At 40.8% G+C, this 72,089-nt stretch overlaps 1 protein-coding gene and 1 pseudogene across 2 annotated transcripts in view; one reads left to right on the top strand and one right to left on the bottom strand.

Annotated features, from left to right (window-relative positions):
* Nucleotides 1–38,848: 38,848 nt before the first annotated feature.
* On the bottom strand, nucleotides 38,849–50,213 carry LOC130027132 (myosin regulatory light chain 12B-like; annotated as a pseudogene).
* A 10,402-nt stretch (nucleotides 50,214–60,615) lies between these two features.
* The window catches only part of SLC38A2 (solute carrier family 38 member 2), a 12,464-nt gene continuing 990 nt past the window's right edge, over nucleotides 60,616–72,089 (top strand). The window contains exons 1-15 of one of the 2 annotated variants that reach the window (XM_056117804.1): nucleotides 60,616–60,761; nucleotides 61,459–61,540; nucleotides 61,690–61,805; nucleotides 64,105–64,178; nucleotides 64,271–64,363; nucleotides 64,487–64,568; nucleotides 65,852–65,934; nucleotides 66,087–66,145; nucleotides 66,240–66,407; nucleotides 66,733–66,812; nucleotides 66,905–67,005; nucleotides 68,241–68,365; nucleotides 68,843–68,987; nucleotides 69,106–69,203; nucleotides 70,138–72,089. The exon at nucleotides 70,138–72,089 is cut by the window's right edge and continues 990 nt beyond it. In XM_056117804.1, the coding sequence (XP_055973779.1) occupies nucleotides 60,646–60,761; nucleotides 61,459–61,540; nucleotides 61,690–61,805; nucleotides 64,105–64,178; nucleotides 64,271–64,363; nucleotides 64,487–64,568; nucleotides 65,852–65,934; nucleotides 66,087–66,145; nucleotides 66,240–66,407; nucleotides 66,733–66,812; nucleotides 66,905–67,005; nucleotides 68,241–68,365; nucleotides 68,843–68,987; nucleotides 69,106–69,203; nucleotides 70,138–70,236 (1,521 nt within the window). In that variant the 5' untranslated portion in view covers nucleotides 60,616–60,645 and the 3' untranslated portion in view covers nucleotides 70,237–72,089. The remainder of the gene's footprint in view (nucleotides 60,762–61,458; nucleotides 61,541–61,689; nucleotides 61,806–64,104; nucleotides 64,179–64,270; nucleotides 64,364–64,486; nucleotides 64,569–65,851; nucleotides 65,935–66,086; nucleotides 66,146–66,239; nucleotides 66,408–66,732; nucleotides 66,813–66,904; nucleotides 67,006–68,240; nucleotides 68,366–68,842; nucleotides 68,988–69,105; nucleotides 69,204–70,137) is intronic. The other variant, XM_056117805.1, reaches the window with a different exon arrangement.

Genomic DNA, 72,089 nt, shown 5'->3' with positions numbered 1-72,089 from the left:
TGCCTGTTTAACCCCATTGAAATAAGCTTTGTATGAGTAACTTTTATAGTACATCTGTAAACTAGGGTTTTCTGGAGTGTTACATTTGTTCTAACAAACTAAGACAGAGGTTGGGGAAATGATACAATCCCCATTTATATCACTTATATCACTTGTATCACTTGTCATCCCGATGATCATCAATTTGCTCGAGCGGGCACCAATAATGACTCCATTCATCCCTGTTGCATACTAGTGTTGCCAAATGGCATCTGCTCGCTTCAGGAACACGAAGAGCCTCAAACTGTTTGTTCAGGGTTTTGACAAAGAAGTCTGACCATCTCGTAGGTGGGCGGCCACACTTCCTTTTGACTTCCCGTGGAATCCAGTCAGTAACGGCTCTAGTCCAGTAGTTGTCTCTAAATCACATTATGTGTCCAGCCCATCTGATTTTCGAAACCTTGGCAAACGAGACAGCGTTCCTGATTCTCGATCATCGATGGAGGTTGGAACGCCAGATTCCTTCTCTCACTTGACTGAAGCATGATACTCTAAGCATAGCTCTTTCAATTCCTATTTGGGAAACCTGAATAGCATTCTCATCTTGTTTTCGTAGGGCCCAGGTCTCTGAGGCGTATGCTAGCACAGGAAGAACAGTAGAGTCAAAAAGATGTGACTGAAGTCAGAGGTTCTTCATCCTCTTAACAACTACTTTGATGCTCTTGAAGGCGCTCCATGCCGATTTCTTCCTCCTGCACAGTTCTGGCTCAAAGTCATTCCTCATGTTGGGTTCTTGACCCAGGTACACATAGCTGCTGCATTCGGAGATGTTTGTTCTGTTGAGAGCAAATGGAATGTTAGGGACTTGTTCATTTTTCATGAACATTGTCTTGGTGAGATTCGGCTTGTAGTCTGACTTTTCCACACTTATGGTCGAAGTCGGCCAGCATTTTTGCCACTTGGCTAATGTTGGATGTTATTAGAATGATATCATCAGCAAAGCAGAGGTGGTGTAGTTGCTGACTGTCTATCTTTATTTCCATTTCTTCCCATTCCAGTCATCACATGATGTTCTTGAGGGTGGCACTGAAGAGTTTCGGTGAAATGGTACCACCCTGCCAAACCTCTCTCTTGACAACAGTGATCACTTCCTTATAGAATGGTGAGATCCTGGTGGCAAATCTGTAGTACAGCTCACAGAGGATCCTGATGTTTGAACTGAGTTTCAGTCTCAACAGAATCAAAGGCCTTCTTTAAATCAATGAACGTTAGACAGAGTGGCATTGTGAACTCTCGAGAAACCTCAATGAGCTTGGTCACCATGTGGATATGATTGATTGTGCTGAATCCTTTTTGGAACCTGGCTTGCTCGCATGGTTGTCCTTCGTCTAGTGTTCTGCCTATTCTATTGAGGATGACTTGAGTGAACAACTTGTAGATGACAGACAAAAGGCAGATCGGGTGATAGTTGCCAATGTCGTGGATATCTCCCTTCTTATACAACAGAATGGTCCTGCTGAATGGAACCTTGCATTCAGGCAGGTATTGTGTGAAGAACCGAGCCAGTGTATTGATGAGTACTGGCATCAGATTCTTCAGGTGTTCGGATCTGACCTTGTCTGGACTGGGTCCTGTACACTTCTTTACCAACAAAATGGCATGTCAGATTTTGGAAGGGAGAACGTTGGGAATGACATATACATCCTGTGGAATTTGGTATGTGGACAGGTGAACATGGGTCTTGAAGGATCTGAGTAGAAGTTGTGGATAATCTTCTACATTGCCTTTCTGGAAGATGTGATAGATCCATTAGGATGTTGGAGGGAAGTCATCTTCGTCTTGTTGTTGGCGAAGGACAGGCGAGCATTGTGAATACTTTTTCCGGTTTCTGCCACATCAGCCAACACTCTGCTTTTCTCTCTTGAGGTCTTCCTTTATTGCTTCTCTGCACAGCTTTATGAGCTAGGAAGTTAGCTTGTGGTTGCCTGAGGCTCGCGTCCAGCCACGTTGGTGAATGAGCTCTAGAGTTTTCAAAGACAGGGGTCTTTTTGTGGCTTTCCTACTCTCGGCATTCCTTGCTCAATCATGGAGGTGCTGAACCAGTCAATCATATTCCTTGTCAATATTGTCAATGATGGCATCTTCCCACATTGCCACAGTAGTGCCAAAGAACTCCCATTTGTGGTCATCCTGGGTGTTCTCTTCTTAAACTTTTCAGCACTTTCTCCCTGCTCCATGAAGTAGAATTTTGCATGAAGGAGATAGTGGTTCAACCCCGTTTGAAATTTTGGGACAACAGCAACATCAGTCAGGCAAAACTGTCAATTGAATATGATGTGGTCAATTTTGATGTAGAATTTTCCACCGGAAGACTCTCATGTCCAAAGTTTAGATTCTGCCTTCTGGAACTGTGAGTTACCATGGATGGTCTTGGTCGACATGATGAGCTCAGACAGTCTCTCACCCATTCTAGGCCATGGGTCGTAATGTGGAGTTCTTCGGGTGATCTTCTTAGTCCTATCCTGGCATTAAAATCACCAACAATGATCTTGTAGAAGGTGTAGTCTTCTTTATAGAACTTCTCCAGCTCCATGTAGCTCTCAATTTCCTCTTCATCGTAGTTGGATGTTGATGCATAGACAATGAAGATAGAAACTGCCAGCAGTGAGCCACATCTATTCAAGTGTAATCATCCGATTCGAGTTGTTAGACATTTGAATGAATCAATGCTCATGGCCAAGTTCGCGCTGACAAGGACACCGACACCACTGACGCCTCTACTGTCACATGTTCTGAGGAACAGTTCTTCTCCAGTGTCTAAAATGGAGTGATATGACAGATGTCTTCTCGTCTCTGTCAGACCAATGATGTCTTATTTGATCTTTCATGCTTGCACCATTAGGTCCTCAATGGATGCTTCCAATGCCAGCATACATGTGTTGAAAGTACAGACAGTCATTTTAGTCCTTCATTGTTTTGGCAGCCTAGTTCGGCCCTGAGATTTTATCAGCCTCTCTTTGCTCATTCTTCTTAATTCTGCCATATTGGAGGCTCTTTCAGAGTCAGGGGGAATGAGATCCATTGTTTTTACTGTTTTTGGCATATCAAATAAGCCACAGGTAGTTTGCCAAGCTCTACCGTGTGGGCGGGATACTCTCGGTAGCTTGCTGGACTCTCCAAGAGCGATGGACGCTTTTAATCGCCCTTACAGGTGATCCCATGGTTCTCACCATATTTAAACCCCATCAAATATGATGCAGAAAATGGGTATTGTGTCTTATGATGTGTCCGGAAAGTGGCCTGGAGCATGGTGGCGGCTGGGTAGTGGAGGTAGTGGAGGTCGGCCGATGAGGTATTTATCTGGCACTGGCAGGGTGGGTCTTCTGGGTGTGTCTCTGGGTCACCCGGGATTGGTGGAAGCAGGCAGATGATCTCTTTTTCCAGGTCCCATTGAGCCTGGAGTCCAAGGTCACAAAGTTCCGCCTTACCTGGTTCTGTGGGCTTCACTCATGCATGAGGCTTGGGCCGAGCATCCAAAAAGCAGCCTAGAGTGTGGCAGCGGCTGCCCCATTTATTTAGTAGAAGAAAATTATATTGGAAGCATCAAAGCAGCAAACATGTCCACACAACAGGTCACAGAATCCAGACTCAAACTCTGAATTTTAGCTACACATTAAATATTCTTTTACATTGCCTTCCTTTCTTTTAACTTGATCTATTTAATTAGATACATTCAAATGTGTTTCCTCACCCACCTAGAAAATTTCCTCAGTTGTTCGTTGCCCTCACATATTATTTTAGGAGGAAATTATTTCTTATAAAATTTACATATATCTTGATTTTAGATCCCCTTTTCCTGAAGTTCTAAAATATCAAAATGTGTTTTAAACATATTAATTCTCACAAGTTCTGTGCATAGGAAAGCAGAAATGATGAGTCTCCTGTGATATAAATCAGCATTGTAATTGTAAAAAAATAGATGCACTCATTCATAAGTGTCGCAAAGCTCTCTAAACTGAACAGGAAAAAATATCTGAGTGGAACTGTTAACAGTCAGGCCTAAAGAGGAAGCACAACAGCCCATTACAAGCTATTGAAAAGTTCCATAGGGGAAAAAAATGACATACAGCAGGAAATTCCTGACCAGTGGTGTAATCTCTTACATAAATGTGTTGGCAGATAAGTGGATTTTTATGATTTTGCTTACGCCCGCTACTTATTGCCCCTTTAGATATGTCAACTTGTAAATGTATCATAACTTGACTCTCACTCTCTTTAATGCTATGACTTGATAAGTTGTAGGTTCATCTTAATCCTTACAAGAGTCTCTTGACCTTTTATCCAAATGTTGGGGAAGGAGTTAGTTACTAAAACACACACACACACACACACACACACACACACAATAATTTAAGTCAGTCTCAGGATAAGTACTATATTTAGCATTCTCTAAAATAATACCTCAATACATAAGAAATTAGGCACTGGAAATTTTAAACTTTAAAGGATTGAAGTCAAAGTTGTAGGACTATAAACATAGTTTATAGGCACTAAGGATAAAGACAAACCTAAGACCACACACATCTGTGCTTTGGACCCCTGAGCCATAACCCATGCTCTACTCATTTCAATTTTTGGAACAATACTGAACAATGAGTATAATACTCATTGTACAGATGAGAAAATTGAGTTTCTAAGAGATGAAGTTATGTAATCCATACCTTCCCCCTTCCCATGCAGATCTAGATATAATCATTTCAGGGTCCACCACTATGCACTTTTGGGCAAGTCTCTGAACTATCTTGAACCTCACTTTTTCCCTTATAAAACAAAAGTGAAAACTGTCTCACTACCTCACAAGATTACTACAAATAGAATTTATAAACTAAAACACAAAACACGTTGCTGGTTACTTCCACCAACACAAACACTTGGACTAGTAAGAAAACGAGTTGGGAATTGATGTTTAGGTTATCCAATCTGTTTTCTGGGACACTTTGTTTTCAAATGTTTGATTATATAATATTAAACTGTTTTCCAGGAAGGTCTTTCAGGTTGAGTGTCAATGAATCATTTCCTTTATACTCAGATGAAAGATATGCCTGGTTAGGCCAGATTCCCACCCTTCTAAACAATTCCTATATGGCAGGTAAGAAAATTGTCAATATTGTTGAGAATTTCACTCATAATAGCTAAGATTTCTTTTGTGAAGGTATTTCCAACACAAAAGGCAGAGATTGTTGGGTCATTGACCCACTGACCAGGTCTTTGATGGCATGTTCTATGTAAGTAAAATGAGAGACAAAAGTCCAATGTTTTCCACTTTTCTTATCAGCTATATTCAACTGTCAAATGTAATATTGTACACTTATCCTGAAGTAACCCACATTTCAGGTTAAGATGATAATTCCTTTTCCTTTAAGACTCCATTTTAGGGTGTCTTCTAAACTTTCTTAGGTTGTGAATTTCTTTTACTATTTTCACTTCTTTCCCTCTGTCTCTTTCATGCTCTCTTTCTCTTCTCTTCTCTCTCTCTCTTTCTCTCTCTCAGTATGAATATACATTCTTCTTAAAATTAATACTCTCCCTAAGTAAAATTATTTTGCTTACCAAAATGAAAATGTAATTCTATGTATGCTTGCAATATAAAAAGGAGATGATAAAGGCAGTATCTTATTGAAATATTTTCAGTCAAATATGTTTCATGTGTTTATTAAAAGACTAAAAATAAGAACAATGACTTTTGAGGGACACAAACAGTTTTAAATGGAAGGTTATTCATGATAATAATAAAAATATTAACCTCAGTTTTCAAGTACTAAATTCTAGTATTGTTTTATTTTCCCAAAATTAAAATATGTCTGATTCACAAATAATTGCATATGAGAACAGGGTTTTTGGTCAGTTGTTTAGGTTTGTTTTTGTGGTGATTATAGGTTTAAATGCTTTGTCTGTGTTCATAGTTAATATTTTATATTGCTTTTCATTAAGCAGTCAGCCAGCTTATTCAAAAGTATACACGTAAGTTAGTTAATCTAACCATACAACTTACCAACACCATAATTTAAAATTCCTCTGGAGGTATGTGATTAAAATTGTTCTGGAGGTATGTGATTAAATAAAATTATTGCTTGGCTGGAGAACTGAAGGGAACAAGCTGAAAAAATTATTATAAACCATGAAAGAATCCAGTGAAGTAAAACACAAGCACCTATGGATGCCATGAAAAAATAAGTAGTCTTTATAGGTACAAAGAACAAGTAAGAAATAGTTCTTGGGATGAGGTTTCTTGGTAGAGCATTAGCCTTGCATGTGCAAGGCCATGGGTTCAATTCCTGACACTGCAAAAAGTGGTATGTGTGTTGGGGAAGGGGAATGTGGGGGGGAGGGAAGAAAGAATAACTTCATCTACCAAAAAAATTTTTTTAATTTAAAATCATGAAGGTAAAGGTAAAGGTAAAGGCCCTCCCGTTGATCGTCGATTTGCTCGAGCGGGCCCAGTAACGTCTCCATTGGAGACTTTGTTGTTACTGTGTTTGGCATATCGAATACTCTCGGTAGCTTGCAGGGCTCTCCGAGAGGGGTGGAGGAATTGAACTCGGGTCGGCCATGTTGGCCGCTTGTAAGGCGAACGACCTCATAAATATTTTAAAGAAATAATGTTTGCCCTAATGGCACAGTTGGAAAAACTGAAAAAAGAACAACAAATAAATCCCAAAGTAAATAGAAGAAAGAAATGACAAAAATTAGAGCAGAAGTCAAAAAAACTAAAAAAGTGATTCAAAGAGTAAATGAAACTAGGAACACATTTGTCAAAAGAATAAACTAAATTGGTGAATTGTTAGCTAGACTCACGAGAGAGTAAAAAAGATAGAAAAAAAACAAACTAATCTAATTAGAGATGAAAGGGAAAAAATTATAATAGATACCTCAAAAATATTTTTACAACTCACAAAAGGTTAGTATCAACAAATTTGTCACTAATCTGGAGAACCTAAAATAAATGGGTTTCGTTCCGGAGTGGCCAAGAACAGGTGACTGGTTAAAGAAACTTTGGTACGCCTACACAATGGAATACTATGCAGCTCTTAGAAACGATGAAGTCGTAAAATTAGCATATAAGTGGATTAACATGGAAAGTATCATGTTAAGTGAAATGAGTCAGAAAGAGAGGGATGGGGGCTGGTAGGGTGTTTGCCTTGGACGCTGCCAACCCGGGTTCAATTCCCAGCATCCCATATGGTCCCCTGAGCACCGCCAGGAGTGATTCCTGAGTGCAAAGCAAGGAGTAATCCCTGAGCATCGCCGGGTGTGACCCAAAAAGAAAAAAAAATAGAGAGGAACAGACATAGGAAAATTGCACTCATCTGTGGAATATAAAGTAACAGAATGGGAAACTAGCACCCAAGAGTAGTAGAGATAAGGACCAGGATGGCTGATCCACAACTTGGAAGCCGACCTCACATGCTGGGGGAAAAGGCAGCTCAGATAGAAAAAGGAACACCAAGGAAAGACTGTTGACAGGACCCATTCGGGTTGAAAGATGCTTGCCGAAAGTAGACTATAGACGGAACACGAAGGCCACTTAATACCTACCTCTATTGCAAACCACAACGCCCAAAAAGAGAGAGAACAAAGGGGAATTCCCTGCAGCTGAGGAGGGGTGGGGTGGTGGGGAATGAGGTGAGGGTGGTGGGAGGGATGCTGGGAACATTGCTGGAGGGGAATGGGCACTGGTGGAGGATGGGTAAAGGATCATTGTATGACTATGAATGCCAACATGAAAGTTTGCAAGTTTTTAACTGTACCTCAGAGTGATCCACTAATAAAAAAATTTTAAATTTTAAAAAATAATAAGATAAAACCAGTCAACAAATTAAATAAATGGGTTTCTTAAATTTTAAGTCTAAAAATCTGCATTTTTTTACAGTGTGAGTTATTCATTTATTTGTATTTTCAGATTTTTGCAAGTATAGCTACAACCAATTTTAGAACATTCCAGCGTCCCTAAGGAAACATCATAGTCATTGTACTTATTAGTAATAGTCCCGTTTTCTTTCCAGGCTGAACTCCCAGAGCTAGGGAACCACCAATCTATTTTGTCTCTATAAAGTTACGTACTCTGGATATTTCACATTCACTTTGTGTTTGTTTTTTGGTTTTGGGTCACACCTAGTGGTGCTCAGGGATTACTCCTAACTCAGTGCTCAGAGAACCATGCAATTCTGAGGCTCACATTCAGAGCTCTCTCATGCAAAACATATGCTCCATTTTTTGGGCCATTTCTCTGTCTCTTGTATATATTTTTCCCGTTTCTTTTTTACTTGTTTTCTACATTTTTAAATATAATTTATTTATTTATTGAATCACTGTGGGAAAAGTTACAAAGCTTTCAGGCTTAGGACTCAGTCATGCAAATATCAAACACATTTCCCTTTACCAATACTTATTTTTTACCACAAAGAACCCCAATAAAACCCCACCTCCCACCCCTCCCAATACCTGTGAGGCAGATGAGTTCTAGTTAACACTCTATCTACTTTGACTAGATTCATTGTTTCGATAAAAGATGCACCATTATTATTTAGAGTTTACACCCCCAATCAGACATGCTGAAAAAGCGTTGTGAAATGATTTGCTTTCTACGGCTGGGTTCAAGAATTAAATGTTGTTCAAGAATTAAATGGTGGCTATCGCGGCCGCGCGGTTTTGGATTTCTGTTTTACTTATTAACCATGGAAGTTTTTCTACTAAAAGTCAGATAATTAAGAGATGGGTTTCTGTGCTCTGCAGTTGTGTCCGTGCCGGAGAGTCGCTCGTGGGGGGCAACTGGTGACCTCGGTAGGGCGTGAGGAATGGGCCAGAATGCCCCCCTTCCCATGAGGTTTTCGTCGCCCCCACACCCCCCGGCTCATACCTGCTCTCCACAAGGCTCCCATGCAGCCGCCATCTTTCTTTCCAGAGAGGAGAGGGCAGAAGGGAACAACACCTTTTCCCCTCCGGGCAGGCATGATGGCGTGGATTAACGCATTGTCCATTCACTTTTCTGCTCCAAGCTGCTGGTTTCTGCATTAAGTCCTTGTGCTTCTGGGGCCATGGCCGTGCCGGAGAGCTGCTTGTGGGGAACAACTGGTGACCTCGGTAGGGCGTGAGGAATGGGCCAGAACGCCCCCCTTCCCATGAGGTTTTCGTCACCCCCACACCCCCCAGCTCATACCTGCTCTCCACAAGGCTCCCATGTGGCCGCCATCTTTCTTTCCAGCAAATCTGCATTTTTATAATTATACAATCTCTCAAAACTGAATCAATCGGAAGAAACCCTGAACAAACCAATGACAAGTACAAAAATTTAAACACTAATTAAAAATCTTCCAAGAACAAAAGGTTTGTCCAGATGGGTTCACTAGAGAGTGCACCACGTCCACAAGATCTTAACTCCCCAAGTTCTTCCAAAGTATCAAAGAAACAGGAATCTTTTATAACAGCTTTTATGAAGTCAACATTCTCCAAGCCCCAAAGACAGATAGAGTACTAAAAAGAATTTTTTAGACATGACTCTGATGAACACTAATAAAAAGGATCCTCAGCAAAATCTTAGTAAATAAAACTCAATAATACATCAAAAAAATCATATACCATGATGTCATGATCAAGTGTGATTCATTCTAGGGATGCAAGGATGGTTCAGTAGAAGCAAATCAGTTCATGAAATACACCTTATCAACAAAAGAAAAATAAAAATCATAGGATCATATCAATAACATAGAGAAACCATTTGATAATATTCAACATTCACTCAAGATTTTTAAAAACTTCCATAAAACAGAAATAGAAAAAAATATACCTCCAGATAGCAATAGCCATTTACATCAAACCCAAGCCTAAATCATACATGGTGGCAGTAAACAGAGATCCTGAGAAATTTTTTGGCCATTTTGGGAGTTTTATAATTCCCTGAGATCAGGTACAAGACAGGGATGTTTACTTTCTCATAAAGTTTTAGATGTCCTTGTCACAGCTGTCAAGGAAGAAAAAGAAATCAAAGGGAGCCAAATTCATAGATGGTATAATAATAAACTTCATAAAACTTTTTTTATACATTGCTATTTTTTACAAAATAGCAATGCAAAATCTCAATACAAAAGGGACTACTGTGACAGAGCACTTTCCCTGCAAGTGTGAGCACCCGGCTTCAATTTTCAGCACTAGAAAAACATCGATCCATGAAAATCTATTGTTTTTCTGTATAAAAACAGTGGACTGTAGGAGAAATTAATTAAAAAGATGCCACTTTAAATGGTGTCCAAAAAATCAAGCACCTATGTACTGAGTATGTGAAAGACTTAGCCACCTAAAATTGTAAGCCACTCTTAAAAGAGAGCACAAAAAAAATGGGAAAATAGTTCATGTTTATAGATTGGAATAATTAACATTGTTAATGTAACCATTGTACCCAGAGAACTATGCATATTTAATGCATTTCCCATCAAATTACAGATGACATTCCCCAATGATTTAGAACAAAGGCTACTAAAATGTGTATGGAATCATAAAACTCCCCAAATGGCCAAAACAATTCTCAAGAATAAAAGAAGATTGGAGGTATCACATTTCCTGACTTTGTATAAAGCTTTAGTAATCCAAACTGTTAGCACTGGAATAAAGATATAGTCTTAGACCTGTAAAATCGAAGCACTAGGGAGAGTAAAGAAAGGAAAAGAAGAGTTGGACTAGAAGAGATCGACGGACAGTAGTGCAGAGTTGGGTACTTTTATATATATATATATATATATATATATATATATATATTTTTTAATGACTCACCATTAGGTACAGTTACAGACTTAACAAACTTTCATGCTTATGTTTCAGTCATACAATGATCGAGTAACCATCCCTCCACCAGTGCCCATTCTCCACCACCAGTGTGCCCAGTATCCCTTCCCCTACTTCCCCCAACCCCAAGTGGACACTTTTGAAGTATTGAAACATCAGAACCATAATATATAAAATTATTATAACCATATTACCTAAAATAAAATTTTAAAAAAATAAAATTTGAGGTTTTTTATTTGAACAAAACAATTTAAAAAACTAAGTGAAATTAGCACTGCCAGAAGTGATTTTCAAAGCAAGAAGCCAGGTATATCCCAGAAACCAAAAAAAAAAAAAAATTAGTAAAGAAAAAAGAAAAATATTGTCTTGTTGAAATGACAAAATAATGACAAAGAGGAAGGACTGACTATACATATCATTAAAACAGGGGCATAGGGAAGAAAGAAACACAAATCTAGACACCTGGTACAGATGAATTGAACATCTGAGAGAAAACTAGCTATACTTATTCACTCCAAGGAACAATTTTTTTTAAATTTTTTTAAAATTTTTATTAGTGAAACACCATGAGATACAGTTGTAGACTTACAAATTTTTGTACTTGGATTTTAATTATACAATGATCAAATACCCATCTCTCCACCAGTGCCCGTTTTCCACCACCACGGGTCCCAGTATCAAGGAACAGATTTAGATCCTGTTTTTAATCCAAGAAATGTTTATTTTTTCTAGTAAATCTTATATATTGCAGTTAAAATTTTTTAATTTAATATATAAATGCTGCTATATAAAATAGCAACATTTTTCTGCTTTATAAAATTAAGAGAAACATATCAATTGCATTTAAATACCTGGAATCCATTTATATGTATTAGATTCACCATCTTAATCAGGAATTATTTATACTTCAGTATTATAAAATAGCTTATAATGTAGCCTTAATCCTAGAATCTAGGACAGCCAGAGCTTCCAAGAACATTTAACATTAAGCTGTAATATTCCATAGTCATTTTTTAAATGAAAGAGGAAAAAATAAGCTTCTAGAATTGCTACCTAGGAAAACCACCAAAACACAATTTTTTTTTACAAATTCATTCATTCTCCTCTATTCTCCAGCCAACTGCCAACTGATATACAAATGTTTTTATATCTGTGTGTGTTTGTGTGTGTATATAATGGAATGGATGAGCAATTATTTAGTGAACAGTTCTTAGCTTTAAATTTCAATGATATTAGGAAGCAAAATTATACAAAATCTCTAAATATTATCCCTGACATACAGAGACACTCATAAAATATTTGCTGAGTAAATACTAACTACTAACTAGAGGTATTTCATCTTTTGTGTTTTGAAGTTCAAATGTCATTAAATGGATAACACAGCAGGTAAGACTTTTGCCTTGCACGCAGCCAACCTGGATTTGATTCCTCCTTCCCTCTTGGAGAGCCTGGCAAGCTATTGCGAGTACCCCACCCACACGGCAGAGTCTAGTAAAGCTCCCTGTGGCTTATTCCATACGCCAAAAACAGTAACAACAAGTCTCACAATGGAGACGTTATTGGTGCCCGCTTGAGCAAATCAATGAACAGGAGGACAGTGCTATAGACATTTAGGGGAGAAGCTCTCAGCAATGTGTCTGGAACCCAGAGGCCCCTTCTGGTGACGCTGGGCCTCAGGGAGTTGGAGGACACCTTGACTATATCCCCTGGAGATGAGCTGCTTAGGGCCTCTGCTAGCACATGTACTTGCACTTCAGCCCTTTGAATTTTCTTCCCAGGCCCTGATGAACTGGCATAGTTTAAGGGGAAAGTGACAGTATTTAAAACTTAATTATTAAATGTTTAAATCATATAAATTCAGACCAAAGTAGTTTCAAAAAAACAAAAGACAAAGATCTCATACATCCGGTGGAATATAAATAAATAAACAAAATAATTCAAACAAAATGGTGGTTAGCCAGAGGAAGAAAAAGAAAGAGAACTAAAGGCTTAATATGGAAAAGGAAATCAGTTCTATGATGGTGAATATAATATAGTATATGCGGGCATCAATTGTAATGCTGTATTCCTGAAGCCTACATAATGTTTTAAACAAATGTTACTCCAACAAAAACAATTTATATAATCAAAAAGAAGACAAAACCTATAATTTTAAATAAATATAGTGAAAGGATTCTGTCTTCTTGCAGTCATTTGGTCATGCAAGAGTCCCAAAACATATTATTACAAAAAAGATATGCCAAGCATTACTAAAGTATGTATGAAACCACATGGAGCCTACATAGCCAAAGAAATTCTGAAGAAGGGGGAAACAAAATGGAAAGTATCACATTCCACACTTAAACTATATTAAAAGGCTCAGTGAAAAAAAATTATGGTATTGGAACAAAAATACAGTTACGTGTCATGTCAATGGAATAGAATTTAAAGCCTCCAAATAAAATCCCTCATATAGCAGTACTTAATTATGGCAAAGGACCAAAGAGCATACAACTGGAAAATAAATATTTCTTCAACTAATGAATCTGGGAAAATCCATATTCAATTTCACTTGCAAGAAAGTGAACCTAGAAAGAGAAAGACAACACTGGGTGAAATCCCTTATGTGTGGTATAGAAGAAACAAAGAAAACAGACCCAAACAACTCGGCTTTGAATGGCCTTTATTGCAAGTTTTACCATGTATGACATTAGCTAAAAAGAAAAAAAACTTATAGTAATTTTGCTGTTTAAAAATGTATACCACAATAAATGATTTAGAAAAAGAAAATATTTAGATCCATTGTAAACAGAACATCAAAAACAGTACCTCCTTGTGATCATGACCCCTTAGATGCCGATCAATGCACACACATAAATTCATAAAATCTATAGCTTATACACAACAATATCTGTCTGGGGATTCTTGAAAAAAATTTTTAACTTGTGTCTTCATGAAGGCACAATCAAATAAATCAAAAGTGGCATATTCTTCAATATAATTCAAACTCTTCAAAAATTCAATGTCATAAGACAAAGCAAAACAAAAATATGAATCCAAAGAGACTGAGACAAGTGTATTGGGTGAATATCCTTTCCCATTCTGTAGACTGTCTTTGTATTTTGGTCACTGTTTCTTTGGAGGTGCAGAAGCTTCTTAGTTTAAGATAGTCCCATTTGTCTATCTCTGTTTTCACTTGCTTGGCCAGTGGCATGACATCTTTGAAGATACTGTTAGCTTCAATGTCATGGAGGGTTTTGCCAACTTTGTCTTCAATGTACCTTATGGATTCCGGTCTGATGTTGAGGTCTTTAATTCATTTTGATCTTACTTTTCTACATGGTGTTAGGCAGAGATCTGAGCCCATTTTTTTGCATGTAGCCATCCAGTTTTGCCAGCACAATTTGTTAAAGAGGTTTTCCTTGTTCCACTTCACATTTCTTGCTCCCTTGTCAAAGATTAGATGATCATATGTTTGGGGGGAGATGTCAGTATATTCAGCCCTGTTCCATTGGTCTGCAGCTCTGCCTTTGTTCCAGTACCATGCTGTTTTAATTATTACTGCTTTGTAGTAGAGTTTGAAGTTAGGGAGATTGATTCCTCCCATTGTCTTTTTCCCAAGAATTGCTTTAGCTATTCGTGGGGGCTTATTGTTTCATATAAATTTCAGGATTGTTTGCTCCATTTCTTTGAAGAATGTCATGGGTATCCTTGTAGGGATTGCATTGAATTTGTACAATGCTTTGGGAAGTATTGCCATCCAACAAGGGGTTGATGTCAAGGATATATAAAGTACTGGTTGAACTCCACAAGAAGAAAACATCCAACCCCATCAAAAAATGGGGCAACGAAATGAACAGAAACTTTCCTAAAGAAGAAATCCGAATGGCCAAAAGGCACATGAGAAAATGCTCTACATCACTAATCATCAGGGAGATGCAGATCAAAACAACAATGAGATATCATCTCACACCACAGAGACTGGCCCACATCCAAAAGAACAAAAGCAACCAGTGTTGGTGCGGATGTGGTGAGAAAAGGATCCTCCTTCACTGCTGGTTGGAATGCCGACTGGTTCAGCCCTTTTAGAAAACAGTATGGACAAATCTCAAAAAATTAGAAATTGAGCTCCCATTTGACCCAGCAATACTACTCCTGGGAATATATCCCAGTGAGGCAAAAAAGTATAGTCAAGGTTACATCTGCATTTGTTTGTTCATTGCAGCACTGTTTACAATAGCCAGAATCTGGAAAAAACCTGAGTGCCCGAGAACAGATGACTGGTTATAGAAACTTTGGTGCATCTACACAATGGAATACTATGCAGCTGTTAGAAAAGATGAAGTCATAAAATTTACATACAAGTGGTACTACATGGAAAGTATCATGCTAAGTGAAATGAGTCAGAAAGAGAGGGACAGACATAGAAAGAATGCATTCATCTGGGGAACATAAAGTAACAAAATAGGAGACTAACACTCAAGAATAGCTGAGATAAGTACCAGGAGGTTCACTCCATGGCTTGGAGGCCAGCTGCACATTCTAGGGGAAAAGGCAGCTCAGATAGAGAAGGGAGCACCAAATAAAGGTGTTGGGAGTATTCTCCCAGGATGGGAGATGCATGATGAAAGTAGACTATAGACCGAACATGATTGCCACTCAATGAAAACTACAACACCCAAAAGGAGAGAGAGAACAAAAGGGAATGCCCTGCCACAGAGGCAGGGTGGGATGGGAGGGATGGGGGGTGGGAGGGATACTGGGATCATTGGTGGTGGAAAATGGGCACTGGCGAAGGGATGAGTATTCAATCATTGTATAATTGAAACCCAAGCACAAAAATTTGTAAGTCTACAACTGTACCTCATGGTTTTTCACTAATAAAATTTTTTAAAAAACAACAACAACAAAAAAGAGACTGACAAAATATAAACAAAATGTGAAATCTATTGGGGTGGGGGTGCACTGTAGCTAAAAACTTTTATTTTTAACATTTTTAATTTATTTTCTATGACTTGCAATACTGTTAATAATTGAATCCCATGAACATAATTCTTACACCACAACCCTCTCCAGAGTACCAAATTCCCTTCCCCAAGGACCCCAAAGTTCTTCCCTTTCAACTCCCTCACCAACTCAGCCTAACTTTTTATAAACTTAATGTAAACATTTTAATATAAGCAAAAGGAAGAAATCGTTTTCATTCTTTTATAATTCCAATGCAGCATCACTAACAAATGTCCCCTTCCATCCTAATACCATCTCCATCTTTCTTATTAAAACAAATTGTTAGTACTTCTCAGGACATCTTGCACATGAAAAATTTCTTCCAAAAATATCATAAAGCAGAGACAGTGTCTCAACCTGAACCACCAGATCCCTTTGACTCTCTTGACTAATCAATGAGCTTGTTAGATCAAGAGCCATGTTTTACCACCTTCATAAACCCAGTTTTGAAACACAATAAGGAGTGGAAATGGACAAGAACTAAAGCGAGTCTTTGACCTGTTCCTGATCCTATGTTCTGATTGTGCCACTCTAGCAAATGGGTAACAGATATCATGGAATGATGAAAAAGAAACTGGAACCAAATTATTAACATGAATAATGGCAGGAAGCCCCAAAATGTGTATCATCATTATGCACGCACCTAGCCAGTCACCTAAGCTGTTGTCTTTAATTCTGCTCATTTGGAAATAAGAAGAGTATTACTCCCTATTTATACAAAAGTCAAATCGATTTGTTGCAAATTGTCATTTAATTTTTTTTAAGATGGCTAGAGTTCTGGACACTTTGATGGTGAAGATATGAGGTAATCATGTATATCTAAACCATAAGAGTCAGAGACTTCGATTAAGTCATTTGCTTTGCATGGAGCTGACCCTTGGACCATATATGGCTCTCCAAGCATCACCAGAAATGATCCCTGAACACAAGGACCCAAGCTTTCCTGTGTATGACCAAAAACAAACAAGTAAAAACAAAAACATCAGAGTCAATATTACCATATTACTGTAAACATGTTACCAAAACTATAATTGCTAAGCTTTTTAATGTAAATTTGCTAATGAGGTCAGTTGGGAGTCAGGAGAGAACCTTAAGACATCGGTGGAGGAATTCTGACACTGAAGTGGCTTTAGATTTGGGACACTATGCCTAACACTGTTATTAACAGCTTTGTAAATCACAGTGCCTAATTTTTTTAAAAGATGCTTAATGTTTTCTATTAATCTCATACTTTTTCTTCTCTATGTTTCTGTATCTTGTCTTTTCTTCAGAGAAGTCTCTAGAAAGAAAATACATGGCCTTCAACCAATGAGCAATTATATTCTGCAGAACTCTGAAATAAAATTATTTTGCTTACAATAAGATTTAGAAGACCCAATATAGCCTTTTTACAGAGGGAATCTGGGACCACTGGTAGAAGAGAGTTGATTGATATTGAATTGTTGTATGCCTAAAACTCAACTATCAGTTACTTTGGAAATCATGTTTTAATTTTTTTTAACTTTTTAATAGGCTGTAACTGCATTAGAGCATTTGCCTTGCATGTGTGAGGCCCTGGTTTGAACCTCAGGACCATGAAAAATAAAAGCAATTTGCTTTCTAAAAACAATCCAAATTATTAAAAAAACAAATTAAAAATTTTAAAGGTATTTCAAAAATAATCATAAATAACAAAACTAGGTCTGAGAATGTTTCCTCTTCCCTAGAGTGTGAGAACTCAAGACTAATACTATGTTATCTGCCTTTCAAAAATTGTTAGTCTTTTTTTTTTACAACCTAGTATTCCCTCATTTCCTGTCTTCCTTCTGTCATTCCATTACGTCAGTAAAACATCAGAGGAAAGTAAAGAAGAAAGAAAACAGAACATGGAAACTTATTTCTGTGAAAGGAATACTCAGGAAAAACTCTGACCCATTGAAAGCATTGGAAGATTTTTATTTACTTTACGCATGCAAAAGGTTTACTCCAGCCCAGCTCTACAAAAATAGGTAAAATAGGTCTAATTTTCCCAAATTGAGCACTTGCATGGATTAACTTAATTATAAACTGATCCTAGCTCCTGCATTTACCAGCCCCAAAATCATCTCTATTGGGGGCTGGAGCAATAGTACAGCGTGTAGGGCGTTTGCCTTGTGCACGGCCAACCTGGGTTCGATTCCCAACATCCCATATGGTCCCCTGAGCACTGCCAGGAGTAATTCCTGAGTGCAAAGTCAGGAGTAACCCCTGTACATGGCCAGGTGTGACCAAAAAGAAAAAAGCATTATCTCTATTACTTGTTCTAAGCCTTGGAGATCCGACATTTAGATTCACCATCCCTACTAACACTAGAACTCTTGACATGGATAATGGAAGAAAAATAATGAAATATGTTGTTTTCAGAGCCAAATGGAATCCAAGCTTTTGATTATTTACTTTTAAGCAAATGAGAATGCAAATGAGCATTGAGAAAATGAGGATACTTGTATTTGGGATAATTGCAAGATATGCTAACTCAAAACAAGAGTGTGGGGGGCTGGAGAGATTACACAGCGGGTAGGGCGTTTGCCTTGCATGCGGCCAACCCGGGTTCAATTCCCCGCATCCCATATGGTCCCCTGAGCACCGCCAGGAGTAACTCCTGAGTGCAGAGCCAGGAATAACCCCTGTGTATCGCCAGGTATGACCCAAAAAGAAAAAAAAAAGAGTGTGGGGAACTGGGAAAAATAATTGGTGGCATAAAATATTTGTTATCCTAGTCCCCTTCAGAAGTTTTTTTAAAAATTTTTCTAGATATTCTAAATAATTGGTGGCAGAGAAAATTGTAATTCTATTTGTAATCTTTCTAGATATTTCTAGATATTTGTCATCCTATTTGTAATCTTTCTTGGTCACTGTCACTGCCACTGTCCTCCCGTTGTTCCTCCATTTGCTCTAGCAGGCCCAGTAACATTGTGAGACTTGTTGTTACTGTGTTTGGCATATGGAATATGAAACAGGTAGCTTGCCAGGCTCCCCAAGAGGGGCGGAGGAATCGTACTCGGGTCGACTGGGTGGGCTGCGTGCAAAGCAAACACCCTACTCACTGTAGTACTGTACTATAGTACTGTCTTCTCGTTCATCAATTAACTCAAGCGGGTCCAGTAACATCTCAATTGTACTTGTTACTGTGTTTGGCATATCGAATATGTCATGGGTATCTTGCCAGGCTCTGCCATACGGGTGAGATACTCTCAGTACCTTGCCGAGCTCTCTGAGAGGGGTAGAGGAATCGAACCCGGCTCGGCTGGGCTGGCTGCGCGCAAGGCAAACTCTCTACTGTTGTGCTATCACTCCACCCCTACTTGCTGTATTTCTAGATATTCTAAATAATTGGCAACATAAAACGTTTGTGATCCTAGTCCTCCTAGTTCTCTTCAGAACTTTTCTTTTGAGTCCTTCCACATATCCTCCATTTGATCACTGCCACATCCTAGGCTAACATCAATCAATGACTGCCAAGGGCAAACTTGATGAGATTATTTGTCACCTGGAATCAACACTATGAGCCTCATTCTCTTTTTCTACTTATATGTCACTTATAACCTGACACTTATACATCAGGTTATATGTCACCTTTTCTCTTATAGAAAACGGTAAGAGGGGTTAGCCCAAATGAGTACTCAATGATACACTAGATCTATGAGCTCTGACATTTACTGAATATACAAGGGTCAATGAACAAAAAAAGAAAATTGAAAAGCCTTGTCCTTACCTGCAAGAAGCCTGTGCTCTAATGGAGGAAAACAAACTCAGAGAACATAATCTAACACAAGGCAGAACACAAGAGCCAGAAACACAGAGGGTAAAGTAAGCAATACCAATGAACAGTGGTTTTGCCTGTTCCTACCAAGAGATTATACTGCAGAAAATTATTCCTTCTACTAACAGTAAAAACTAAAGTAAGACCAAATTAATATTCATTAGATGTCATTCAAAGAGATATTCAACCCTCAAAAAATGTCTCTCCAACATTTTGCAGGAGGAGAGGAGTTCACACTACAAGAATGGTAATAGAAAGGAAACTGAACAAAAAGAAGTTTGAGTAAATGCTTCTATATGCTGTATTTCTACCAGTGATGAGCTATTTTTCAAGAATAGCATTCACTTTCCCCCCAAAGATATTACAAATGAATCTATGTAAAATGACCAGAGATGCAAGTGAGACATCCAAGACTATCCTACATAAAAAGGGAGGAAGCATCTTATTGGTCCATCATCTCCCTTCCCAGGAAATTGAGCTAGTTCAAAAAAAAAAGGACTGGGTAAGTGACATCATTAAATATTTTCTAATGTTGAGCAACCATGAAACATGGAAAACCCAATACCACTGGGCGAAGGTAGGAATATAGCAGGGAGATGAGTTCAAAATAGAGGCAAGGCCCAAGGTCCCTGAGACTTGACAGCTTTTCCCCACATCCCTGTCGCTCCTTCCCACGCCCTCTGATCCCAGCAAAAAGCATTCCCTAACACAACAAGGTAATGGGCTGCTAAGGAATAGCTAACAGTTGAGGGGTTGATTCCTGCCATCCATTTCCCAGCTTTTCTAATCCCTAAGCCTGTCCTTTGTCATCTGAAAGATAGGGCAATGCTGATAAGGAGAGTTTACAATCGTAAAATAGGCACTGTACTAGGTGTTTTATATGTATTATTTGTTTGATCTTCTGGAAAAAGTCAAAGCAGTATTGATAATAACAATAGCAGTCATTATTAACTGTACTACTATAATTATTATTGACATTACTTTCTCCTTACAACGGAGTAAATAACAAATAAGACAATGTGTTCATTAATTAAACTATGATGTTTAATCTCCCTCCCTGAACTCAACTTCTTATGCTAGTGTAGTAATATCTGTCCACACAGTGTGTTAAAAGTGCTACTGTCATACATGTGAATACCAAACAATGCCATTGTAATTAATGTTAATGGTGTTGCAGATGACAATATTACTTTTACTGCTTTTCTCTCTTTCCAATGCTGAAATTCTGGGTTCAAATAAGCATAACTCTAAGCCTAGAATTATGGCCCAGTCTAAACCAATGCCTTGGGGACATTTTTTGAGTACTTCATGGTAAAAGCAGTGTATTCTTCATATGTTTTATTGTTAAAAATATACCTGATGCTGGAGCGATAGCACAGCAGTAGGGCATTTGCCTTGCACGCAGCCAACATGGCCGACCCGAGTTCGATTCCTCCGCCCCTCTCGGTGAGACCGGCAAGCTACCGAGAATATCTCGCCCGCAGGGCAGAGCCTGGCAAGCTCCCCGTGATGTATTCGATATGCCAAACACAGTAACAACAAAATCCCCAATGACGTTACTGGGCCCGCTCGAGCAAATCGATGAACAACGGGAGGGCCTTTACCTTTACCTTATACCTGATGTACCTGGTGAAGAGAAATGAGAGATCAAAAAGCAAGAAAACTGGGTTCAGTACTTGTATTTCAGTTTACTACCTAAAATGCTCCCCAAAGCTTATGTTTCTGTGAGTTTTGTTGTCTTTTGTTTCATTTTGTTTTGTCCTGTTTGGGGAACACATCTGGTGGTGCTCGGGGTTTACTCCTGACTCTGTATTTAGGGATCATTCCTGGTGGGCTACGATAGGGGGTACCAGGTTGGCCCTCTTCAAGGCAAGTGCCCTTCCTGTGGTACTATCACTGTAGCCCATTTTAAAATTTTTGAATGGCGGTATATAGAATTCTTAAATATGTCACTTAGATTACCTAAATTAAGATTATGTATCCTATGCTAATTTTTGACTACTCAAACTATACTTCGCTTCGCTCCATTGTCATGAAATAATTATAATAAATGTTTAAGCCTCTGAAAAGCTAAGATGCCAATCTGATTAAACAGCAAGCATCTGGCATGCACCTGGAGATTTTCCTAAGTAAAATAAAATAATTCTTGCATTTCATCATTTCCTTCCTATTGCTAATGCACCCATGTCTTAAAGGGTCATTTTCAAGCTACACATCTATTTATAATAGTGTGTTCACGGTCTTCCTTCCTCTGCCACATTGTCTGTGACCTTGACCATTTCAGGACTGATAAAATAGTGCCATCAACATATGTTTATTAAACTCTAGACATCTTGAATGTGATTTCATAGTTATTAAAAGCAATAAAGAATGACAAGGATAGTCCTATCCTACAATACTGTCAAGAAAAAAATATCTATTAGCCAGTTCCTACATGTCAGGCTTCATTCTAGCTCTGCTATGCAATAGTGAATAAAATAGATCAAAAAAAAAGATATTCTATAAAGGTTTTTGAAGAATGTGGCTCAGTGGTAGAGCACCTATCTTGCAGGTATGAGGTTGCATGTTCTATCTCCAGCTGTGAAGGAGGAAAAATTAAGTTAAAAGAGAGGAGATTCTACCAGATTTTATGAGATTGTTTTGTGACTCTTTGTAAAGTACCCAGAGGCATAATTCAGAGGTAGAAAAGAGAATGATTTCCAGCCCAGTAATGAGAGAGCTAGGGTAAATCACAGATGAAATGAAGAGTGCCTTTTCCTCAACATCCTGAATGGTACCTCAAGCCTCACCAAAGGGTTCAGGTGATACTGATGGCACCATGTCCAAAACAAGGCACACCACAAAGTTCTGGATAGACACCACTCTTGAGCAGACACCAGCAGGAATTTTTGAGGAAATGAGAATTTCTGGACATTTTCTGATTTTTTTCCTAATAGCGTAATTATGAAAACTGAGACCTCCAAGGCATCTAGTAAGAACATTGAAGAAATTAAAAGTATGCAGTTCCTGAATGTTTGTGTCCATAACTATAAATCCATACCTATAACCCACAGAGTTATAATTAATCCCTCCTAAAGGTCTCTTTCCTCGCTCCTGTTTCCTCATAAAATCTGGTAGAATCTCTTCCCTTTTAACCTAATTTTTTCCTCCTTCCCAGCTGGAGCTATATTATTTGATTATATGCAGCCTTAAACCTGCAAAATAGGTGCTCTACCACTGAGCCACATTCTTAAAATCCTTTAAAGAAAATCTTTTTTGTCTACTTTATTCAGTATTATATAGCAGAGCTAGAATGAAGCCTAACATGTAGAAACTGGTTAATAGACATTTGTGGAGTGTTGCTGATCTTTTTGATATCTTTGTTTTTAAATATATTTTGTAATTCAGTTTGTCAGTTGATTTCTTTATGTTCTCTAAATAGAATATAGACTTCAAATTATAATTTCATCTTTTCCTTCTCAACAAATTATTTCATACCTTATTTCACTAATACTTCAAGAAGACAAACAAGTCTTGATTTTATAACAGGCAGAACTACCTCAGCCAATTTGAATCAGTGATGTCTCTCATCAGCAATATGTTGTGTCATTCGCTGTTGATTTAAATGCATCTTATCAAAGATCAATTATTCGTCACTTAGATAAAAGCTGTGTTTCTAAATGTAATGAGTTTTGGGGCTAGAGTGATAGCACAGTGTGTAGGGCATTTGCCTTCCACACAGCCAAAAAGGTTTCGATTCCCAGCATCCCATATGGTCCCCCAAACACCACCAGGACTAATTCCTGAGTGCAAAGCCAGGAGTAACCCCTATGCATCACCAGGTGTGACTCCCCCCAAAAAATAAATGTAATGAGTTTTACCAGAATATATATAGATATGATATTAAGCTAGTATATTAACTCATCTTTTCTACTCTTGAGTAAACACTGTTTAGGTTTAACTTATTATTATATTTTTAACTTTCTGTCAAAATTGATTGGTATATTTGTCTGTGGAGGCTTATCATTTTATCGTTGAAAGCAAACTCACATATCAGTAACTTACAACAACAAAGACTATGTCTCACCCCTAATTTGAGTCACATGGGTTTGGGTAAGTCTCTGAAACATCTGCTCCCAAGGTGAGATTATTGTCCTACCGGTGAGTGAGTGCAGCTGCCTGGATCTCCAGAGCAAAGAAAGCGAACTGAAGAATAAAGCACTGCTGCTTTATTCAGCAACGTATTCATTCCTGCTTACATAAAACTGGCTGTAGAAAGTCACATGTCAATAACTGCAATCAAGATGCAAAAGAAAACCCTTCCCTGTGTCAAGAAAGAGGCGAGAGATGAATATTGGTGAATTGTAGACAAGTCCAACATGTGCTGGTATTTTAATTGAGAACATTTCACATGCATTCTTTTATCTGGGCACGGTGGTTTACAATACTGTCAATAGTTGTGTTTCAAGTGCACAGTGTATCAGCTTTCCTCCATTGCTATTTCCAGGTACCCTTCCATTACCCATCACCCTTAGCAAACTCAACTCTACAGACCAGCTCTCAGGGTCTGTTGTCACTGTTTATTCCCTTCCTCTGCTTCTTTAGACTCCACATATGAAAGTCATCATACGAATTTGTCCTTCCTCCTTTAACGCTCGTTGCTCAGCAGGTCACCTTACAGCACACATACATTCTAAATGAAATTCAGTTGTAACTTTAACCTCCTGCCATTTTTATTAAGCTTAATTATTAGTGATGTTGAAGATTATAAAATGTGTATGATAATAAAGTAGGACCTATTTTTTCTATAAAAGTTAATATAACTTTACCTTACTGTGGATGGAGTAAAACTGTTAGAAGACATTCTTTTTTTATGACAGGTTTATTAGTGTCTCAAATTAACACACCCACATCGTAGGAGACTGTACAATGGATTCCTCATTAAAGTTCAAACCATGTAACTTGTCACTTGTTGTTTTCTATCGTGAGCAACATTATGAGCTTAAAGAGAAATTGGAGTGGTACTCCAGCATTAGTTAATTCACTGCTAGGTACTATGGAAAGGGAGTTCAATCCTTTAGCTTTGGGCAACTAATATGACCACCCCACTTTATTTCTCTCTTTCTCTCTCTCTATCCATCCATCCCCTAAATCTCCAGTCCTCTGTTGTTTTGGCCATGAAGGTGAAATTTGATTATATGCATTGTCTGTCCATGTGGTTTGAAAGATCCAGATGTCAATGAAAGTGATGAGGGAAAAGCTCCTCACAATGTTCTATTCTCAGCATAAGACTGTCTTACATTTCAAAGGCCAGTCTCTTACTAATATAATTTCCCCATTTTATTACCTGAAAGATGATAGGCCTACTTTCTACCTTTGTGTTGTATTTCAAATATCTGCCTTAGGGATTAGATCATCTCCAAAAGAAACAGTCCTGAAATACAGTCAACAGAACTGTGATCTGAGGATGCTAAAAGAGCCTTAAGATAATGGTGGAGGAATGTGGATGATGATCTTGGTATAGCATCAATACAAGTATAAGAAAGAAAGAAAGAAAGAAAGAAAGAAAGAAAGAAAGAAAGAAAGAAAGAAAGAAAGAAAGAAAAAGAAAGAAAGAAAGAAAAGTGGTACAGGGTTTTGAACACTTTGGTGGCAATAAAGGTACAATCACTTTTTACATCAAAATCATAAATGTTAATGCTATTATAACATGTTTCCTAAAGTAAAAAAAAGTTTAAATCTGCTTTTAATTATAATATAATTTTAAATTTATTTTGTTCTTGGAGTTTGTTGTCTTGTTTGCTTTTTATTTGTGTATTTTTTATTTATGTATGTATACTCTTTTTATTTATGGTGTTTTGCCATGTTTTGGAGTTCACTCTTGTCCATGCTCAGGGATTACTCCTGCCTCTGCACTCAGAAATTGTTCCCAGTAGGACTTAGGGGACTATGTGCAGTGCCAGGGATTGAACCTGGGTTAACTGGATGCAATGCAAGTGCCTAATCAACTGTACTATGTCTCTTGGCATTTAATACTAAGAAGAATGCATATGAAGATTTTACAAACTAATTGTCTCTCTTATCTCCCCTTTAATCCTAGTCAACTATAAAGTTAGCTCCAAACACGAACATGATCTCTCTTAGAACATTCATTGCTCTATCCTGAATTATCATAAACATACCTGACAACAACCTAGATAAGTTCTAGATCTGCTTTTCCAATTGTTTATGGTTTATCTTATGGGCATTTTAATTACAATATAGAAAAACAAATATGGGAAATTAGCACTGTCCACTGTCACTGTTCTCCCATTATTCATAGATTTGCTCGAGCGGGCACCAGTAATGTCTCCATTGTGAGACTTGTTGTGACACATAAAATGACATATCAAATATGCCAAGGGGAGCTTGCCAGGTTCTACCATGTGGGTGGGATACTCTAGGTAGCTTGCCAGGCTCTCCAAGACAGACAGAGGAATCAAACCCCGGTTGGCCGCATGCGAGGCAAATGCCCTACCCGCTGTGCTATATTAGTTACAAAAAATTTCAAAATGTCAGAGATCTGGTAAAGAGAAGCAAGAACTAAACTAAAATTACCTCTTTGGTCTTAGCTGGACTAAAGAATCCACCACATTTTAAAACTCTTTGAAGCTAGAGATAAGTCATATAACTTCCTGGCTTCTATTATCAATAAACATCTGTTAAATGAAGAATAAACCTCAAACTCTTGCAGGAAGTTTTTCCTGCTGTTAGGACTGATTAAAAAATGTGTTTTCTATTGCTCAGACTATGAACACTGAATGTATATTTAACCTGAAATATGTGTATCAATAAATATTTGAGGAAAAAACATACCAAGTTCTTCCAGCAACGTGTCCTATGTATATATTCATAAATTTCTGTCTGGTCTGACATTTGGTGTCTATGTATGTTTAGGTCACTGTAGAATATTTAAATGGTGTAACAGCCATGTTTATTCACAAATGACATAAAGCAGCCATTGCCAAGTTCTTCCCACTGGGAGCCTCTGAGCCTCTTAGGAGTATGAGCGCTGCTGTTGATATGTATGCTCTTTTTAAAGTTCCTTCTTTTATCTTTTTCTCCAACATAGCAATTTAGTTTCTCCCTGCAGCTTAAATTCTGTGAAATATATAGACCTCGAAAATTCAGTACTGTCATCAAAAACGAAAAAAGAACTTTTTTTTAATTTAGCCATGCTGTGAACTGAGTGAGCTCAAGTCTTCTCTGTGCAAAGTTCTAGTTCTGACATTTAAATTTATTCTAAAATAGTCTTTGCATGCAAAACCAAGAAAGGGAGGATTGTGGTTTATACCTTGACATGGAGTTTTCTCTGAGTGGGATAGAAACAGTGTGGTGGTATTGAAGCTGTCTGCAGGATTTACTGGCACTGACCAGGGCAGGAGCGGCCCAGTGTCCAAACAAGCTCATAATTCATATGACCAATTGCAGCTTCGCCTAATCCTCAACCCCCACCCCCACGTGATCAACATATATGGAAATATTAGTGAAGTCGTCAGCTCTTTGAAACGATCGGTTTTCCTCCCACCCATACCTGAGCTTCTCCAAAAGGGAAGGGGGTCTGGGAGCAAAAGAATGCAGCAGGAAGCAAATCTAAGTGAGAAATTCTGCAAAACTTTCTGAAAGGAGATAAAGTTTTAGAATATTTATTCAGATGTTTTCTAGTGGGTATGCTTCTGAGCCACAGAGCATCAATGTGGTGATTCTGAAATCCATATGCAAATATAGTTCTATTCACGACATCTATTTAGAACATTCTGCAATGCTATATTCTAAAATCGATCTATCTTTCTAAAGTTTTTCAAACCTAAAATTTAATGTGTTTTATTTTTATTACTGGGGTAACATGGACACATTGGAATGTATATATTTATTCTTTTGGTGTAGAAATGGGTGTTGGATATTAATGTGTTAATGCTTCTTTTTAAGACATTATTTTAAAAGCACGTTTAAGTATTAATTATACTCCTTGGTTTCATGTATCCTATTTTCAAATGAAAACACTCATTTTATTTATCTATATCTCTGAACCTTTTTATTAACACCTCAAAATAAGTAGACATTTGAACTGATTAACTTTCACAGGTCAGGATACTTTACAGAGACTTAATACACAGTCTATACATATATATGTTTTATATATATAAAACAGATAACACCTGCCACTTGGAATGAACAGTTCACTTAATACAAAGACGCAGGTTTTGAGAAGTCATCATATACAGGGTAGTTAGCTGCCAGAGTCCTGCTAAGGCCAGGTGGTCCCCATGAAAACAATGACATCTCTGGCAAGCTGAAAGATATGTTTTCTTATAGACTGTTTATTTTATGGTGAAAATATATATATTTCAAATCAGCCAGCCAGTTGAACTATTTATATTTTTCCCAATTTTGCTGACAATATTCAAGACGACCCATCCCAATCAGAATTCTGCGTAGCACACCCTTCTTCTCTCCCTCAGGTAGGACCAGGGTGTTTTTCTTGGCCCCATCACTGTCATAGAGGGTCTCCATGGCCTCTTTCACCTGGTGCTGGTTGTTCTTGCCCTCCACGGTGAGCACAAGCATGTAGTCGACTTCTATCTTCTCCATAGCTGACACGGTGCTCAAAGGAAACTTGATGATGGCACAATGGTGAAGCTTGTTTCTTCTGGAGCACTCCTTCCAGAATATTGGAGCTGCCTCCTCAGCCACAGCAACTTGGGTTTTTGAAGGGTGAGTAAATGTGTGTGTGTGTGTGTGTGTGTGTGTGTGTGTGTGTGTTTGTGCGTGCATGCATGCATGTGCAGGCAGATACCTTTCAACACTGTTTTCTTGGTCCTCAAAGTTCTGGGTTTGTCTTCAGTTTGGAAGCAGGGACTTCCTTTTTGGCTTTCAATACCATCTTCACAAAAAGGGATTCAAAGAGATGCTTTCAAGCTAAAGTTTTATATTTGCTCTTAGAGTTTCTTCCATAAAAGATAGCAAACATGTATGTGTCCGTGTGTGTGCCAGGATGTTTTTCTGTATCAAGATCAGCAAGTTCTAGGGGCACAGAACACAGCAAATACACTGAAGGTAGGGCGCTGGCCTTGCATGTGACTGAGCTGGGTTCAGGCCCCAGCAACACATACAGTCCCCAAGACTACTACTCCCCGGCACAGAGTCACAAGTAAGCCCTGAGCATTGCTGGATGCGCCTACACACACACACACACACACACACACACACACACACACACACACACACCATGAAAAGCATGGTATCAAGTTCAAGAAATAAATATTATGTGGTGCCAGCAAAGCAGCTGAAGAAGATAGGGAGCATAAGGAGAATCGGGTACAGAATCCCTGGAATGGTTCCTTCCATAATTTATTATAGTCCTCTTGTCAAAGGTAATTGATTGGGTGATTAAAAACCTTCTCCACATAACTGTACCTCATGGTGTTTCACTAATAAAAAAAAAAAACTTTCTCCACAGACCTAAAGGGCATAAGGAAAAAGTGAAAAATTCACAGGAAGGAGGTCCTGGAAAGACCAGCCAGGAAAATGCTGCCTAAGAGCAGACTTCAAAGGACAGAAGACTCCAGGGTGCTTTATACCTCAGTGAGCAGTAACCTGTCCTTCGGAAGATTCCCTTCACTGATGAAGACACCACTGTGTACCTGGGTAGATTATGCATTCACACAATCATCCTTGTGGTGGACTCCACAGTAGTGAAAAACAGGAGAAAGACATCAAATTTCAGAGTCTGTGTTATTAAAATATACCTTCCCTGTTTTCTCAATCCAACCTTGTAACAGTATGGAAGAAATTGAACTCAGTCAAAATTCTGGATTTAATTCCCTGTCCTATCATTGATCGATATGTTTCCTTATGATAGTAGTGAAACCCATCTGAACCTAAGTTTTTTAAATGGAAAAATAGACATAAATGTAGTACTTACTTTAATAAGATAATTAGTGAAGGCACTAGCAGGTTTGAAAATGCTGCACCTAACAGTAGTGATACTGTGTGGAGTGATAGCAAGCAGTGGAGCGATAGCACAGCGGGTAGGGCGTTCGCCTTACAAGCGGCCAACATGGCCAACCTGAGTTCGATTCCTCCGCCCCTCTCGGAGAGCCCGGCAAGCTACCGAGAGTATTCGATATGCCAGACACAGTAACAACAAAGTCTCCAATGGAGACGTTACTGGGCCCGCTCGAGCAAATCGACGATCAACGGGAGGGCCTTTACCTTTACCTTTTAACAGTAGTGAAACAGGTTACCTGTGGTTTAAAGAATGACAGATTACGTCTTTGTCTGTCAAATATGCCCACTGCTGGTGAGAGTTCAGTGGAGCCACAGTGAGTGCATCTTACTCCCACCCAAGTCCACTCCCAAAGTCCCTTCTGTAATCATAACCAAACGGCTCACGCTGCGGCCCCTGGCTCACTGCTCCCTTTGTCACCAAGACAGAGCTCCAACAATTGCTCACTCACCCTTGCACCATCAAATTGTTATTTTTCACTACATCATTCCCAGCATATGGTGTGCTGTAACAATTTATCTCATTGAAATAAAAATTTTATTAACTTTCCTGATCTCACATCCTCCTCCAGCTAGCTCTCCGTTTTTCTTCCTTTTAAGAGTAAACCTTCTATGAAGAGTTGCATATAGTTTGCTTCCTGCCCGGCTCCTCCTGTTCCCTCTGGAACCCATTCCAAAGAGCTTTCACCCTCCTTACTTCATCAAACTTGTTCTCAGTGAAGTCACTGACGACCTCCATATCACTAAACCAAATAGTTCTCAGATCCTCTCCATCTCTTATCACTCCCCCTTTCTTAAAAGACTTGATTCACTTGGCTTCTGAGATTTTGTTCTGCTCAGAACCCTCAGATGGCATCCAATTCCATTCAGACTACAAGCCAAAATCTTTAAAATGACTTAAAATATTCTCCTGATTCCTTTTCTGGGAATTCTCTTTCAGATAACCATATAACTCATTGCCTCGAGTCCAAGAGCTCAACAATTACCTTAATAGTCTGCAGGTCATATGTCCCCATAATCCCTTATCTTCCTTATAAGATTCTTAATATTATGATCTACATTACACAATGACAGGACTACTTACTTTATTTAAAATGTTTTGGTCAGTGACGTATCCCTAACACAATATCTGCATGCAGTGGCAGTTTATGGAGTCATAAGGGAAGGAATTCTATGCCCTGATAAATTGAGAGAAAATTTGAATTAATTAAACTGCATTTAGTTCCAAGTAGAGACGTCAAAGTACAAGTGGACCAGGGTAGAGACCTCAGTCCATCTTATTTGTATTGGCTAGATAGTTCTCTGACTGTCCAAGGCTGAGGCAAGACAAAAGTAATTTGATGTCCTTGAAAATATTCTACAATTCCAAAGAAAATGTTGGTGTTCTAACAGAGATATATTGAAAACCTGATATCTGTGAAAAAAAAGAAAGGATATTAAGAATGAACAGACTAAGATGAAAGGAGAAAAAGCATAGTCAACAGGAATAAGGGAAATTTAAGAAAACTCAAAATAATATATCAAAATCCAAATATTCTCCTGAAGTAATAAATATTCGAATTGACACTGTGAGTACTTGCCAATCAAATGAGTACATGTTAATAATAAGTAGCTTTTCTAAAATGTAGCACAAAGGTGAAAACATAAGAAATTATATAACTGATTAATGTTGCTGTCTTCAGCAATATTTTTCTGGCCTTTATGTATTTTTTCCTATTTCTAACTTCCCATAAATGTAGAATTATTTATAATGAATGGAAAAGAAGAAAAAGTAAGTTATATAAATGGAGGTCTGGAATTTTTTTTTTGAGAGGGTAGGAAATCATTCCCTAGCATCTCACTGAACGCTGTTCTTCTCCTCTAGCACTTGATATTTTTAATTTAGAAGTTCCCATAAAATTCATTCTTTTGAAAATTACCAGAAATTAGACTTTCGAAATATGAATAGAGACTGATATTTTCTGATCCTTTAGGTATAATTAGAAGTATTGAGAAACAAGCATGAAACTATGGACATTGTTTTCTCCATATTCCTCTGCTTCTCATGTGATAGGTTGATGACCATTTTGTTAAAATGCCTCTTAGGATGGAGAGTGTCAAGTCTGTTTAAAAGAAGATATTTTTAGTAAAGAATAAGAAAATATTCTAAAGTTATTGAGCCTGTGTGTATGTTAGAGTACTGATGGGAAATCGGCCTTGAGTTCTGACAGTCCTAATGCAAAGGACTTGGATGTGTTGGGCATGTCTCCAAAAGAACAGTTAGGCTCAATTGGCTCTGCTAATATGGAGAGTGATTTTTCCCCTTTTCCCCAAATTTGCAAGCTTGTTTCTCCTTAAATGCTCAGTGAGATGATGCATGAACACATTTAATTTCCTCAATGGAGATGTACAGCTGTTTGACTTGAAATTACCAGGTGGTACTTGGAAGCAGAAAGTAAGAGACTGTGGCCAGGATGACCACACACTCTTCTAACCAGGGGAAGAACCTCCATGCAGTCTATGCCCAGAGGAATATACATTACAGAAGGGTTGATTTAGTGAATATGAATATTTATTATTTAAAAAATATCCATTTCTTTATAAACCAGTGGAATACCTTTATTTTAATTCATACACATAAAAAAGGCATTTAACAAAAGGAAAAGTCATTTTATCTTTTCAGAGCATGAGTTATCTTCTTTTTTGCCAATAGAGTTGTAAGGATCCTATAATAACTAGTGCCATATGCTAACCATCATGTATTATGTCTATTTTATACATTTTTCATATACCATTTTTTATCCACTATCGTTTTGACTCCTGAACACATTTTGAAATGTACTCAGGGACCAAAGTGATAATACAAGCAGTAAGGTGCTTGCCTTGTACAGGACAACTCATTAATGATTCAGGAAAGTCATTATTTCTATTAACATTTGAAACCTTGGTGGCAAGGAGGCTAATATCAGATCCCCAAAGTTGCAATGGGGTTCAAAGAACTGTAGGGTGATTTGGGACGACTTGTAAACTTGCAAAAGTTCCACAACAGCCATCACAAAGCAAAAAGAACCAGTGCATAAATATCCCTATTCTCTCTCTCTCCCCCCCCTCCATCTATCTATCTTTCTCTCTGTCTTTTGTTCCTTCTTTTTTGGAGTTTTCTTCCTCCCTCTCTCCCTCCCTCCCTCCCTCCTTCCCTGTACTTTCTTCCTTCCTTCCCTTCCTTTCTTCTTTCCCTCCTTCCTTCCTTCCTTCCTTCCTTCCTTCCTTCCTTCCTTCCTTCCTTCCTTCCCTCCTTCCCTCCCTCCCTCTCTCCCTCCCTCCCTCCCTACCTACCTCCTGTACTTTCTTCCCTCCCTCCCTTCCTTCCTTCCTTCCTTCTTTCCTTCCTTCCTTCCTTCCTTCCTCCCTCCCTCCCTCCCTACCTACCTACCTACCTCCTGTACTTTCTTCCCTCCCTTCCTTCCTTCCTTCCTTCCTTCCTTCCTTCCTTCCTCCCTCCCTCCCTCCCTCCCTCCCTCCCTCCCTCCCTCCCTCCCTCCCTCCCTCCCTCCCTCCCTTCCTTCCTTCCTTCCTTCCTTCCTTCCTTCCTTCCTTCCTTCCTCTTTCTTTCCCTCCTCCTCTCTTCTCTTATCTATGTAATGAGCTCTACATTGCACTAGAAAGGTACTATAATACCCTCTCCAGGGACTATGATCTACAGGGGAAGTGAAAGTAGTAAAATAAGTTAATCTTCAACAGCAGTATAATTTATCAAATTGTTTCCCAAAATGGTCATGCCAGTCACATTCTCCCATAATATACGAAATTTCTCTTTGCTCTACATTGTCACCACTACATAGTCTCTGGTGGATACAAAGAAGATAAGCCTATCCTCTGATGGCTTGAATGCTACATTACCCTAATCACTTTCTCATGATTACTGATCACCAACTTTCTTTCCTATACACTGCCTGTTCATATGCGTTACACATTTTTTGGTTGGGTTATCTTTCCCTACTTGATTTATAAGTACTAGTATTACATTCTTATATACCTTTTTAAAACACATTTAAATCTCTTTCTCACTTGCTTTTCACTTGTTTAAAAAGTCTTATTATGGAAATTTCTCATTTTACAATAGTCAGCTAGGAGCGATAGCACAGTGGGTGGGGCGTTTCCCTTGCACGCAGCCGAGCCAGGTTCAATTCCTCCATCCCTCTCAGAGAGCCAGGCAAGCTATAGAGAGTATCCCACCCACATTGCAGAGCCTGGCAAGCTTCCTGTGGCATATTTGATATGCCAAAAACAGTAACAAGTCTCACAATGGAGACGTTACTGGTGCCCGCTTGAGCAAATCAATGAACAACAGGAGGACAGTGCTACAATAGTCAAGTTCTTTTTATGTGTTTTATTTTAAAACTCCTTAGATTTTTTTTTTTTTTGGAGAATGGGCACTGGTGGAGGGATGGGTACTCGATCATTGTATAACTGAAACCCAAGCACAAAAATTTGTAAGTCTACAACTGTACCTTGAGGTGTTTCACTAATAAAAATTTAAAAAAAAATTTTCTAAAGGCAAATCAAATGCAAAAAAAAAACTCCCTAGATTTAATCTACTTGGATTTTTTTTATTTATGCTATAACAAGGGATCTAGTTTTACATTTATTTTGTTGGACCAGAATCCATTATGAAATTACCAAATTTTTCCTCATTATTGCTTCTCACATAGATCAAATTTTCATTTATATGAACATTTCTTTCTAAATTTCCCATACTTTACATCGGTCTATATGTGTAAGCCTTTACCATCTTTACCATTATTATCTTCCTGACTTCTCCACTGCAGCGTTATAGTAAGTTCTGATGTTAATGTAAAAATATACATCTTCATTTTCAAAACAGTCTATTTTTAATTTTTCACTCTTCGCTGTAAAACAGCTTGTTGAAGTACCATCATCTTGAGTACTTTGTTCTATGGATCATGCATCTGTTTGGGTTTTTTTGTTTGTTTGTTTTTGTTTTTTTGCATACAAAAAAAATTTCCTTAATAGTAAATTAGCAGTTGACTTCAGGATGCAATACAAAATCACTAATCTTTCTCCCCCACCCCCCCAAAATATTTATTTTGACCAAATTGAAGAGAATGAATACCCTATTTTCAGAGCTAATGTACAAAATGTAACATTCAAAAATATGTCTTTTGTGAACGGGATTGATTTTTTTTCATGTCACTTTCTTCTCTCTCATTATTTGCATATAGGAAAGTCATGGATTTGAGGTATTGATTTTATAGCCTGCAACTTTACTATACAAGTATATTGTTTTTTGGAGCATCTTGGTAGAGGCTAGAGGGTTCTCTAAATATATAGTATCATGTCATCTGCAAATAGTGACAGATTGCACTTTCCTATCTGGATGCCCTTAATATCTTTTTCCTGCCTAATTGCAATGGCAAGTCCTTCCAGTACTGTATTGAACAGAAGTGGAGAGAGTGGGCATCCTTGTCACGTCCCTGATCTTAGAGGGAAGTCTCTTAGTTTTTCCCCATTGGGGATCATGCTTGCCACAGGCTTGTGGTAGATGGCTTTGACTATATTGAGGAAAGTCCCTTCTATACCCATTTTGGCAAGGATTTTCATCATAAACGGGTGCTAGATCTTGTCAAATGCTTTCTCCGCATCTATTGATATGATCATATAGTTTTAATCTTTTCTTCTGTTGATATGATGAATTATGTTGATTGATTGATTTCCAAATGTTAAACCATCCTCGCATTCTGGAATGATCCCTCTTGGTCGTGGTGTATGGTCTTTTTTTTGTTTTGTTTTGTTTTGTTTGCTTTTTAGGTCCCACCCAGTGATGCACAGGGGTTACTCCTGGCTTTGCACTCAGGAATTACTCCTGGCAGTGCTCGGGGAACCGTATAGGACGCTGGGAATCAAACCCGGGTCGGCCGCGTGCAAGGCAAACGCCCTCCCTGCTATGCTATCACTCCAGCCCCCTTGTGGTGTATGATATTTTTGATGAGTTGTTGAATTCTACTTGCTAATATTTTGTTGAGAATCTTCACTTCCATATTCATCAGGGATATTGGCCTGTAGTTTTAGTAAAGGATGTTGAGAGAACCCATTTGGGTTGAAAGATGCATACCAAAGGAGACTATAGACCAAACACGATGGCCACTCTATTGCAAACTACAACACCCAAAAGGAGAGAGAACAAAAGGGAATGCCCTGCCACAGAGGCATTGTGGGGTAGGGGTGGGGGTAGGGGGAAGGATATTGGGAACATTGATGGAGGAGAATGGGCACTGGTGGAACGTTGGGTAAACAATTATTGTATGACTGAAACACGAAAGTTCGTAAGTTTGTAACTGTATCTCATGGTGATTCACTAATAAAAAAAAATTTTAAATATGCCTTTGGGACTACCACATTCCATGTAGAGTTTGTGTTCTAGAGCATATTCTGGGTGGAGGAGGTGATAAGGGCTGAAATCCAGCCCTTATCACCTCCTCCACTTGTCAATTCCTATACCCTGAGATGACATTGTCATTCTGAAGGAAAAAGAATCTTCTTCAAAAGAAAGATCTTTTGGATATAAAAGCCTGCAAAACCACAAGGCTAATTATAACAGAATTTTCATATATTCTTGCAGATTTTACTTGGGTGATTCAGTAATGACTCCATAAATGACTAGGAAAAGCACAACTTTTCCATTCCCGTCAGATGAAGTACCTCACAATGTTTGACAATCTACACCAAATATAACCTACATTCTGCTGATGGAGATAACACCTTAGGATCTCTATCTCCAGTTGGAAATAATATATACAAATCATTATCTCACAAGTCCCCAGTTCAAGATTTTGAGCAATAATATTAACATCCTGTTATACTTTCTTTCTTTCTTTCTTTTTATTGAATCACCGTGAGACACAGTTATAAATCTTTCATATTTGAGTTTCAGTCATACAACCCATCCCTCCATCAGTGCACATTCTCCACCATCAATATCCCCAGTATAACCTTGCCCCATTTACAACCCTCCCCCTGACTCTATGGCAGATAATTTCCCCCATACTCTCTCTCTACTTTGGGGCATTATGGTTTGCAATATAGATACTGAGAGGCTATCACATTTGGTCCTTTATCTACTTTCAGCACACATCTCCCACCCTGAACGATTCCTCCAACCATCATTGACTTAGTGATCCCCTCTCTATTTCAGCTGCCTTCTCCCCCAAATTATGAGATGGCTTCCAAATATAGGGCAATATTCCTGGCCCTTGTGCCTACTATCCTTGGGTGTCAGTCTCATATTATGTTATAGTCATTCTGTCTGCCCCTCTCTTTCTGACTCATTTCACTTAGCATGATACTCTCTATGTCCATCCACTTACAAGCAAATTTCATGACTTCATCTTTCCTAACAGTTTCAGAGCATTCCATTGTGTAGATATACTAAGTTTCTTTAACCACTTGTCTGTTCCCGGGCACTCGGGTTGCTTCCAGATTCTGGCTATTGTGAACAGTGCTGCAGTGAGCATATAGGTGCAGATGTCATTTCTCCTGTGCTCTTTTGCACCCTCAGGATATATTCCCAGAAATTGTATTGTGGGGTCATATGTAAGCCCAATTTCTAGTTTTTGAAAGAACGTCCATATTGTTTTCCAAAACGGCTGTACCAATCAACATTCCCACCAGCAGTGAAGGAGAGTCCTTTTTCCCCACATCCACACCAACACTGGTTGCTTTTGTTCTTTTGGATGTGTGCCAGTCTCTGTGGTGTGAGATAATATCTCATTTGTTGCTTTGATTTGCATCTCCCTGATGATTAGCGGTGTAGGGCATTTTTTCATGTGCCTTTTGGCCATTTGTTTTTCTTTTTTGAGGAAGCTTCTGTTCATTTCTTCTCCCCATTTTTTGATGGGGTTGGAGGCTTTTTTCTTGTACAGGTCTACTAGTGCCTTGTATATCCTAGATATTAACCCCTTATTTGGTAGGTGCCTGGCATTAGACATAGGTCAGAGTTCATTTTTTTTGCAGGTAGCTGAACAGTTTTCCCAGCACCACTTGTTGAAGAGGCTTTCCTTGTTCCACTTCACATTTCTTGCTACTTTATCAAAGATTAAGTGGTTATATATTTGAGAATCTGTGACAGAATATTCAACTCTGTTCCACTGGTCAGCGAATCTGTTTCTAGCACAATACCATGCTGTACTGCTTTGTAGTACAGTACTGCTTTGTAGTACAGTTTGAAATTGGGCAAGGTGATGCCACCCATCTTACTGTTGTGGGGGTTTATTGTTCCATATGAACTTCAGAAGTGCTTTGTCTATTTCTCTGAAGAATGTCATGGGTATCCAATAGGGGCCACATTAAATCTATATAGTGTTCTGAGGAGTATTGCCATTTTGTTAATGTTAATCCTACCGATCCATAAGTAGGGAATGTTTCTCCATTTACTAGTGTCTGCTCTTATTTCTTGAAGTGGTGTTTTGTGCAGAGCCAGGGGACAAGGGTGCTGCCGTGAGCACTGCTGTCCCGTCTATTCCTCTGCCCCTCTCGGAGAGCCTAGCAAGCTACCAAGAGTATCTCGCCCACACAGCAAAGCCTGGCAAGCTACCCCTGACATATTCAATATGCCAAACACAGTAACAAGTCTCACAATGTTACTGGGCCCACTCAAGCAAGTCGATGAAAAACGGGAGGACAGTGACAGTGACAGTGACAGTGTTTTGTAATTTACCTTGTATAGGTCCTTCACCTCTTTAGTTAAGCTGATTCCAAGGTACTTAATTTTCTGAGGTACTATTGTGAATACCTCTTTCTTCTCTTTCATCATTTGTACATAAGAAAGTCATGGACTTTGGGGTGTTGACTTTGTAGCCTACCACTTTACTATATAAACCTATTGTCTCTAGAAGCTTTTTTGTAGAGTCTTTAGGATTTTCTAAGTATATATATATATTAATTTTGAAATAGCAGTCTTATTATAGAAAAATTTAAAAATCCAGTGAAAGCAGAAATACCAAATACATTTTCCTGGGCTTTCACCTCGGTTGATTTTTATTTGCAATCTCTTTCCCAATACAACTTACAAACTTGTCCCCGGTTGCCATCTTATTATCCAAGTCCTAAGTGGCAGAAAGGTCTAGAATAAATACATCGAAAAGAGAGGAAAAGCTATAAAAACTCAATTGCATGCAACAGATCTGTGAAGGTGGAGGAAAGTGTCTGGGAAATGAAACAGAGGAAGACACAGTAGAGGTTCTCTCAACCGTCTTTGTCTTTTGCTCCATGTTTGAGGACATGTGACAACTCAATGTAATTAAAATTTCCCTCATTGTCTATTGGTGCTTCTCTGTACAGTTCATTTGCTTCCTCATCTGTAAACCCATCTCCTATTACGCTCAGCAGTTCTCTCAGGTCATCTTCCTGGATAGTTCCAGTTGCTTCTTCATCAAAGCAAGCCGAAGTATTTTTGATGACATCTCCTGGATCTGTGCCATTTAACATCATCCCCAAAACTGTGAGGAACCTGGTGAAATTTATGTGTCCAGAAGTCTCATTCATCATGGCATGGAGGCATGCACCAGTTGGATGTTCCCTAGGGAAGCAAGCACATCATGCAAATCTTCCATATCCATGAAACCGTCTCTCTTTTGGTCAATCTTGTTGAAGGCCTCTGAACTCCTGAGTCTGTAACTGGTGAAACACCACGAACACATTGGATGTTGCACGTGGCGAAGGGGTGGGGGGTGCTTTTTGGTGGTCTTGATATTTGTTGTTTTGCTTGACGTGATGGCTGTTTTAAGTCGCCGCCAGTCACCAGAACCCAGGATGCTCTGCAGAAGACGGTGGGCAACCCAGAGGAACGCTAGACTGGGTCGCCAGCATCACGGCGCCTGGCACTTCCCCATCTTTTTCTCTATCTAAGTGAATGAAAGCACGCCTCCGATTTTTCCCGTGACAGGTTTACTTCCAAGGATCATTCCTTCTCACCTTGAATTAATAATCTGTTATTTAAACTACCATTTGATTTTAATGTTTTAGCTGATTCATTTGTTTAAGGTCAGAATTGCTGTGTTTACTATATGCCAGGGATGGTTCTAAGAGCTTTCTTTACATACAATTCATTAAATTCTCACCAGTTATTAGTCATCATTTACATTTGTGGAAACTGAATCACAGCAAAACTCATAGAACCAGTAATCAATCTAGATAGGCAAGAGTCCATGCTTACATGTAAATTACCTCACTGTACATGACAACAAAACTGGTATCCCTGAAGAATATGCATTCCAATATTACTGAACTATGAATAATGTTCTAGGTTAAAGTCTTTGACAAATAAATGTCGTGATCCTTAAAGCCATATATAATACTAAATATCCAAAACGAATACTAAAATGAAATGTTCTCAACTAAAGTAAGCAAAGATCAGATTAAACGATCTCCTTTTCATCTAACAGAAAAGAATTCTACAAATCCAAAATATTTTTAAAGCAAAATAAAATCTCAGCTCCCTATCTTCCTGTCAAGTTACACAAAACTCCTATTCTCTTAGTAATATCTGATTTGCCAGAAAAGGAACTTGACCTTTTTTCTCTTTCATCTCTAGGTAAATTTAGATTATAGAATTTATGAAGACATTCATTTTAGCTTAAAAAGGCATAAAATGAGTGGAGGTAGATATTAAGTAGCTTGTTCAGTCAGAAGAAGGTAACAAGAATTCTACTTCTTAAATATAAGCTACTCTCTTGACTTCTTGAAATGAAATTTCCAGGACAAAGACATTTTATGGTCATTAAACTAGTACTCAAAAATGAGCATATAATCATTGTCAAAGATTTATGTGTGTATGTGTGTATGTGAAGGTACACATATATGTATAAATATATTTGTTTCATATGCTTACAATTGGCTTGAAATATACTGAAATTACAGCCAGTTTAGAATCAACTTTATAAAATAATCATAAATGACCAGGTAATTAACAAACTTCTGGCTTCTCTGAAATTCTGAAAATAGATTTTAGCTTAATGGGTTAAAAAAATATGTAAATACTAAGTACTTGCTGAGAGCACATCTGTATTCACTCTGTCTTGGAACTGTTGTATAATGAGGTGCTAATATAGCCAGCTATGGCTCACCCATCCCACCATCCCCCACAGAAATAAGTGTTTGTCCTAGACTTAACCCCTTTTCAGCAGCAGGTTCAAATTCCAGAACAACTTGCCCAAGGGTCACGTTGGCAAGAATGTGCTTATCTTGGAAACCTATAGGCCAGAATATGCTCATCCTTAAGATGTCATCAGATACTTCAGATATAACAGTGACTGGCCAATCAATGTTCCCCGATATCTGAGAACTGCTGGGTCTCATATTCTTACCTTCTTTCCAATATCAAGTCCATATGCTCTTCAGGACTATTTGTGAAATAAAAGAAAGAAGTTGTAAAAAGTCCTAAGAAAATATCTTAAAATTTTGAAGAAGGCCATTTTGGGGAAGAAAAAAGGCAATTTTTCAAAATGGCATTTATGCATGTGAATTTACAAAAAATTTTATAGTTTTCAATTCACACATTTTCTCGTGAAAAGATTTAATGAAGTGATTAATTAATTTCCATAACATCACACTCTAGAGTAAAAAGAAAGGAGACCTGGATTCTATCACAAGTCTTTCTACAAACTAGTTCTAATAATAATTCATTTCCTGCCCACCCTAGCTACTTTCCTCTAGAAAATAAAATATTATTAAAATAATTTCTAAAATCCCTTTCCACTAAGACTCTATTCTAGGCTCAAAACTATTTTGCTGAACTACAAATTTGTGTGTGGAGATATATATGTATATATTTGTGTATATATATCTATATACCAATATGATTAAAGTATATATAGGATTAAAATAAGCACATAAGCACTCTATTCTGGACACATTTATGCCATTCTCATTTTCTTTTTTTTTCTACTACTGTCATATAAAAAAGATATGTAGATTTTACAAAACTTCACAGATGCAGTTTTTCTCCCCTATTTTATTTTCAGAAATATAGTCATTTTATTTATGTGAGCATGTTTTTAATTTTGAGAAACTTGTTTTCACTTTAAAATATGGTAGTATCTGATGGGTTTGCCTTTTGGGATGAGCATACCCAGTGGTTCTCGGGCCTCTATGCTCAGGGAACACTTCTTCTGACTCTGAAGACCACAAAGGGTACCCAGGATTGAACCCAGGTTGGATATGTTCAAGTTAATAGCCTAATGTGCCTCTCCAGCCCTTGCCATTTTTTAATAAGTTTAATATTTTAATTTTCAATAATAAAATATCAATTCTATGTGATCCAGGATAATTTTTGAGTCTGAGGAACAGAAATTTTAAGTATTGATGATGCAGTGATCACATACTCCAGAGTAAGACTAAGTGCTAGTCGTACTTGTACAACTTAGAAGTGATAAAACATTGGGAACAGTTGCTCAACGTCTTGTTTTTCTCACCAACCTAATGTTACCAATTCTAATAATGCTTATCCAGAGCTGGAATGATAGTACAGTGCATAGGATGCTTGCCTTGCATAAGGTAAAGCCAGGTTCTATCCCCCACACCACACGTGGTACCTGAAGCACCACCAGTAGTGATCCCTGAGCACCCCAGTTTGTGGCCAAAAATAAAAATCATATTAGCAATAATAAGAATAATACTTAACTCAGAACCATCATGAATTTTTTTTTTCTTTTTATGTCACACCCAGAGATGCTCAGGGGTTACTCCTGGCTCATGCACTCAGGAATCACTCCTGGTGGTGCTCGGGGGGACCAAATGGGATGCTGGGAATGGAACCCTGGTTGACCTCTGTAAGGCAAACGTCCTACCCACTGTGCTATCACTCCAGCCCCTCATCATGAGATTTAAATGAGCTGATATGCTGGGCTTAGAATGACTGGTGCTAGCCAGCTTTCTCTTAGGTGCCCTCTCTTCCTCTTCACCCAGTTTACTTCCCTATTCTGCCTTTCTCTCCCCGCACCATCCTAGCCCTAACCCATGTTTATTTGCTTGGTTTGGTTTGGTTTGGTTTTGATTTGGTATGGTCTGTCTAGCATTGCCTTTGCCTTAGGCCGCAAGTAGCAGTGACTGGCACTGCTTCTCAGAGGGGCAGAAGTAGCTAGCTGCCAGCCCCTCCCGCGCCTAACCACAACCATCACTCTCATCTCCCTGTAACTTGGCAGCCAGTTGTACTTTAAATTTGCCCTTCACAGAAGCTCCATCAGCAAAAGACAACCAAAAAAATCAAAGCAAGCAATGCTAAGTTTTTAAAAACATGCTATGTCAGATGAATCAGGATGTAAAGTAGAAACGTTAACATTAGGAATAATCAATGAAATAGAAGAAGGAAGTGGAGAAAAAATGCCAGCAATTACACTGATTCCTTAAAGGGAAAGGTGATATTTTGATATTTACCCAGCCTCCTTTTAAAATATAAATTATTTTGGGGGGGCTGGAGCAATAGCACAGCAGGTGGGGAGTTTGCCTTGCATGCGGCTGGCTTGGGTTTGATTCCCAGCATCCCATATGATCCCCTGAGCATCGCCAGGGGTAATTCCTGAGTGCAGAGCCAGGAGTAACCCCTCTGCATAGCTGAGTGTGACCCAAAAAGAAAAAAATAATAATAAAATATAAACTATTTTCTTTCAGAGTCTTACACACACACAGAGAGAGAGAGAGAGAGAGAGAGAGAGAGAGAGAGAGAGAGAGAGAGAGTTACAATGAACTGGCTTAAATATTTTGATGAACCAGAGTCCCATGGTGTGCTCATGGCTAAATCTCAGTAACCTCCCAAGAGGAGGTCTTTGAGTTTTGTTAATGATTATAGTATTTTTATGTTTATTTTCTAGTATACATTTTTCACACGGATTTGCCTTTAATGTTTGGCAGTTGGCATTTTACTATTTAGCAAATGGTGGCTCCAAGAAGCTTAAAAACTTGCCCAAAGTCACAAACTGACAAAACTAATATTGGAGTACAAATGAAAATGGAAAATTTTCAAAGTCCTTGGGGAGCATAGGCAATACTCAGCAGAGGAGGGCGATGTCCTGTAGGGTGAAGAACAATACTAGACTTATTTTCACGGGGAGTCACACTTAAGTAAATCACCTTCACTATGAAAATAACCCCTAGTAATTCCCCAAGGTTTTTCAGTTTCCTTATTACCTTTACAACTCAAACTATATGTTCTCTCAATTTTTTTCTTACTAATTTGTTTGTACAATGACTGCCTATGTTCTATATCTGGGCTGCTTCTGAAAAGAGTGTTTATAAATTGAAAACAGCCTGCATTGCATGGGTGATGTCATTAAATATGTATTTGATCTATCCAGAGCTATCTGGCATTTGTCCTTTACCAACTTGACTGATTCTAATCATGTGAGCTTAAAAATGCACAATCAAATTAAATCAATGTCAAAGTTGTGCGGTAACTTGAGTCGATTAGAGTGGTTTTTTAAAAGAGAAAAGCATTAAAACTCATGAAGAATCCCTTTGAATTGTTGGTCATTCTGTTTGGTTTTGTTTTTTTTATTCGTAGGAGGTGGGGAGACGGACATACCCGTGTGTCAGTGCTCAGGGGCCACCCCTGGCTCTGCAACCAGGAGATGATATTCTCTCTTTGGTGGTGGTGGCGGGGTCAGGGGCGAGAGGGGCGTCACACCCATGGTGTTTAGGGATTACTTCTGACTCTGCACTCAGGAGTCATTCATGGCACTCAGGGGACCATATGGTATGACGGCGATTGAGCCCAAATCAGCCTCATGAAAGACAAGCGCCGTGCCAGCTATATTATCCCTCCAGCCAGGGGGATCAGATTCTGTACCAAGGATGGAACCCAGGCGAGGCTCACACAAAACATAAAAATTTTGTCTATGCTCCAGAGCAATAGCACAGCAGGTAGGGCGTTTTTTTGTCTTGCATGCGACCAATCCGGGTTCGATTCCCAGCATCCCATATGTTCCCCTGAGCACTGCCAGGAGTAATTTCTGAGTGCAAAGCCAGGAGTAACCTCTGAGCATTGCCAGGTGTGACCCAAAAAAGCAAAAAATAAAATAAATAAAACTTTGTCTAAGAAAAAGTTTTGGCATCATGGGGAAAATAATTTTTTAGGTCTTGAAAGTCAAAGAATCTGGGGTCTGTACCTGTGATAGATCAAAACTAATAAGGTAATGCTTTTTTACTTTTATTTTTTTAATTTATTAACTCTGTCCATTAGAACTTTGGGCAATAATGGAGTCATCTCTGTTAGGGCGACCTAATAAAAACCATTTAAACGAATAAATATGTTTTTAAAGTCACATGTGGTTATCAAGCACCTGAAATAGAATTAATGCTACAGAAAAAGTTAATTTTTAATTTCACTTCACTAAAATTTAAATAATCTTTGCAGATAGTGGCTTTTTATTGGACAGGGCATTGATACGCTTTCCCTTAATGATAAATAATCCTATGGTTCTGTGATCTTAAAGACTTCAAATTATGAAGTTAGGGTTAAGGTTTCAGTTTTTAAACTTCTGATCATTAATTGGGTAGTGAAATAAAATTGGCTTTCCAGATACAATATTTCCCAGAGGTTATTTTTGTTCTTATTTAATAAACAGCAAAGCAACTATATTTTGCAAAATTGAAAAGTGTGACCATAGGCTATATATACATTCAAAAATAAATAAATAAACTTGGTCTGAAGAGTTAATACCCAGTGGTAAGAATATGTGTATATCTGGGCTAGAGCGAGAGCACAGCGGTAGGGCGTTTGCCTTGCGTGCAGCCAGCCTGGCCGAGCTGGGTTCTATTCCTCTGCCCCTCTTGAAGAGCCCGGCAAGCTCCTGAGAGTATCTCGCCCACACGGCAAAGCCTGGCAAGACACCCGTGATATATTCAATATGCCAAACACAGTAACAACATGTCTCAAAATGGAGACGTTACTGGGTCTGCTCAAGCAAATCACAGGAGGACAGTGTTTGTTTGTTATGTATATATCTATATATACATATGCATGGAAAAACAGAAGAAAATATAAGAAAGGGAAGACATAGAGGAAACTCAGCTTTACCAAGACTGCATAGACTATGTTTTTGACAAGTATATTGGCCTCATGGTTTCTGCTAAATCCCCAATTCAGTACATCCTGAATTGGGGGTTTAAAATAGGCTAAGCCGTAAATACATCCTTTTAGCCAGAATTGTTAAACTCCAATTTCAGGGCAAACAACTGGACTGAGCTCTGGGGACAGAATGCCTGCCCTTCAGAAAAGGTAAAACTCCCCTGGGAAGAGCCAGGTGAATGAATAGGCAATGAAAATACAGTGGTAAATGCCACAACAGGAATAGACTCTGGATACACACACAGGCACTGCACACACACATAAACAAGAGGTTTCTAATTCCGTCTTGGCTCGTCAGGAAAGGTTTCAAGGGCAGAAAAGAAAGAAGGAGAGATTGGGGACGCAAGAGAAAGATGAAGAAGGGAAAGAAGAGAGAAAACAGTAGCTTGCTACTATTTGCAATATTTCTTCTGTTTCTATGGCTATGTTCTTTCATTTGGCATTATGTCACCAGCCATTCAAAGGTTGTTCACTTGAGTACATTTCAATCAATATTTATTTATTGACATTAAGAATTGATTTAAGAGCTCATGGTCCCTTTACTAAGAGTTCACCATGTACTGAGGCAAAAGACTTATGGGGAAAACATTTCCCCTAAAAAAATAAGTTTCTGGGTCAAATTTTGTGAAAAACATCTGTAGCACTGCAGCACTGTCCTCCTGTTGTTCATCGATTTGCTCGAGCGGGAGCCAGTAACATCTCCATTGTGAGACTTGGTTATTACTCTTTTTGGCATATCGAATATGCCACAGGAGCTTTCCAGGCTCTGCCATGCAGGCAAGATACTCTTGGTAGCTTGCCAGGCTCTCCGAGAGCGATGGAGGAATCGAACCGAGTCAGCCGCATGCAAGGCAAACACCCTACCCCTGTGCTATGTAGTAAAAATGTAATACTGTCTCCAGAGGGAGAGGAACAGATTCTAAAATATCTCTAAATTGTGGGATATAGTACTATGTAGCGGTTAAGTCATGAAATTCACATACAAGTGGTACTACATGAAAAGTATCATGTTAAGCGAAATGAGTCAGAAAGAGCGGGATAGACACAGAAAGATTGCATTCATCTGGGGAACATAAAGCAACAAAATGGGAGACTAACACCCAGGAGTGGCCGAGATTAGCACCAGGAATTTTGCTCCATGACTTGGAGGCCAGTCACACTTGCTAGGGGAAAAGGAAGCTCAGATAGAGAAGAGAGCACCAAATAAAGGGTGTTGGGAGGATCCTCCCAGGGTGGGAGAAGCATGCTGAAAGTAGACTATAGACCAAACATAATTGCTACTCAATGCCTCTCTTGCAAACCACAGCACCCTAAAGGATAGAGAGAAGAAAAGGGAATGCCCTGCCACAGAGGCAGGGTGGGATGGGGGGAGAAGTGGGGGAAGGATGTGGTGGTGGAGGATGGGCGCTGGTGGAGGGATGGTTGTTCGATCATTGTATAACTGAAACCCAAGCACAAAAATTTGTAAGTCTATAATTGTACCTCGTGGTTTCACTAATAAAAAAATAAATAAATACACAAATAAATAAATTGTGGGATATAAAAGAAACTTCCTATGGGACTAACAAGTGTGCAAAGGCAGTAAAAATGGAGAGCAGAAAACCTCATCTTCAGGAGGAACTGCCCCTGGCGGTGGGGGGATAGATAATTAGGGAAGGGACCCCTCTGCACCTTCTCTGAGGGAATATGTGTTGCCGATAAGTCTAGCTCGAGTGCAGAGGGAAAGTGGGAACCAGGCAAAGGGGGTGGTGTTGCTCACCCGAAACTCAACCACAAACTTCTTTTGTAACTGGAATTCATGGTGATTCCATTTAAAAAATAGTTCATAGAGTGTGCCTAACAGAGAAATTCTCAAGGGATCTGAGAACAATATGCACAATCTCAGCAACCAAAACATTTAAATTTGACTATCGGTTTAGTAATATGCTGTTGAGTGAAAGTTTTGTCTTCATTATATTCCCCCATATCAAGCATGTGCCTTGTATGTCTCATACTCTCATTAAGTGTTTAGATAAAAAAAAAACATTCTGAATAAATGTATATGAATATAATTTTTTTTTGGCTGGAGCAATAGCACAGCCGGTATGGCATTTGCCTTCCACGCGGCCGATCTGGGTTCGATTCCTCCGTCCCTCTCTCTGAGAGCCCGGCAAGCTACTGAGAGTAGCCCGCCCACATGGCAGAGCCTGGCAAGCTCCCGTGGCATATTCGATATGCCAAAAACAGTAACAAGAAGTCTCACAATGGAGATGTTACTGGTGCCCACTCGAACAAATTGATGAACAATGGGAGAACAGTGCTACAGATAGTGCTATAAATCTTTTTTAAAATGTAGTACTGTCTTGGAATGCATAATTTCTTTCTGAGAATTGCTAACTTTGTGCAAGATTTTCTACCCATTTAGACATCTCATCAAAATAAACTTCAGGAAGATTAAATAAACAGGGAAATGCCATTGCTATGCAAATTTACTAATTCAATTTACAATTTGTAAATTAAGTCATTTCTATAGCAGGGTGATCAAGGTTTAGGATTTACCTCTGACAACCAGGGTTCAAAGTACAGTTTCTCTACTCCAGGCTGCTGTGAGGCCTTGGGGCATAATCTAATCTATCTAGGCCTCAATTTCCTTATTTGTAAGGAAGAAGGTTAGGTAGATAATGGGGACTTATTAGCTCTTGACCTCACAGAGATCATAAAAGAATCAAATGTTCCCCTACTTATAAGGAACTTAAAATAGCACCTGCCCTAAGTAGAACATGCATATTAGCTGGTTTTATTGGATTCTAATTGCATAAACCTAAAAAAAATAAATACACATACTTACGCCAAAGTTAAAAACCAATGTGTAGGAGCAAGGAACATAGCTCCAGAACTGCTGAATTTTTAATTTCTACCTAACACCACATTCCCCCCTTTCCTTCTCAACGCCCGTGAGAGAGGCCCAAAGATGTGGAAAATAAGAAATATCCCAACGTGGAAAATCAGGGATAAGGACAAGTGGCAAATTTCGCGGCTTTCTTTAAATCAGTGTTTCCTAAGGAGCCGGCTAGAGCCCTCCCCACGGACCCAGCAATAGCCTCAGTGCTTTGGGGTGCAGTGGGATGTGGGGATGCTTTCCACCCCTTAATTTAGGAAGGTGGATGGGGGCAGATGCTGAAAGGATTGGGTCTTTTTGTTTGCTTTCTGAACAAGGGGGGTTAAAGCCAAATAAGTTTGGGAACCTCTGCAAACTGTGTTTATGCCCCTGCTTGGGAGTGGGGAGGGGGAAAACCCCTGGAAAGTGGGTAGGAAGTCAGACCGGCTACCCAGGAGATAGCGCAGACCCGCAGTGCATCCAGGCCAGCGCGTGTCAGCTTGAATGTAGGTATGCATGCAGGTATGTGTCAGCTTGCATGTAGGTATGTGTGCACGTATGAAGTCCTATACTTACCTATTCTGTTAACAAACTGATGACACCACTGGAGGAAAAGGTGACAGTTTTATTAGAAGGAACATCAAAGGGCAAGCATTCACTCGGAGCGGAGCACTCGGGTAATAAGCGTTTCAGGACAGCGGCTCTCGGGCATCTGGAAGGTCTGCCCCACCAATCAGGAACGGGAAGGGGAAATCTTGGCCCTGGCCACCCACGAGGCTTAGCCTGGCATCTCCGGGACTCCAGGAGGCCTGACCTGGCATCTCCGGTGCAAGTCTCGGGTTCTTGAGAAACCTCAGGGGCTCCTGGGGACGGGGAGGACGGGGCTCAGTGACCGAGTCGGGTGAGTGGTACTCAGGGTCAGTGATGCTTCAGAACGCCTCTAGGCCGGCTGGTCACGGACAGGCCAGCCTCACCCCTTCCTCCCCCGCCGGGACACGCTCTGCACGGCTCCGCACGGCGAGACTGTCCACGGGGCGGGCCAGGCCGGGTGGTCGCGCCCCTGCGGCCTCCCGAGTGGGCTCCCTGTGCGGCCGCGGCGCCCGTGGGCACTCGGCCGCTCTGGACCGCGCCGGGTCGCTGCAAACGTTCCAGGCTCTCTAGGTTTCCGTGTCGCCAGGCTGGGCGCACCCGGGGCGGGGAGGGCCTGCAGCTGGCTGGCTGCCCGGGCACCCGCCGGGCACCCGCCGGGGCCGGGGACAGGCCGGGGGTCGCAGCGCCGTCCCGCCACGGTCCGGGACGTCCTCCTCCTCCCCTCCCCCTCCTCCACTCCCCTTCTCTCCTCCTTCCCTTCCTCCTCCTCCTTCTCTTCCTCCTCCTCCTCCCCGCCTCCCCATCCCCCCCTGCTGCGTCCCGGGTCCCCGGGCTGGGAGGCGGCGCCTGGGTGAATCACCGTCACGTGGAGCCCGCCCGGGCCGCCCCTGGCGCTCAGGCTCGGTGGAAATTTCCGGAGCGCCCGTGGGGCTGCGCGGCAGGCCCCGCCCGGCCGCCCCCCAGCCCGGCGCCGCCCCCAGCCCGGCGCCGCCGCGGCCCCGGCTTCCTGCGCCCGCGACCTGCGCGCAGCCGCCGGGCATCCTGCGAGGCCCCACCGGCGCCTCCGGGACGCCGGGCCCGCGGCCCTACCACCCCCACCCCACCCCGACCCGCCGCACCCCCGGAGGCGTGCAGGACAAGGGGGGATGCGCCTGGTAATCCTCGGCATCTCCTCTCTGTCGCTCCAGGGCGCCGGGCCCCGCGGCCCTTCTCCCCCCACCCCGACCCGCCGCACCCCGGAGGCGTGGGGGACCGAGGGGGATGCGCCCGGAATTGTCCTTGGCATCTGCCCTCTGTCTCTCCAGGGCACCCCGCGCCTTCCAGGGCGTCGCTGGAAGCAGCGGCTCACCCGCGTGGTTGGGATTTACTTAACGCCCAGGAAGAGGAGTGATTGCGCCTTTCGCTGAACGAACGCATAACGTAGTCTGCTTCTTTCTAGCAAACCACAAATGAAAGTTCTTTTTTGTTGTTGTTGCTTTTTTGGGTCACACCCAGCGATACACAGGGGTTATTCCTGGCTCATGCACTCAGGAATTACTCCTGGCGGTGCTAGGGCGACCATATGTGACGCTGGGAATCAAACCCGGGCCGCCACTGCGCAAGGCAAATGCCCTACCCGCTGCTATATCGCTCCAGCCTCTGGAAGTTCTTCCTGAGACAGTAACTTTGGAGTTGTTGGCCCCATCTCCCCCTCTCACCCCCACCCGGAGGGTGACAAAGGGCCGCTCGATGGGTGACCAGATTTTGCTTGAAAGCACGTGGGAGGTATGCATGGTTCACCTCAAGAATGCATACACAGGCAGAGACTGGTTGCTTCTGAGCTGTCCTTTCAAGGGGGACACTGAATAAGGAGGGGTGCTAAGAAGTATGCGTTAGTTGGGTGGCCCCCAAATAGGTTTCTCAGGATACACGTATGATGAGCGGATGAAGGTGCCAACGGTTTGAGCCAAAACAGTGGGAATTTGACCTGAGTCAAGATCCCACAACCAAGCCCAGATTTTAAAATGCTTTCCATCCAAGAACCAGAACGGCAGGTATGTTAATTTTAATAAATCCCTATTTCAGTATCTTAGCCTAGGGCAAAGAAAGATCCGGAAACTGACTGAAAGCCAGGAATTAAGTTCGTTGTGGCCTAAGATTTTGTTGAGAAGAACATATCATTCAGTCCCTATCATTTAACTTGGACAAGAAAACAGACTCCCAACAATTAAGAGAGTAAAATAAAGATTTTTTTAAATTAGCTTATGTTGAAAAGTTGTAAGATTCTGAAGTTGTTGTTTTCTTTTTTTTTTTTTTCCATTTAATGCAGCACTAGAATTACTGTTCTAGGGGCTGGAGCAATAACACAGCGGGTAGGGCGTTTGCCTTGCACACAGCCAACCCGGGTTCAACATCCCATATGGTCCCCTGAGCACCGCCAGGGGTAATTCCTGAGTGCAGATCCAGGAGTAACCCCAATGAATTGCCAGGTATGACCCAAAAAGAAAAAAAAATTAAAAATTAGAATTACCCTTCTATAGTACTGTCCTCCCATTCATCCATTTGTTCGAGTGGGCCCAGTAACATCTCCGTTGTGAGACTTGTTACTGTGTTCAAATACGACACGCGTAACTTGCCAGTCTTTGCAGTGCAGGTGAGATACTCTCTATACTTTGCCAGACTCTCTGAGAGGGGCAGAGGATTCAAACCCGACTCGGCTGGGCCTGGCTGTGTGCAAGGCAAACACCCTACCACTGTGCTATCGCTCCAGCCCTACATAAATCATATAAATCTAGGGTCTGGGAGGTAGTACAGCAGTTCATGCTCATGCCTAGCATGCACACAATCCTGTTAGATTTCTGGCACTGCATTGTCCCCGATGCGTTGGAGGGTACAGCCTTGGAGGTCCTTGAACACTGCTGGGAAGATTCCAGGACCCAAATATCACAGCCTCCTTGGGCTCTTGCATTGAGCCAACTGCTGGGTTCGCTGAGACAAACCAGTGGTCCCCGGACTCCTAAGCACTACTTGGAAAGTCATGTAAATCTGTTCATTACTAAGCATATGTACACACTGTATACTAAAAGAATTTTTGATCCTTAGTGTAACCTTGACACTTTCTGAATATCCTGTAAGTATGTGTGTGCAAAGTCACAGCTATGATTTTGCTTTCACATTTCACTTTCCAAGGCACAGCTAATTATCAGGCGTTAATTTACCCAGTGAAGGAAGCATAACCAACAAATGCTTCATTCTTCTGGCAGTTTTTATCCATATTAATATATAATACGTCACGGAGCAAATTAGTCCTTTCCAGGATGGTTATATTTATATGCTACAGAGTGACCATTAGTCAACTTATTCTTTCCTTTTATGTAGAGAATGACATAAACTAAATGGGTCACTAAAATTTTAGCAACAGTAAAAAGTTCCTGAATGTGCAATGGGTAGAAATTAGTTCACGGGCCAGAACAACAGTACAGCTGGTAAGGGGGGGGGGGGGGGTTCTTTGCATGCAGCTGACCCAGGTTTGTTCCCTGACACCACAGAGGTCTCCTGAGCTCCTCACCCTCACTCCCTCGAGTGATTCCTAAAGCATACAGAAAGGAGTAAGCCCTGAGCACCATGAGATGTAACTCCAAAATAAAATCAAAGTAATAAAAATTAATCCAAACTCCCTCGTATAACTAATCCTAGGTGCTTCTGTAGTACTAGCCTGTGTTGCATTTCTTGGGCAAGATGGAGTGCTGAATGAAACAGTCTTAGAATTTCTGCTTTAAGACAATCTGCCATGGGGCTGGAGAGATAGCACAGCGGGTAGGGCATTTGTCTTGCATGCGGCCGACCTGGGTTCGATTCCCAGCATCCCATATGGTCCCGTGAGCACCGCCAGGAGTAACTCCTGAGTGTGGAGCCAGGAATAGCCAGGAATAACCCCAAAAAGCAAAAAAAAAAAAAAGAATCTGCCATGTTACGGGGACATTCAGTCTTGCCTGTGAAGAAACCCACTAGTCACACCAAATTGCTAGTGTGTAAGTGAGTTACTTTAGAACTTTAGAACATATCTTGCAGCTCCAGCCAGGTCATCAGATAGCTACCGACCTCAATGGCAGTTGACAGCAACCTTTTAAGAAACTGCACATTGAAAAGATAGTACAGTGAGTACGGTACTTGCCAACTGGGGTTAGACGCCTGCACCTCACATAATCCCCTAGGGCTGCAGGAGTGAGCCCTGAGCACAGCTGGTGTGAACCTCAGAAAACTAAAAACTAAATGAAAAACACAGAAGAGAAATTCCAAGCCCCCAAAATGACTGAGCTACTCATGAATTTGATTCAAAGGTTACAACAGAATTGCTGCCTAATATATTATCTTTAACCCCAGAAAAGCAGAAAAGTATGTCAAAAATCACCAGAGTGGTCACAAGTCAGTGCTACTGATCAACAATTGTTCTTGGGAGCAGTTTTACAAAGAGAAACTACAGTCTTTTGTTTATTAAGCACCAACTAGACATATTCCTAAGAATATACAAAATGGTGAAAAGGAAAAATGTAATTGATAAGAAACCAGAGAAAAATTAATATTAATGGTTAATTCACTCAAAGGGAAAATAGACTGAGGGAGATATAGTAATTCCACTATTTCTTTACAAAAGCAATATCCACATTTGAACTCCGAGGGGCCGGATATATGGCTCCATGGTTCATCAACCTGCATTACATGTGTTCAGCAACTGGGTTCAATTCCTGGTCTCTCCTTCTTGAACTTTGAGTAACATTGCCTGGTCAAGAATGTCAGGCTATGTAGATAGCAAGGCTCATATTAAAGTGAAATGATGCCATTAGGAAGCAAGTGTTAGAATCAATTCTTATGATTGTGGTTTGCAGAAGACTGGATTCAAGAAAAACCTGTTCTTTTCCAAGCCATTGCAAAAGATGTTTATTCAACGTTTATTAACTGACAGGCATTGGGAAATTGTGTTCAAATTCAATTAATATTCTACTGAACTCCTTTTGTACATCAGAACCCTTTCTAGATTCAAGATTCAATTGATGATTCAATTCAAGGCTGGAGCGTTTGCCTTGCACACTGGGCAGGGCGTTTGCCTTGCACGCCGCTGACCCAGGTTCGATTCCCAGCTTCCCATATGGTCCCCTGAGCATGGCTGGAGTAATTCCTGAGTGCAGAGCCAGGAGTGACCCCTGTGCATCGCCATTGCCAAGTGTGACCCAAAAAGCAAAAAATAATAATAATAAATAAATTTTAAAAAATGTCAGATCAGTATGCGGGACAGTTGCGGGTCTGCTGATATAAAAAGGCTGGGGAACAATGATTTACAAACAGGAAAAAAAAATCAACGTGGCTAGGACTACAGAGTGGGGGAAGAAAAGGGAGGTGGGTAGCAAGAAGGAAGCTAGGTAAGTGAGGAACACGGCTTTAGCCTAGTTAAATTTAGGAGTCATGGGAGGCTTTTAAAAGGAAAATAAGGGTGCTAGAGTGTCGGATTCCTGGCCAGTGGACCGCCATCCCCAAATCGCCGGACTTACTCTCTAAAGGGGAAGGGGTGGGTAGGGGAGAAGCCTCTGCCCTGGCCCTCTGCCTACCGCGGTTGAGAAAGAAAGCCACAGAGGGAGGGAGTCTGGTGGTCAAGCAGTTCTCCGTTTATTGGGCCCTACCCAGGAGTTCTTATACATACACTGGGGGGGCGGGGCAACCCCTCACTGGGGGAGGGGAGAATTCCACTTACAGCACAGTTCTCTCGCTTCTCGGGTAGGACTCTTAAACAGGTGTCAGTTAAAGATTTACAGATCCTGCTCTTAGGGCCGGGTTATCAATATGGGTAGGTGGGCACAGTCATGTCGCTCATTCTCAACCAGAGTCCCTGCGTGTGCTGGAGCGGCCCCCTGGGTCTTTGTAAACAGGGCCGGCTCTTATTTCCAGGACCAGGGGTTTTGGTGAAAGTCTCAGACTAGCTTCTGAGATCCCAACACTAGAGAGAGTACAGTAGGTAGGGTGTTTTCCTTGCACTTGGCTGACCCCAGCATCCGTATGATTTCTGGAGCTAGCCAGGAGTTATTTCTGAGTCACCCCTGAGCACCCCTAAGGGTGGTCCCAGAATTTTTTTAAAAAAGAAAATAATTCCTTCTTTCAAACAAGAGATAAATTCTCATATTATAGTCTTATCTTTTTATGAATTGAGATTTGTTCTGACTGCTGAGTGGAGAATGAGCTGTAAGCAGCAATAATGGAAGCCCAGGGATGCGTTAGGGTGGGTTCTTGCAATGACAGAAGAGAAATGATGATCATTTTGGCTGGGACCAGAGCAGGAAAGCAGCAGTGAGAAGTGGCAAAATTCTCAAGTTTGGAATATATGTGGAAGCAGAGTATTAAGTGTTCCTGGTGGACTGAAAATTGAAAAACAAAAAGAAATAGAAGACTCCTAAGAACTCTATCCTGGGGACTGAGCTCCCGCATAAATAGGTGTTATTCTTCCAAGTTGTAAATATTAAAAGAGAAACAATTTTGCTAGGAAAATCAAGAATTCTTTTTTGATCAGTAAGGGATGGGAGGATGTCCTTAGACACATTAGATAGTATGATCTCTCTTGGTCTTCGGGAAACTCGAAACTGTTTACTTTTGTGCTTATTAATTTAACAAAAAAGTACAAGAGGCACTTTCTAGATTAGAGACAACAGTTATCAAGTAAGCTTAAACTCCTCTTGTGGAACTACATTTTAGTGAAGGAGATAAACAATGACCATGCAGATAAATAAATATACATAACTGAATTTCAAGTGGTGGTAAGTCCTATCAAGAAAAATAATATTTAATTGATTTATAACCCCCTAAGTACCTTTATTTTTTACAAGTGACTAAGCTGAGTGTGATTAGCCAGATTCTACCCCGTAAGGGTACTAATATAAAATCAAGAACACAAAATGCCAGAGAGACTTAGACGTTTGCCTTGCATCCCCTCCACATTGGTTCAAATCCTGGCACTGCATATGGAATCCAAGCACAGTCAGAAATGATTTCTGAGCACAGAGCCAGGAGTAAGCCCTAAGCACTGCCAGTAATGGATCCCCAAGTCCAGAAGATAAAGTAAAATCAAAATTAAACTATAAAGTCAAGCACACAGCAAAATAAGTGGAAGCACTTATTAAAAAATAATACTTGTGAAGTTCAAAGTATAAAAAAATCAGTTTTAAATGGGAGCAAAAACTAATTAACAGTGTGATATAATTAATTAAAGATGTGATATTTGAACTGGGCCTCAAAAGGAAGAAAGAATTTAGATATAGGTTTGTACCATGAAGAACACTAAACATTTTAGCATATTAAAGAAAGCATATTAGTTATCTAGGACTGAGTAATAAAGTGTTTATGTATAGTCAAAATCAGTTTGTATGGGTATGTTAATTAGTACTTAGAAATCTCTAACATATTAATATCTTAAATTCTTTTTTATTCTATTGCATTACAAGGCAAGGTGGGAAGGAGCTGTTAATAGTCCTCTGATTTTATCACTGTACACTCCCTGGGACTCATTATTATTATTATTATTATTATTATTATTATTTTGCATTTTGGCTCACACCTGATGATGCTTAGGGGTTACTTACTGGCTCTGCACTCCTAAATTACTCCTGGCAGTGCTCAGGAGACAATATGGGATGCCGGGGATTGAACCCAAGTCAGCCGTGTGCAAGGCAAATGCCCTCCCCACTATACTATCGCTCCAGCCCACCTGGGTCTCATTCTGCATTCTGAAAATGCATTTTTCTCAAACCTCAGCCTAATAATCAAGCAAAAATAAGGCACTGATCAGTAGGCTTGTGTCTAGCCCAGAATGTAAGAGCAAAAACAAACATATCAAGTCTCATTTGGAAGCTACTTGATTGACAGATACACCTCAATTGACAACAGAAAAAGATTTTTTAGTACCTCTATTATTTACCTTTTACGTTCTTATCCTGCAGAGGTCAGAACAAAAATAAAGCCCTTTCCATCAACAAACATCCTCGATTTTACAGTTTCTCATGAGTTATGTATTATAATATGAAAAGTCAAAATGCATGACTATTACATGCCACCTATCCTACCTAACTTGAGGGCTTTTGAAGCACCTCTGATTTCACAGAGGGCTAACATGATTGAAAAGTTCATTCCAGAATGCTAACCTACCTGGAAGAGTCCTTTGCTGATTGGTGCTGTTAAGGAACTTATATGGAATAAAGATCCACAGGTTTTGCATTTGTCTTTCAACCTGAATTGTGTGTAAAATGCCAAACCATCTCTCTGAGGAGGATAGACTAGAAAGAAATTTGAACAATTTTGTGTAGCAGACAGCATAGGTTTTCTAGTCACTTTCTAGTCACCTATCTTGAGAACCCCCAAATCCTGCTAATAAATAGTAAGATTTGTTGTCTGGTACTTGTAATTTAAATCTAGCCTTTCCATAGGTAGTCATTTTCCAGAAAAAAAAATCTATTCTTATAAACACGGGAGTAATTATTGGAAATAAGGAAAACTTCCATTTGATAAAGGAGTTGCAAATGAAGAGTGAAAAATGCTGGGAAAAATGAAAGCCTATGCTGCAAGACTAAAAAAAGCTAGTCTAGTTTTCTTTCACCTGATGCTTTAGAAAACAGTACGTACTCAAAGAGGGTGTAGAAGGGAGGGCTGGATGAAAGGTGAGGGAGGGAGGGATGAAGGGTGAGGGAGGGATGAATGAAAGGTGAGGGACACTGTGCTGAGGCTTTCCGCTCAGTGACTAAGAAGTAGGTGACGAAAAGGGGAAACTGAGCACTGAAACCAGAAAGTGACACTTAGGGAACCCGGGATTCTGAGTGGGAAAGCAAGACCGGGTCGAGCAGGAACACGGAGCAAGCGGCGGGCACTGATGCCTCACGCGCCCTGGAAATAGACAGTTGTGACAGATTTCCTCAGGAAAACACTGAAAGCAAAAATTGCGATCATACCCAACCTTTTCCTCTGGCCAGCCCAAGCTCTCCCACGTCCCCGAAAGGAAGAGAGCAAGAGGTCAAATTCGTTTGTTTATTCATTCATTCAACAAACACTTGTCTCTGTTGAGGCCTTTGTCTTCAGCCTCTCTGGCGGCGCGGGTTTCCCGGGGCGAAGGGGCCCCCTAGTTGCCTGGCGAGGCAGGAGCACATCCCCCTGGAGGGGCCCGGTTGGGAGGGTCTCTGGACGGGCTTCCAGGGGGCAGCGCCCTGTGAGGGTGTCTCAGACGGGGAGCAGCGCCCTGTGAGGGTGTCTCAGACGAGGGGCAGCGCCCTTGTGAGGGTGTCTCAGACGGGGGGGGGGGAGGGTGGCGGGAAGCGCCCTGTGAGGGTGTCTCAGACGAGGGGCAGCGCCCTGTGAGGGTCTCTCAGACGGGGGGCAGCGCCCTGTGAGGATCTCTCAGACGGGGGACAGCGCCCTGTGAGGGTCTCTCAGACGAGGGGCAGCGCCCTGTGAGGGTCTCTCAGACGAGGGGCAGCGCCCTGTGAGGGTGTCTCAGATGAGGGGCAGCGCCCTGTGAGGGTCTCTCAGACGGGGGGGCAGCGCCCTGTGAGAATCTCTCAAACGGGGGCAGCGCCCTGTGAGGGTCTCTCAGACGGGGGCAGCGCCCTGTGAGGGTCTCTCAGACAGGCCTTCAGGGGGCAGCGCCCTGCGAGTCCCAGGAGAGAGGCGAGGGGACGCTCTCTGCGAGCCCGAGGAGGGGGACGCCCCGGAGACAGGGTGCCCGCGTCGGCCCAGGCCCCTCGCGGAGGGCCTCCCTCGCGGCCCGACTTCGCTCCCCCAGCAGGGTGCCCGCCGCCCCCCGGGAGGAGGCGTCTCTCCAGGCGGAGCTGCCCCAGCAGCCGAGCTATGCAGAGCGCGCGCAGGCCCGGCGGTGAGGAGAGCCCGAGCAGACGCCCGCCGCGCAGACTGCGTCCGCCCCGGGGTGCCCGCGCCTGGAGCAGGAGAAAAAAATAAAAAAGCAAAGTACAGAAGGCGGACTCGGGCTGCGCAGGGTGCGAGGGGGGAGGGGGCGCCCCCACGGGCCCGGAGCAGAAAGCAGCCCACTAGCTGGAGACCCCCGAGCACGGGGCTGTGAGGACGAGGGTGCCTCCGATACAGCGCGCGTGCAGGACGCTGACCCGGGCCTCGGGCTCTCCCTCCCACGCGGCACACGCGACCGGAGAAAGTGGGGTTCCGCGGGCGGGGAGGCGGGGCGGGGCCTAGCGCCGGGGCGGGGCCTAGCGGCGGGGGGCGGGGCCTGGAGGCGGGGGCGGGGCCCAGGTGCTGTTGATACACAAAGGCCGGCGCGCCGGCCCCGCCCCCTGACGCGCGCGCGGGCCGCGCTATAACCCGCGCTCGCGGCCGCCGGCCCCAGAGCCGCACGCCACCGCCCTCCCGCGCCCGCGCTCCTTCTTGCCGCCCGCAGCCCGGCCACGCGGTCACCCCACGCGCGCCGCCGCCTCGAGACGCCGCCGCCTGCCTCCCCACCCTCCCCCACTTTCCGTGGAAACTCTCCTGCCGCGTTCGGGTGCCCGGTGCTCGCCCTCTCTCTCTCTCTCCGCGGGGCTCGCCTGCCGGACGGAGCAGCCCCCCACCCCCACCCCACCCGGGACCCCCGCGACCACCGCCGCGAGCCGCTCCCGGGGCGCAGGAGCCGAGACCGCCGAGGTAGCGCGCGGGGGTCCCGGCGGGGGCGGGGAGGAAACGCCTCCTCCCGGGGGTGTGTGTGTGTGTGTGTGTGTGTGTGTAGCTGGGGGTCGCCGGCCGGGGACTGCAGAGCCGCAGCCCGCCGTCGAGGAGGGGGGCCCCACCCGCCAGCCCGCGCTGCGGCACGCCTCGTGGCCGGTGTGCGTGAATTAAACGTGAATGCGGGGGTTTCGGGGGGCCGCGGCCGGGGAGGATGCGCCGGCCCGTTTGACAATCGGCCGCGGAGGTTGCATCAGTTTCCGTTCCGGGCAGCGGCGGGGCGGGCGGGCGCGTGTCAACAAGCGCGGGCAACGGGCCCCCCACCCGGGGGTGTAGCGGGGGGAGGGGGAGGCCCCGGCGCCCCCACCCCACTCCCAACTCGGGTGGGGGGAGGGCGTACAGGGAAGGGGGACCCCGGCCCCGCAGAGCGGGATGCACCGGCCCGGACTGCGGGCTGCCGTCCCCGGGGCTGCCGAGCGTCGAGGCCGCGAGCCCGGGGCACCCCCCGCCCCCCGGCCGCTCCCCGGGGCCGGGCGGGCGCCGGCGCAGCTTTGTTCTCGCGCGCAGCTGCCGGTACTTTTCCGGGCCGGGCGCGCCCCCGCCCCGCGCGCGCCGGTACTTTTCCACTCGCCCGGCGGGGGGTGAATCAGCCGCGCGGCGGCGCGTCACGTGGGCGCGCGGGGGGGGCGGGGCTGCGGCCGCGCGGGCCTGACGCCGCCCTCTCACCTCCGCAGGCGGCGCGGGCCAGGACAAAGGAGACCCCCGCGCGCCGCGCCCGCACCGGCCCCCGCCGCCCCCGCCATGAAGAAGGCCGAGATGGGGAGGTTCAACATCTCCCCGGACGAGGACAGCAGCAGCTACAGCTCCAACAGCGACTTCAACTACGCCTACCCCACCAAGCAGGCCGCCCTGAAGAGGTGGGCGCCGGACCGGGGCGTGCATGCAGCATCTCCGGCTGGATGCTTGCATGCACTGGGGGGTTGGGGACGTGCAGCATCCGTCTTCGGAAGCTGGTGTGCACAGGGGGATCCGGGGACGTGCAACATCCCTCTTGGGATGCTTTGCATGCATTGCGGGGTCCGGGGACGTGCAACGTCCCTGTCAGAATGCTTGGATGCACGGATGGGGGGAGATCAGTGAAGGGGATCTCCAAAAAGGGAGCCCGAGCCTGTTTTGGTGTGGATGAAGGGGTCCAGGGAAGGCTGGCGCCTGCATTTCAGAAAAAACGCAGACCAGAACTCGGTGGCTGGCAGCCGTGTTGTATTAAGAGACTTAGTTGTTGTTCGGGTGGGAGATGCGGGCTGAAAGTAGACTAGAGACGGAATATCGTGGCCACTTAATTGCAAACCACAACACCCAAAAGGAGAGAGAGAGAGCAAAAGGGAATACCCTGCAGCAGAAACCGGGTGGGGGGTTGGTGGGAGGGATACTGGGACCTTTGGTGGTGGAGAGATGGGTTTTCTATCATTGTATGACTGAAATGCAAGCAGGAAAGTTTGTAAGTCTACTACTGTACCTCATGGTGATTCGCTAGTAAAAATATTTGAAAAAGGAGACTTGGTTGTATAGTTCAAGCCAACTTAAAGCATCTCCTCCTCACCCCCTCTTTGGCAGCCATTACGCAGATGCAGATCCTGAAAACCAAAACTTTTTACTTGAATCAAATTTGGGGAAGAAGAAGTATGAAACGGACTTTGTAAGTGCACCTTGATCGTTTCTGTGTGTGTGGCTTTGTGGAGTAAAAGCTTAGTTTGACTTTTAGATTTCAAATCTGACTTGCCCAAACCTGGTTTTCCCCCATTTAATTATTGTCATATGTTTGGTTATCGTTTTCCCTCTATGTAGCATCCAGGTACTACTTCCTTTGGAATGTCAGTATTTAATCTGAGCAATGCGATTGTGGGCAGTGGAATCCTTGGGCTTTCTTATGCCATGGCTAATACTGGAATTGCTCTTTTTATGTAAGTATGTGTAAGTAGTGAGTCTGCCGTGAGGGCAGTTACTTTGATGATGCAACATATTTTGGCTTCAGAACTAGAATTTATAGTGGAAGTAGTTGACATCTCAAAAGCATTTGCTTAAAATCGTAAGAAATCCACAATCTGTCCTATAACTGCATGATGGCCAATGTCAAGAAAGCCAATTCGGACAAAAGTAGGGTGACTTGAAACGTGGCACTCATGCCAAAAGTCAGTCAGGCCGGGCTTTAACGCTGTAAGCAGTGGAATGATTAAAAAGGAACAATAAGTAAATCTAGAATAGTTAGAAATTTTGTTTTGGCAAAAGCTGATGCAAAAACTACAGTATCTCCAAGTCAGTTTGATAAATGAATTCACACAGTCTGCTGTCGAAACTTCTTTGTTTAAAAAAAAAAACGCAGGGTGTGACGGTATTTGCCTAACCTGGAGCGTGTTTGCTTTAAGAAAAATGAGTCATAATTTTCTGGACACTGAGCAGCAACTCATTGGTGTTCTTTTGAGTGTGTGTATGTATGTGGCTTTTTGAGAAATATTCCAGGTTTGTATGGTTACCATATGCCATAGCAAAAACCATGAACGTTTTCAGGAAAAAACCCAAAACAAAACTCTGAAGAATTTGAGCTTAAATTTTCAGTGATGTTTGTATCATACCATTAAGTTTAAGCATAGCTAGATACATAGGGTCTTGACAACAGGATGTTTGTGTCATTTAAAGTATAGTATAGAATTGTCCCTTTAGGGCAGATGTATTTTGGTTAGCTGACTCCCTTCTATCCAGTTTATTTTTTTTTCAGCAGAAAAGAGTATTCACGGAAAGAATAGCTTTGCAGAGTCCTGCTCTGTGAAGAAAAGTCCAGATTAAAGTTGAGCCTATGTGTGTTGGAAGCTGGGATTTGGTCTGTTAGCAAGAGGCATTTTGACACCTCTTAAGAATTTACATATAAAGGACCCTAGAATTTCAAAGATTTTAGTGGGAAATTTGAATGGCTTCATTGTTAAAGTATTTGAACACCTACCTAATCAGGTATAAAAATTAAAGGCAGTTTTTAAGTGCTACCAGTGTGGTTATAGTTTAGAATTGACATGAGATAAAATGCATGATTTGTTTCATCTATGAAAGCAAAGTTAATATCATCCTATCCTCACACTTTATTTTTACCCTCAACCTTTTGAAAATTTTTTTAATATATGAATTTAATGATTGGCCCTAGAGTGAGCTTAGGAATTTCCTACTTAGAGGTAAATGGACCAAAAGCTTATGGCTTCCATTATCTGGCTGGTCAAACAACTCTAATTACCATCTTAAGTAGGATGATTCTGGCAGTTGGAAGTGATCTCAAAGATAACAAAATGCGTTCATCCCTCATCTTTTCTGTGTCAGGGAAGAAGGATCAGATTTATCAGAACACTTGGAAAATTGCTTTTGAGTAAACCCAACAACTTTATCCAGTTAAATGACACTGATGGTTTCATTCTAAGTCTTGATTTTTTTTTTTTCTTCCCGCCTACTATTGAAGAAGTCTGTTTTTCTTGATTTATCTGAAGTGGAAGGAAATTGAAACTGGAATGAGAGCCCGTGCCCCAAAGGAAAACTAAACAAAATTGGGGGCCCTTTAGTCTGTTCTCTCCGGCCCTCAGCACACCCTTCACCCCTCCATGTTTCACTTGGAGTAGAGGAATCGAGAGGAGACAGATCTAGCTTGTTTATTCTAGCGCAGGTTTTAACTTGGTCACAATGCTGGAGCTCTTATTTCACACCACGAGATGCAGTAGAGTTTATCATCAGCACTTATCTGTTTGATGCCAGTTGTTTGTAAAGCTTTTAATAGTAGATTTTATAGTTATCTCACATATTTGGATATCACGTCCTCAACCCTGCTGACAGTGCCGTTGACCTGCACAAACACCTAGTAGGCTGGGTTTGCTGACAGGTCTTTCAGATTAAACAGAGACACGGCAAGTTTATAGTTAACCATTTTGAAGCCGGAATCAAAATACATCTTTCATAACTCTTACCACTGGGAAGGAAGGCAGCGGTATGCTCACTGTCTCCATCCTCTGTGTCACCTCTGCTAGCCAGTGCTATAGAAACATTGAAGGCATGAGTTTTTTGTGGCAGTTCAGAGATGTTGAGAATTACAGCTTAGGATAGTGAACACTAATACTCGGGATCATTCTGTCAATGCCACAAGAAATAAGAGAACATGTTCCATATGTAATGTTTATCTAGCAACTAAAGAGAATTGTCTTTATGCTAATAACTGCCTTTTCTTCTCATCAGAATTCTCTTGACATTTGTGTCAATATTTTCCCTGTATTCTGTTCATCTCCTGTTGAAGACTGCCAATGAAGGAGGTAGAGCAAAGATCTTTTTATTTCTAAATTTCGTGGCATAATTTTCTTTTCCTTTATCCTTGCTTCATGCTTCTTTGTTCTTCAAATCACAGGGTCTTTAATGTATGAACAGTTGGGGCATAAGGCATTTGGAATGGTTGGAAAGCTTGCTGCCTCTGGATCAATTACAATGCAGAATATTGGAGGTAAGAATGTTTTGAAAGACAGGTCGGGTGTCTTGGCTCTTCGTGTAGCTGTGCTGACACAATACTTTGGGTGTCACGTGCCGCATTTTGCACTTGTAATGGTATAATTTTGTTTTCCTCCAGCTATGTCAAGCTACCTCTTCATAGTGAAATATGAGTTACCTTTGGTGATCCAGGCATTAATGAACATTGAAGATAAAACTGGGTAGGTGCTAAGTAAGGTTACTCATAAGAAAATTATAGCAAAGTCGGATACAAAATTTTTACCAGAAAATCATTTTTCATAAATTTTCCTGTTGAAATTAAGAAGTCTCCCATTTGACCAGAGGGTGATAGCTGTAACTCTGGGTAACTAATTTCTACCCTGTGTGTGAAAACGAGTTTTCTAGAACTTCGCTTTTCTCTGTGTATTCAGTAAGCAGTTATAACAGAGTCACATTTTGGAAAGTCGGTTGGGACTAAAACCAATTCCTCTCTGGTTGTGGATTTTAAATTCTCAACCCTTGAAGCATTTAAAAATGCAGGATACTCGAAAATATGGCCTTGTTTTGTTGTGGAAACTACAGTTTCTACCCACTGGAAAAAGTTACTTTACATTTAGTAAACAGGCAGGAGTACTTCCCAGCTTACTCATGGCTGATGATTTCCAAATAGATAGGTCTAATTATCGCTGTAGCTTTAGAAGTTTAATTAAGCATAGTTTATTACTTTCCTGTGGGGTCTTTGAAATCAGTGGGAAAGAAAGTGATGATTTTTTTAAAAGAGGGTGCCTGCCAGAAGGGAAAGTTATTTCCCCAAAAGGGGGAAATGCCACACTGCTGGAACTCTTAAGAGAGATGCTTAATACTTTTTTTTTTTAATTTACAAGGTATTTTGACTATTTTTTGAGTTACAGACCAGAATGTTAGAGCAGACTCTTGAAAACCTGGAATATATTCGAGTGGGTGGAGGCTTGGATTTTGAGGTTTTGTTTCCACCTGTTGTTAGTATGTTATTAGTATGAAGATTTTCTCTTATATGTTTAATAACTATTAACAAATACGAAAAGAAACTTGTTCTAATTCCTTGATTCTAGCGTTAAAATTGCAAGCTAAAACTATGACAAAGTTGGCGTACAACTTTTCTAAACATGCCTAAAGATAAGATTGCTGGCTTAACAATGCTGCTTTCTTCCCAGCGTTCGTTTCAAGCCTTTAACAAGTGTTTTATGTTATGAATAATCTGGCGGCCTTCCCCGAGCCAACAGTGGGACAAAAGTTACACTGTTCCTACCCCATTTTCTAACCTGCATGTTATTCATCCCAGGACACAGAAGTTTATTGCCGTGTAGGCTTTTTAAGCAAGAGATACTTTCCTGGACCTGTCTCTTTTGTACTTTCATAGTATTTCTGTAAAATGAGTCCCACAGGAACATGTTTCTGTGTTGTTCTGAAGGTATTTGGAATGTTTCTGACCTTATTTCCTTCCCTTTTTGTTTTTTTAATTCAGATTGTGGTATCTGAATGGAGACTATTTGGTTCTTCTGGTATCACTGGTGCTCATTCTTCCTTTGTCACTGCTGAGAAATTTAGGTGAGCAAACCAATTGAACTGAGTTTCTTACCAGCTAGTTGACTGAAAAATGAGAAATTTGTATGTTTACATGGAGCTCTTCTAGAGAATCGATTAGAGAATGTTTGTCTTAAACGTTTTACCCTGTTTCATTCATATCTCTTTTTTAATAGGATATTTGGGATATACCAGTGGCCTTTCCTTATTGTGTATGATGTTCTTTCTGATTGTGGTAGGTGCAGTTTTTCTTCAAAGCTTAGATACACATTTTTAATAAATCCTGTTCACATTCAGTTTGACACATGCAAAATATTTTCTATTTCCAGGTGATTTGCAAGAAATTTCAGATTCCTTGTCCTATTGAAGTTGCTTTGATAATTAATGAAACAATAAACAGCACCTTAACACAGACAACATCTTTTGCTCTTGATCCAGCATTTAATGTGACTAGCCATGAATCTTGCAAGCCACGTTATTTTATTTTCAACTCTCAGGTAAAATTATTTTCTAGAAAGATTTTGAGAAGAGGGAACTATCCTTTGCAAATGTTAGGGGAAGGCAGAGGAAGAGAAGGAAAAATAACTCCTCTTTGGAAAATGTAATTAATTATTAAGAGTAAGAAGAAAGGGTTGGGTTATACCTTTAAATTGAGGGAAAAATAATGATAATAAATCAGACATTTGCTGTAAATATTGGAATATTGATCACAGTGAGTCAGAAGGATGGAGGCTCATGCGTGGAAGGACTAGGTTTGGATTTTAAGATTATAAAATCCAAGTTGCATAACTGATAATGAGTAAATATTCACTTTTTTTCCAGACTGTCTATGCTGTGCCAATTCTGACCTTTTCATTTGTTTGCCATCCTGCTATTCTTCCCATTTACGAAGAGCTGAAAGGGTGAGTGCTTTTTTCACTTTGGTAAAAATTTATTGAGAAAATGGAAAAATTCGTTGTTGTTAACATTTGTATTTTCCTTTAAATTGACATAGCCGCAGCCGTAGAAGAATGATGAATGTGTCCAAGATTTCGTTTTTTGCTATGTTTCTGATGTATCTGCTTGCTGCTCTCTTTGGATATCTGACGTTCTATGGTAAATCATGTCTACTCTATCAGAAAAAGAACTACTGAAAAATTAATACTTTCAGATGTGTAGTTGCATCACTTTAGAGAAAACCACTTATTTTGGTATATTTTGTGATGAGAAATAGGATTTCTTAACAACCTATTTAATAAGTAATGTCTAGAGAACATGTTTTAAAATTCACCATTAGTCATAGGATAAAAGTGTGTGTTTTTTTTAATTAGTGAAACACCATGAGGTACAGTTGTAGACTTACAAATTTTTGTGCTTGGGTTTCAGTTATACAATGATCAAGTACCCATCCCTCCACCAGTGCCCATTTTCCACCACCACAGATCCCAGTATCCCTCCCCGCCCATCCCATCCCGCCTCTGTGGCAGGGCATTCCTTTTTGTTCTCTCTCTCTCCTTTTGGGTGTTGTGGTTTGCAAAAGAGGCATTGAGTGCCAATCATGTTTGGTCTATAGTCTACTTTCAGCATGCATCTCCCATTCTGGGAGGATCCGCCTAACACCCTTTATTTGGTGCTCCTTTCTCTATCTGAGCTTCCTTTTCCCCTTTTCCCCTAGCATGTGTGGCTGGCCTCCAAGCCATGGAGTAATCCTTCTGGTACTTATCTCGGCTATTCTTGGGTGTTAGTCTCCTATTTTGTTACTTTATGTTCCCCAGATGAATGCAATCTTTCTATGTCTATCCCTCTCTTTCTGACTCATTTCACTTAGCATGATACTTTCCATGTAGTACCACTTGGATGTAAATTTCATAACTTCATCTTTTCTAACAGCTACATAGTACTCCGTTGTGTAGATGTACCAAAGTTTCTATATCCAGTCATCTCAGGTTTTTTCCAGATTCTGGCTATTGTAAACAGTGCTGCAATATTGTGTATTTAGAGCTACGAGTTTGCATCTAAGTTCATCTTAGCTCTTTTCCACCCCTGTCCCATTGTACAGTATCCACACAGTTGTCAGCCAAACCAGGAGATTTAGTTGTTGAACTCCTGTTGTTTTTTAATGGGGGGTCATGTGGCTAAATCTCTACTTGTTATTTAGGAAAATTTTCCTTCAGTGTTATACAATAATTGCTTTGACCCTAATGCCAAATTAATCTTATTAGCCTCAGCTTAGAATAGTTTTGTGAGTAGCTAATAACTTTGGTGCAGAGTTTGTGTATTTGAGATTTTCTACATCATCTGTAGAGAAAGTGGCAGACTAAATTTTGGGTTTTTTTTCCCCCGCCCTATAGATCATGTTGAGTCAGAATTGCTCCATACCTACTCCACTATACTGGGAACTGATATTCTTCTCCTCATTGTCCGTTTGGCTGTGTTAGTGGCTGTAACTCTGACGGTGCCAGTAGTTATTTTCCCGGTAAGTAAACCAACCAATACCTGCTCTGCTCTCAGCAGGAATGTGTTCCAGAGAGATAGCTCAAAGGCTGAGTGTGTGCTTTGTATGGAGAAGGACTGGTTTCAATCCCCGGTGCTGCCAGGAGCAATTCCTGACCCCTCTGAGGGGTAGCCTAGACCTGTGCACTGCTGGTTTAGCCCAGCAATTAAATATAAATTAAGATGGGGAGGTTTTTATGATTTGAGCAAAAAAGGAATACCTATTAAGGCATTAGTAAGTTGGTGGTAGTTTCCAAGAGGCTTAGAATATGTTAGAGGTGTTAAATCTATTCGAGCATCTTTAATCATAATTGAGATGATGCATTAATCTTTTTTATTGTTTGCACATTTAAAAAATGGGTAAAGGAGGGCGTGCTTTATTCAAATACCTACTTGTCTTAGACATTTTCTATTGGATTTTTTAAATACAGCTGAAATTCTAAATTTCTTTGTATTGCAGATTCGGAGTTCTATAACCCACTTGTTCTGTGCAGCGAAAGATTTCAGTTGGTTGCGTCACAGTATCATTACAGTGTCCATCTTGGCATTTACTAATTTGCTTGTCATCTTTGTCCCGACTATTAGAGATATCTTCGGTTTTATTGGTAAGGTTTCTTTCAGATATCAAAGTTGGTTAAGATTATCTGGGATTTTAAGGTTTTTAAAAATGAGCTGCAGTTTGATTCATTGGATTCTCAAGAAAATACATCTATTCTCTAATAGGTGCATCTGCTGCTGCTATGTTGATTTTTATTCTTCCGTCTGCCTTCTACATAAAGTTAGTCAAGAAAGAATCTATGAAATCTGTACAAAAGATTGGGGTGAGTTCAAGATTCCTGATTGTCAAAATAGTAATAATCAAATACCAGAAATTTCAACTGATTTTGATTTTATTCTTTTAAGACCCTTAGTTTAAATTTTAGTTTTTATGGTGATACTTGTGATCGCTTTTTTATGTTTCTAGTAAGTAATGAGGAATGGAAAACTAGGGGAGGAAGGAGAGGTTAAAGGGGTAGAAATTAGTTGATAGAAGCGTACAAGTATGCTAGTATAAAACTGTTGTCTAAACTTGTAATATTTGCTTAATTGGTAGGTAGTCAGACTGCCTATGACAGGAACTTAACATGGCCAGTGGATATATAAAAAAGATAAAGATGGTGTTTAATTGAAGGAGAGCATTTTCAAAGCACTGGGAGTTAGATTTTAAAGCAAAGTATAATAAGTAAACTTACAGATTAATACCTGTACTCATTTTGTTTTACTCTATATAGTTCGGGGAATATGACTCAGTGGTAGAGTACATGTTTGGGTTAAGAACCTTGTGTTGGATCTCTGGCACTGCATATGTGAAATAAATATATTGTAATAATTGAAAAGCGTAGGATTTTATTGGTAAGCTTTCTCATATCTCTTAGATCATAAGCTTTGATACTGTTTAAAATTTCACCTTAAAAATGGAAGGAAAAGAAAAGGCTCCAGTCTAGTTGTAATACATTCTTTGTTTAGCAAAGAAAATTGCATACCTTTTTCTTTTAGACGAAAGAATGAAAAAGTGAGATTTTAGACCATTCAAGACAGGTGCTTTGTATGCTGATCACTTAACACTTATTAAAAGTATCTTTAGCAAAGTAATGTGTAACTCCTTAAAATATTACTGACATAGTTTGAGTAGTCAGAAGCCCATTTAAAATAGGAAGAATTACTTAGCTACTTGTTTGATTGCTTACTGATCAGTTTCCTCTGTGCTCATTGCAGGCCGTGTTCTTCCTGCTAAGTGGCATAGTGGTGATGACCGGAAGTATGGCCTTGATTGTTTTGGATTGGGTACACAATGCTTCTGGAGGTGGCCACTAACTGGCAGCACCAGAAAACTCCGACAGTCCATTTGATGCCAGTATTGAGGCAACACTCAACTGCTAATGAAATTCACCTGATATTTTCGTTTCACTTCCTTTTGAAGTGCAGATTCCTCGCTGGTTCTTCTGAGTGCAGAATAAGTGAACTCTTTCGTTTGTTTTTTTTGTTAAGAAACTATTCTGTATGATAGAAATGGATATTAACTACAAAACCACGAGTTCTCGGGTTAACGGAAGTGACAATTTTATTCCATTCCAGAGAATGGACGAACTCTTTATCAAGCCACATGTTTGGCTGTGTCATTGTTTAACTTGGATATTTTATGATTTTACTTGAATGTGCCTAATGGAACCATTCGATGTGAGAAACAATTCTTAATTTACAGCAAAGTATTGAGAAAACTCTTATTATTTTTTGTACCAAAAATATTTAAAGACCTCAGAAGCACTATTTTACTTTTACGAAATTGCTTTTTTTGAACTTTGTCCAAAAACGGTTGTCAATAAATTCCATAAAAGAAATTTCAATGGTATTTGAAAACAAATGTTAGTATTAAGAAATTATTTGCCTTTTTATAGGCATAAGCCAAATACATTTTTTATCCAAAATGATTTCTAGAGAAATGATGTAATTGTACCGTGAGTAGGAGCATATAGTTGTGTTTTTTGTTTCATTTTTCGCTCAAATTTTTTATTTGAAGGAGAGTTAAATTATTGTTAGATTAGTGCTTCATCTTTTTTCTGTCCCCATAATTTGGTTAATTACTTCAACCTTTTAGAATGGACAGTAATCCAGAAGTTTCTGTGGGAAGTAAAATATCTAGTTTTGAGGTACCAAATAGTGCAATTGGGTAAAACAGGGTTTATTCAGTTGCATTTGTCTCCGGAGTTGTGGTGACAACTCTGGGGTGATTTTTTTGTTGTGTTTTTTGGGGGCCAGCTTTTTTTTTTTGACATTGCTTCCATCAGTGGAAAATGGGCATTTTTTTTTTATGGCTATATAAGCCCAAACAATAATATTCAGAGTACAACTTTAAAATGCTCATCTGCTACTGGAAGTTAGAATTACTTGACAATGTATGGCTTTGTCGTGTTCATGTTTTGTCTATAGTAGAGGTTTTATCCACAAGTTAAACCAATATTTTGGTATAATTTTTTTTATAAAGGCCCTTGGCTTTCTCATGCAGTAAGCTTTTTTAAAAAAAAAAAAACCAAACTCATTGCACTGTACCGTCATCTCATTCTTGTACAACATAGAATATTTGTTTACATCCAGCAATGTTATTGGGGGAGACAGTGCACCCTGAGTGTAAGTAGTTGGTCCACTGCATGTTCACCCTCCCATTTCAATCCCAGTTAGAAGTAAAAAAAAAATACATGGCTTTAAGAGCACATTTATTGTACTTTACAGTGTATGGTGAATATATATTATTAAATAATGTGGTACTTCACTCCTATGACATTGTGTCTAAAATCTAATACACGTGATTCCATTAGTGGTTGAAGGAAGCAAATAATGGAATCATCAATTGGTCATCTGGCTCTTAGTTTTTCTCTGGAAAGATTTCAGTTTTGAGCAAGGGCCAGAAATGGGGCAGACAGTTTTTGTTACACATTTTTTTGTATTATATGTGACATGTGACTTATGTTACAGACAGTGTCTGTAAATAAAGACCTTTGTGGAACCGGAAGACGTTATGTAGTGCTACGCTGAGTGAAACCAATGGTCCATTTTTGTGTATCTCTACAAAAACGAAGTAATTGGGGACCGTCTAGAAAGGCAGTGAGAAGATGGATTCTATAGCACTGCTTTCATTTAATTAGGCTTTTGGTACTCACTCCTTCAAATCC

This window comes from Sorex fumeus, unplaced genomic scaffold (genome assembly GCF_029834395.1).
Source record: "Sorex fumeus unplaced genomic scaffold, SorFum_2.1 ptg000036l, whole genome shotgun sequence".
In the NCBI taxonomy this organism is placed as follows: domain Eukaryota; kingdom Metazoa; phylum Chordata; class Mammalia; order Eulipotyphla; family Soricidae; genus Sorex; species Sorex fumeus.
The sequence above is the reverse complement of the archived record's forward strand: the minus strand, read 5'-3'. Positions and strand labels throughout refer to the sequence as shown.